General features: G+C 35.3%; 1 protein-coding gene across 2 annotated transcripts; it reads right to left on the bottom strand.

Annotated features, from left to right (window-relative positions):
• Positions 1-19,672: 19,672 nt before the first annotated feature.
• Positions 19,673-31,700, bottom strand: LOC119082823 (paxillin-like). 2 transcript variants are annotated; one of them, XR_005088724.1, is made up of 6 exons: positions 31,285-31,700; positions 27,893-27,940; positions 22,628-22,801; positions 22,409-22,559; positions 22,183-22,354; positions 19,673-19,812 (listed from the first exon to the last, which is right to left on the bottom strand). XR_005088724.1 is itself a non-coding variant. In XM_037192474.1 (5 exons), exons 1-5 carry the CDS (start codon positions 31,285-31,287, stop codon positions 19,802-19,804), a joined length of 387 nt encoding a protein of 128 aa, XP_037048369.1. In that variant the 5' UTR covers positions 31,288-31,688; the 3' UTR covers positions 19,673-19,801. The 2 variants fall into 2 exon arrangements, 1 of the variants encoding a protein (XP_037048369.1); XM_037192474.1 differs by lacking the exon at positions 22,183-22,354 and having other exon boundaries at positions 31,285-31,688.
• Between the last annotated feature and the right edge of the window lie 29,248 nt (positions 31,701-60,948).

The raw sequence follows: 60,948 nt of genomic DNA, 5'->3' as shown, positions 1-60,948 counted from the left end.
CAAAAATTTCCAAAATTTCACTAATTTCACAAAAATTCTTAAAATTTTGTTTTCTGTTAGATCTCATTCCGAAGTAATCAGTTAAGCTCAAAGACATGAAAAACAACTAAAAAGGCAGTAAAAACAACATTTACGATGCAATCTGTTGTGTTTTTAGATGAAATGACGAAAAGTGATAGAAAAATTTGAGAATTTTTGGAAATTTAATTTCCTTAAAATAGGCGCTGCTTTTCACGGTACCACTTTCCATTGGACTCCAACCGATGGTACTTATTTTAGTTCCCGGGTTTGCAATAATCTTAACTTTTAATTGCTGGCACGTGAGTATTCAGATTGTGTAGACATTTTTATTATTTGAATGCAACACCGGGCTTAACTGATATAAATTTACCAACTACCCACCTTTTGGGCGGGTCAGGTCCATTGACTGATAATTTTCCCAAAATAATGTTGTTAAATAATAATAATAATGTTTCTTTTAATGGTTGATGGCTTGACGGAATCCTGAGGCCATCAGACTCAGAAATTTGTGGAACAACTTTTTCTTAATGTGCTTTAATTCAGGCTGCAGGACTCTCGATGTTTGTATATGACACCGCGAAGGCGTGCATTCATTTCAAGAGAAGTTTATATAATTTCCAATACATTGTCAAGGATTTCGCGAATTTACTTTTACTTTTACTTTTTTTAAGTCTAATTTAGAGAAGAAATGCGTTGACATTGTTTTACATACTCTAACTACGAAAAAGTTAATCAACAGTTGCAGCAAAATGAATATTTTTTGATCAAATTTTTTCTGTGAACTGAATTTTTTGAGTAGCGGAACAAAACCTCAAATTTATACTTCAAAGCCACATTCTACGATACACTACCCATGCATGTCATGTATGCATGCATGTTTGGTGTCATAAGAAAGCTAAGACCAGTAGCAATCAGGAAAAACAGTTGTTTGATGTTTTTGTTGCTTTTTGAATGCACAGAAACCGTCAGAAGTTCGCCGAAATAATCAAACTTTTACCGATACTTTCAACTGCTCGTAACTCCTCAGGGTTGCATTTAACCCCCCATTATCGACTATTTGCTCCGAAAGTACATGTAATAACCTATCTAATGACACCTCACACGACCTTGTACGTTTCGTGTAGCCGGAGAAATTTCCAGATGAAAAGTGTATGTTTTCACGCTTGGACTTGTCGTCTTTAAAAATGCATATTTAACACGTTCATACTATCAATTCATATTCATATTGTCCATTTACTTAACAGAACAATCCTAGCAAGTTCAATTTTCATATTTTGAAATGTGGAATTGTACCCATCGTCAATGACGAGTCAATGTGAAAATTATTAACGATTCCCGCAACTCCCTGTATGGTGTCCATGCAGCTTCAGGTATATGCTGATTGTTAATTATCAATTATCGAATATCAATTATATTGTCATTTAATGCATTGCATTTCTATTTTCTGGCTTAACTTCCGAAGCGTTGTACACCTCATCGTCGGACTTGACCTACCAAATGTCAAATAAATAATTTTGTTTCCAGATAGTTTCCAGATCCCTAGGGCCACATAGCCTCTCTTCGAACTTAACCTTGCAAATTTATTTCCTCGTCTATTAAAACCAATTTCATGAAAATCTGTTATGAATTACTCAGACTGAGTAACTCAGTCAAGGGAATTAAAAAAAACTGAAATGTGAACTCTATTCGGATGACCTATAAGTAAAATTGTACGATGAAAGAGTCGTATGACAGTAATTGGTAATTAACGTAAAATTTCCGTAAAAAGGGTTTCCATGCATCGGGTATTATGTAGCTAGAATAGACGACTTACACCGTATCGTATAATACGCTTCCACAATCATTGTAAACTCTTTCATTTTCGTGATCGTCACAGGTCAATCAAAGTAATTTTTTTTTGTCCATTACGATATAATCTGCTTGTGTAACGAGCAGATGGAGGAGGTATACGTTTACTACAAATTCGACTCTTTTATTTTTACCTGCTTTGACATGGAAAATAATGAGACAAGCACTTTTGCAACAATATGAGCGTATACGATGTAAATCTGGTACAGAAAAAAGAAGCTTAATCCCTACGCTGAACAAAATGACAAAGGTATTGGTTGGTAAACCAAAATTATGCTAAGCTTTTCAGCTTTTGTTTTATATTCATCGGTTTTTAGAGCATATAAAATCCTATATATTTTTTCAAATAAGGTTGATAAAGGTAGATTTATGTATGATTTGATCTGATATATGCTTATTTTCTTTTCTATACATGCCTAATCCCATTTTACGTCAATACTTTTATGTAAAATGTAGATAAAGGGATATGGACTTGACTATACAACACTATATATAGCACACACCATATACAGTCTCTGTCACAAAATATCTATTTAATGTTAAAGTGAAACACTATACACCATGGACAGTTTTGTGTGGAGAATTCGTTTTTGCAATTTCAACATTCAATAACGTTTGTCATAACATTTCATCAATAAATCGCTCATTTTTGAACTAAATAAAATTCTTCATTTCAAAAACAGTTTCAACGAATAAGAAAGCAAAAAAAAATATTGAAAGAAATGTGCTCATCAATCATCTAGGGAAATATATTTTTATGTTGGACGTGAAACGACGTATAAGTCGATGATATTTTTATGTTACACTCTGGAGTTAGACGAATTTATCCGATGCTGATGCTTACCATTGCTTTTACCATTATTATCAATTATATTAGGTGCTTCTGGGTGATGTGCGGCGGTCGAGGGAGAAGGAGGAATTGATTGTTTGGGTGATTATTCACAATTAACTTTGCGATTGGCATTAAGATCCTGAGAAGTGGAGGTAGTCAGAGTTTGACATAAAATTCGCTAGACGAAAACCTTTCATTAGACAATTTAATGCAGCAAAATGTATGATAAAAAAAGTGAAGTAAAAGATTTTTAGGAACGAAAACGAAAAATCAGGAAAAGTTGCAGATCTAATGGTTGTACCCATTGCAATTATTCAATTAAACTAGGAACTGAAAAGGGCAAACGACCTTGTGACGCAGAAATCGTTGGCCAAACAAGCATGCGGCTGATGCTACAGTCTAATGACTTAAGCGTATACAATGTCAGACTGCGATTGTTGACTATGCATTGAGAAACACGCAAGACTTGTGTTCTTACTTCGGTATTTATGTTCTGCTAGCTTAGAAGCACGAACAGCGTCGAATATTGAAGCTTTACAATTGCTCTGCTTGTATAGGTAAAAATCTAACATGATGTCGTCGCAGCGGTTGTTTGTGAGATTGTATGTACATGTTTGCTGGTTGAGTTGATTGCGCCATATATTGTGAATTAATGACTCGTCCGTGATGTTTGGTTGAGCGATGTGTTTGAATTATAAATGTTGTTTGTGCTGCAAGACAAGGTTTTAAATGAGAAGGTTACGCCGATCAATAAGGCAGTTATAACAAAAAATCCGCTGAACTGTGCTGTAAATTTCATACAAAATTGCAGCACAATTTCAGTTCAGTCGATTTTTTTTATGGAAATAAATATTGAGTTACCGATAGGCGCTATGTTTGCGATACAAACCGCAGTGAAATAATTGCGATCGGCGTAACCTCATCATACATAACCTTGGGCCGATGATCCGATTCCGTCTCAAACTCACAATTTACGTCGAAATAATACGAAAAGAAGTGCGTATTTGAAATCGCTGTGGGCGGATCGTAGACCACACCCTACCCTGTTTTATACTTTCATTGATGTAATTCCCTTACCTGAAAGTCAGGGTATTTTAAAAAATTTCTACATTGGCAAAAACGTTAAATACATAAAACGTCCGTAACACTCGTTACCGCGATAACTCAAGCAATTCTCAACCGATTTTCAAAATTTTGGCTTTAATCAACGGAGAATGAAAATAATGAGGCTAAGTTCAAAGGTGGTCGTGGTCAATATTGTTGTAGGGGTGCTAACTTGACTCATTTTCATTCAATTTTCATTTTTTTTTGTTAATTTCGTAGGTGGACAATATTGGAGTAATTCTAAACACTGACTGACCCACCCAAGAGATGGGGCCTACTTGACATTATTGTCGTTTATAAAAACTTAATCAAACGAAATGCAGAATGCACAATAATGTCATAATGTTACACAATAATTCAAAAAATAAAACAATTTTCCAAAGAAAATTCTGTATGTGACTCGTTTGGATTTCTGTACGTACGTGAATATACAAAGAGGACGTTTAAAAAAGAAAAAGCATAAACGTGTACCATCTAAGATATGAATAAATTTCCATGTAAAATTCATGCAAGATTGGACTACTAAGATTACATAAACAAAAAATATCTTCAACATCCTATAACATAGTAGGGTGATTCCTTTCAATTTCTTTTACTGGATAGCTAGCAAATCCCATCTAATATATTATATGTTCGACCGATTTTTCATAATCGGTCGATTTATCCTGAACGTATTCATTACTTATGTCAAAATAATATGAAAATGAGTGCGTTTTAATCCTTTTTTTTTAAATCGTTATGTCCTCCGCGGTGCCATGTGACATTAGATCATAATTGATAGTTTATATTATTGGAAAATCCAAGGCTCTTGTGCAAATCACCACGAAGAAAGTTTTCACCAGTCGCGTCAGATTATCAACCTGAGATCTAGTACGATACAACTTCATATGATTTAACTCGCAGCATCCATCCAATATGAATAATATCTGGACATTTGCAGCAATTTTCATTTTGACGGGTCTTTGTCATTAAGTTTACAGTTTAGATTACAATAGTGCCAAACTCACTCACATGTGTGTCTTTTGAGTAACAAGCTTTCAACAAGTGTAGAGTTTGTACATCCGAGCCGAAGTTATATGTACAGCAGCCGTCTTTCACAGACAGCATATACATTAGAATTTTTACTATCAGATCTATTACTTCAGTTGATCTAAACATTTTCAAGAAAATAATTTCAAATCTTTGGGATCGTGCACATTCTTCAGTGCTATCCGTAAATTTAAACCATCGATAACTCGACAACACTCTATTCTATAGATTAAAATGTGTGTCGTATTAGGGCCTATTTAGGGGCATAGAACACAAGAAGAGGAGAAAAAAGGAACATTCTCACAAGAAGGGGAGAAAAAAGGAACTTTCAACAAGAGCGAAAGTTATTTTTCACCATTTTCAAAACCATAGTAAAAGTTGCAAAGAGTAACCCCCTCGTTCAACTCCATGGGAGAAACAAGAGGTGAGAAAATAAAAATCAGATAGAGCATCAACAAAACGCCATCTTATGCTTAGTTTCCTCTTGCCAAAAAAATACTCCGTGTGAGAGACAAAATTGTTTTTTTTTTTTAATTTTTTGTTTGTTTATTTGACTGTTTGCTCTCTCACGGCTCACAGAGTACTTTTTGTTGAGTGGAATGGACACTTTACATCTATTATTACAACTGTGAGCTTTTTGGAATCTCTTATTCTGCATAAGTGAGCAGCGAAAAATTCAAACATTTCAACCAAGACTATGTATTACAAAGAAACTCTCAGCTCTCTGTGTCAAATTCTCATTTTATTTCTTTGTATTCTACAAACACTATTCTACATTTTGACTGACTACGCTGTTAAAGGTTGCTTGACACTTTCACCACCTTAAGCATTAAGCTGCCAGCGGACTTACACCGTTTAGCTCGCTCTCCGTTTGTGTTTTAACAATGGAAAGTGGGAAGAGCATCCATTGTTCACTCGTAAACGGAATGCTAAACGGCATAAGTCCGCTGGCAGCTTTAGTTTCGTCTTACCAAAAAAGTACGAGACAAAATTGATTTTTTTTTTTCAATTTTTCCTTTGTTTATTTGACAGCTCGCTCTCTCACGGAGTACTTTTTGTTGAGTGGAATGGGATGGACACTTAATAAAAGTAGTTTGTTTGCTAGAGAGAGTATTGTTTCAACTTATCATCAAAATTGACTCAAAAATGTTTGTTACTGTAATGTGAAACGACGATGAATACCCCTAATATCTGTATTGCATTTCGAGTAGCAAATAATAACAACAGCAACAACAACAATGATTGTAACGATTCCCCAAAACCTAATTGCTTGTTTATTTGACTGAATAATATGCTAACTACATTCTACTTCGACTATATTACAATACACAACGCTCGCTCGTACAAATCAATTGATAAAATCCTGACATCCGATATGAAATTGTAATTTACATATACAGAAAAAAAAACCATCCGAAACAAGCATTTTGAATTGAATGTCGTATACGTGACTCGGATTAAACTTGAATAATTGATGAACTTGAATGGCATCGCAAAAATTCAATTTAACAATCATTGAATCAATTTCGCTGTAATGGATGATTTTTACAAGAACATACTTATGTAGCGTAGCAAAAAAAGGGGAGTCAATCATTGAACAGGATGTGTTGTGTAGTATATATATATGTATACACACGACAATGGAGAGATATTTTCAATCGATTGTATAATTGGATAAATTGCATATTATTATTAATTTGGGTGAAGTTTTCGTTTTCTCTTTACTTTATATATAATCACGATGCGAATATCTTTTCCCAAACTATAAATTTCCAAGCAGCACAGCTATAGGGACTTTTCAAAAGACATAAAACTGTCGCAAAATATAAAATTGGGTTAGCTCATCATTTAATTCGAATAAAACTTTTTGAGTATCTATGGAAGTTGAAGGAATCAAGAGTAATAATCGTAAACGAGTTAAGTTTTTTTATGATAGCATGCCATAGATTAGATATATACAACAAACCCTTATACCGAAAAGTTACCGGAATGTAATTTCAGAGATTTTGAAAATTTTTCATATCGATACATTTTTCGGTTATACAGCACAAAGTAACATGAGTTCGAGTGCATTATCTCAGTTTACAATTTTATATACTCAAAGAGTTTGCAAAGAAAACTTAAAACTTCAAATAAATCATTTCGCAGCTCTAAAGCTCCAGCGAGATGCTATTGCGACAAGGATTGCAATGCATATGCGTATTATTCACAGTACAGGCTCTGATGTGGTGTTGGATATCAACAGAATATTTCAACCCTCGACGAATTTACAGTCTTTAAGATTTGGTGGGACATTTGTTGTATGTAACAATGAACAAATTCTGAAGGAAAAGTTTCCATACAGGAAAAGGCAATCAAATTCCAGCGGAAAGTTGCAACAGCCGATTCACTCAAACAAACGAAACTGGGTATGATTGTTCTTACCACGCACGCGAATGCGTGCACTATTAAATACGTATATAAACAGTCATGACTCATGACCAGTTTTGTTTGCATGAGTGAACCAGCTGAAGCTTAGGCTGAAATTTGATTGTCCGTTCCTTTAATTATACATTACTAAATCTACTGGTTTGTCATATATGTATGTCAGACCTGTATGTCAAAAAATTCGTCTTTTTGCTTTAATTTTGCCTTAATTATTTACTCATTTTCAATTAAAATATCCAATCCATAAGTGGCGTGTTTGTTTTTATGTGGATTAAGAACGAAATTTACGTGGATGTTGTGAGTGAGATCGAATGGAAGGTACGGTCTATGAGCTAGCATTGGATTAGAAATCTGAAATCTGTGAGCGATCATTGGAGGCACCCGTGTCTTGGATTTGGTAGTTTATTGGTTTTGAGCAATTGGACTCATCTGGACCAATTTTATCTTTGTACGAGCTGAGCAGCACGTTCGAAGGAATGAGTGACTGTTGGAGGCCCACATATCTTATGAGACTGTTGGAGGTCCTCTATAGTGGTGGGATGATTATGCATGACGATGGAGTAAAATAGAGGAATGAGAAAACGTGTGAGATACAAGTGAACAGGTAATTCGTCGCCGTGGTCAGACAAGAGGTAATTGACAAAAGACCGTAGAGATCGAGTAGCGATCCAGCGCTGTTCACGGTAAACGTGATTTGTTTAATATACAATGCACGCTTACGATGAACCGGAGAGTAAAAAGGTGGATGCAAGTGGATACCTCCCACTGTCAGTGGTTCAACGTTCAAATTCTACTGGGTATGTGCACAGGCACCAGCTCTTGATATGTCATGGTCACGATCAGACCTGTTACAGAGGCTGTCATCTGATATCGACAACGTCAGTAAGGAATAAACAACAAACTGTGACCATTGAGGTCTCATATAGCAGAAAGCGCGTTGGAAATATGAAGTAGAAGATTTTAAATCAATCTCTTGAGAATAAATAAATCAAATGAAGTAATTGATCCAATGGTAAAGGCCGAAAATTATCTTTTCGCTCGCGCATTATGAAAACGGAGTGCATGCGATCCACGAGGTATCCAGTCAGTTAGATTCTTTCTAATTATATCAAGGTCTGGTGAGATCTCAAGACATTATATTCCCTACTGCATATAGAATATGACTGACAATGGCACTTGAACTAATTTTGAACTTTAGACTTGGTATTTGATTCCAGCAAAGCATACCATATGTCTTGTCGAAACTTGTGTGCTCGTATATTCCGTAATATGACATAAATGTGTATAGTTTCTGGTTTCTCTTTGGCTTCTCGTATTGTCTTAAAAAAGATTTATGAACAACTTTCGTAGATCTTTTTGCCATAAGAAGCTCTGGTTAGTAGTGTGTCCTAAACCAATGTTTGCTTTGATATTCCCAGTTTGTTATTTAAACACAACTATACGAACGGTTTATTCGGAGAGATTTTGAAAATTGTTTTATTTATGTTTAAATGGTAAGTTAATAGCTGACTCATTTAAACCAATTACACAACGAAATATATATATATGTGATAGAGAATTCTTTGGCACCATATATAAATGCAGAACATTAGCAACACACATACAACACACAGTGCCCGAGGTCTATTGTACAAATTTCTGTCATAATAGATGAAGCACTTGTGGTTACTTATTACATTTTGCAAGAGATAATAATCATGTGTAGTAAACTTCTGTGGTCATTTCAATAAAGAAGAGTATGAAGCACCCATTTGATAATAACTTTAATTAATTTTAACGAACATGGCAAATTGAAAACAATTTTCGAGAAACTTTCCTTGGATATGAATATTGCATGTATGGCAAGTGGAGTAGATTGCTGTTACTAATCTGTTAAATACATATTTGTTACACTTAGAGAATACTTTTCGTATCTTTTTTTATCGAAATAACATTTTTCAGATGACAATGAGGACATGAAAGTTATCGAATCTATTACTTAAATTGCTTATTAGTATATTTTCGTCATACTGAAGTCAAATCTTTTACTTCATTTCTTTTTTTTTTTGCAAATCAAAGTTTCGATTGTGCAAAATGTTTTATTAGTTTATTCGACGTTCAGGGGCAGGGTATGGGTTGCTGTCGGGTAGTTTATGCTGTAGTTTATGTATGAAATAGTATTTTACATGACTCGTAGTTATTTGTGTATCTGTTTTGGACGATTGTTTTTAGGCAATTTCGCGAGTTGTAGCCCGAACGAAGTAAGTTTGATTTTTTTTTACTTTCGCCCATTGTTATGCAAAATATATTTCACTCCTAGAAATTAATTTTAACGGAAGTGATCGTTAAGGAGAAACCATTTTTTTGTAATTTTGTCCGAGCCGTGGACATTCATTCAATCGAGTCTTTTACTTGTTAGTCCAGAGAATTTGGACGATCAACTGATATCCCCTCCAACGAGGAATTCCAACTTGTTCATGCACTATGTGCAGGTCGGGAAATCATTAGTTGAAATTTACGTCATAATTGTTAGAAAAATTCCATGAATTGTTGGCACGGGAATCGTATAACCGCATCATTTTGATGGAAGGCTATTACATAACCAGTTAGCCAGTTAGTTTAAACTAATTAAAACCAAATAAATCTAAAAGGTTTTGTATTCAAATATATTCAAGCAATATGCGAAACGAATCCAATAATTAGTAGAAGTAATCGCTTGTTAATGATACCCCCGTCATTGGCCGGCTAAATATTTGGTAAATTAAAAAATCGAGATAGATATATCGAGTTTAAATAATCAATAACGGCGATAAAACTTTTTAATTAGCGGAATATACTCGAGTCATGCAAGACACTGTGGGGTAGGGTAATCTCGCACACCACACAAATTCATGGTGTGCGAGATTCACCTCTAAGTGGTGAATCTCGCACAGTCGTGACTTTTCGTTACATGTCGTAAAAGGACGCATACTATGATCGCGTGTGCGAGATTCCCCGACACCGACACTGTACCGGTTTTATACCTCAACTCACACTAGAGAGATTCTTTGAAAAACGGCCTACCGAAATCGGACGCATTTTACAGTGGACTTTTTTATATGTGCCTAGAAAAGTATACGACCCTAGAAGCCAAAGCCACTTTCAAAAAAGTTTTTTGAAGCTCGTGTGGCTGGTGAGATTTCATCAAAAACCGAAAACTTGCACTTTTCTTACAAAAATTTCTCCATTTACACGAGCCGTACAATGTCGTGCGGGGTGTCATTAGAAAGGTAATCACATGAGCCGAACATTGACTTATTGGGTTTAAAATTCATCCACACTGAAAAATGTGCAGTTGAAGTTTTCGACCCGTACGCCTTGTGTGAGAAATTTTTGTAAGAAAAGTGCAAGTTTTCGGTTTTTGATGACCTCTCGCTAGGCGCTATAAATTCCTATTTAAACAGCTATATACCGCTATATTTAACTATATTTCACTATAAATAAACATTTCACAGATAAATATATGCTATTATATAGCTCTATATGCCTGTATATAGCTCAATATAGCTGTATATAGGTATATATAGATGTCCGTATATGGAATCCCTGAAACCCCACACACATAACAAATTATTTCCATGTTAACAGAAACTCTCTAAGTATCATTTTTCCCAAGATATTTCTATTTTACTAAAATCCAATATGGCCGCCGGAAGCCATTTTGTTAGGAGACCGGAAATAGTACCGACGCTTTACATTCGTTAATACCTTTCAAACAAAAAAAAATTCATGAAATTCGGTCAAAATTTACTCGAGATATTGTCAAAAACCACCACCTTCACTGTACTTCCGAGTAGCCAGATAAGAGCTCACTCCAAGAGACCTAGCTCACGCTCCGGAGAATATAATTTCAAAAACGTTTTTTTTTCTTGATTGGTACGGTCAATACCTATCTATGTTCAAATGTGGCCGACCTACAAGCAAAAACTGCTTGCCGCCCTGTGCCTGTTCCACACCAAGGGGTCTAACTCACGAGTCGGTCATCCGATTTCCATTAACTTTTTTTTTGTCGATCGGTATTGTAAATACCTTTTATTTGACGTATCACTTACAAGTTTAACGATTAAATGTCCGGAGATATCTTCGAAAAACCGTAAAGCACTTATTGGGCCACAGCTCGGGAGGGGTCGATCCAAAATCACTCATCTTCGAACTTAGCCTGTCTTTTGACATTACCAAACGGGAAAAAAAAGAATTTTCAAAATCGGATGCGTTTTACTCAAGTTATCGTGCAGACAGACGGACAGACGCACAACCACCATCAACGTCAAATCTGATCACAGAATAAAGAAAAGGCATATCAACAGAGATCTTATACTGGCAATGAGAGATCGCAGCCGCTTGTTCACCTTGGTAAACTTATACCCAGATAACGAAGCAATTAGAGTCCAATTTGACAAAACTGTACAGTTCATTAAGGTTGAGAATGAGAAACGCCGTTGTGAATTCGAAACCCAGAGGCTATTCGATGCAGCCGGCGATGATCGAAAAACTTGGAAAATCTACAAAGAGATCGTGTTCAACCGCTACAAAGAAGTCCAGGATGCGCTGCCAACAATCAATGGTGCTCCAACGTCCGCTTCACTGCAGTCTTGCAATGCTGTCAATGAGCACTTTTGTGTTGCTGGTGAACGTCTTGCTACTGAAATTGTAGCTATTCACGGCTATGAGGTTGATGACATTGCCGATCTGCACCCAACTCACACCAACAACAACTGGTCATTTCAGGAAGTAAACTCTGATGATGTTATTGAAGCTATCCACTGTTTACCGAACAAGAAATCAACTGGTGTTGACTCAGTACCCGTAAGCCTACTGAAAGCATCTTCGACCAGCATTGCCTCTCTGATAGCTCTTTGTATAAATCTGGCTATTCGGACGACTGTTTTCCCGGCTGAGCTTCTCAAAGGTCGCCTTAAATTTATTCATAAGAGCGGTAGCCTTGACATTGAAAACTTCCGTGGACTTACGCTACTACCGTCCCTTTCCAAAGTGTTCGAGTTTCTACTGGTGAAACAACTGTGTGCGTATCTCGACAGCCTGAACTTCTTCAAAGGAAATCAATTTGGTTTCATTCGCCAATCCTGTTGCCTAAGCGCTGCCTACCAACTTGTCGATTTCATCACAGCGAACTATAGGAAGAAATTTGTTGGTGTTATATTCATCGATTTGAAACGAGCTTTTGATACCGTAGATCCCTTGCGGTTATCACTTAAGCTTAAACGTGCCGGTTTATCTGACAAAGCAGCTGACCTGATGATGAGTTACCTCTGCAACCGTACCACTGCTACAAAAATGAAAAACAGCTGGAGCATATTTCGAAACGTTTCTGTCGGAGTTGCGCAAGGCTCAAAGATGGGTCCTCTCCACTTTATAATTTACATTGCCGATATACTCACCCTCGGACTGATTGGTAAATTGATATTGTATGCCGACGACACTGCAATGTACTATGCGTGTGAGACTGCGGAAGAGCTGGAACGTACAATGCAAATCGACATGATTGCTCTGCACAAATGGCTGTGTCGGAACGTTCTCACCATCAACACATCAAAGACCTGCTATATGACGTTCGGGAAAGCACGGCTACTTGCTGATCTAAACATAACTATAGACGGAGAGGCGATCAAGCGTGTTAGCACGTTCAAATACCTTGGTTTGGTACTTGACGAAAGACTGTCGTTTAAACAACACATTGAACACGTTAAGAGGAAAATACGTCCCTTCATCCCGCTTATGTGGCGTAAAGCGAAATTCATCCCTCTGAGCAAGCGTAAACAACTCTACTTTGCCTACGTTGAAAGTCACATCTCATACATGCTGCCTATATACAGCGTGGGATCCAAGAGTAAATTGCAACAATTGCAGAGAATACAAAATCGATGTATCAAGGCTCTGTACCACCTACATCGCTTCACATCAACGACCTTCTTATACTCAACAAGTATACTTCCGATTGAGAAACTGGCAGTTGTTGAACGGATCACCTACGTCCACAAAGTCGTCAATTCGCTTACCAAAAACAACTTCGACATTCGGTTTAACCATGAGATCCATTCACACCGCACTCGTCAAGCGTACCAGTTACACTGCTCCGACAAACATCCAGCCTTGAAGCTATCGTCGACTGAGTATAATAAATTCTGTGGTGACCTCCGGCATTTAATGTGCATTAAGACTTTTAAAGCTAGGCTCAAGACTGCGGTCATGAAAGACAGTGCTCACAAGTTCAATGTGATATCGCCTTACGTTTTTCTTAACTGATTTAAGTTGACTGGTTTACCGTTGTGATGATTTTTCTCTGTGATATCTTTATAGTTTTATGGTCGTTTTGAAGTTTAACTTTATTTGCCGTTTTTGACGAATCTCTCTTAGAGAATTTTGCCTGTTGAATTAAGATTATTTGTTTTTTTTTTTTTTACTTTTACTTTTGATTGTACTTTTTGCATGAATTTTGGGTCGTATCCCACGCACGCTTGTATAAGGGATGATAATAAACGGATTTATTAAAAAAAAAAACAGACGGACAGACGGACAGACGGACATTTTTTTTTTCGCGGATTTGGCATCTCTAGACAACCACAATAGGTTTCCCCTTACTCAGGGAGTCCAATTCGACGTGTTACAAACGTATGCGTAAACCCATAAGACCCCAGTACTTCGTACGGGTCTAAAAATGTCCGTCTGTCCGTCTGTCTGTCTGCACGATAACTTGAGTAAAACGCATCCGATTTGGAAAATTCTTTTTTTTCCCGTTTGGTAATATCAAAAGACAGGCTAAGTTCGAAGATGAGTGATTTTGGATCGACCCCTCCCGAGCTGTGGCCCAATAAGTGCTTTACGGTTTTTCGAAGATATCTCCGGACATTTAAACGTTAAACTTGTAAGTGATACGTCAAATAAAAGGTATTTACAATACCGATCGACAAAAAAAAGTTTATGTAAATCGGATGACCGACTCGTGAGTTAGACCCCTTGGTGTGGAACAGGCACAGGGCGGCAAGCAGTTTTTGCTTGTAGGTCGGCCAAATTTGAACATATTTCGTTCGTTTTAGCTTTATTAGATAGGTATTGACCGTACCAATCAGGGAAAAAAAAGTTTATGAAGTTATGTTCTCCGGAGCCTGAGCTAGGTCTCTTGGAGTGAGCTCTTATCTGGCTACTCGGAAGTACAGTGAACGTGGTGTATTTTGACAATATCTCGAGTAAATTTTGACCGAATTTCATGAATTTTTTTTTGTTTGAAAGGTATTAACGAATGTAAAGCGTCGGTACTATTTCCGGTCTCCTAACAAAATGGCTGCCGGCGGCCATATTGGATTTTAGTAAAATTGAAATATCTTGGGAAAAATGATACTTAGAGAGTTTCTGTTAACATGGAAATAATTTGTTATGTGTGTGGGGTTTCAGGGATTCCATATACGGACATCTATATATACCTATATACAGCTATATTGAGCTATATACAGGCATATATAATAGCATATATTTATCTGTGAAATGTTTATTTATAGTGAAATATAGTTAAATATAGCGGTATATAGCTGTTTAAATAGGAATTTATGAAATTTGTCTTCGTACGGGGCTGTCTATATTGCCTCCGGCAATTTAGTTGTATATGATAACAAGGCAAAGAGTGGATAATGTAAGTGAATTTAAAGGGAGAATAGTTTTTCAGCAGAGAAGAAAATGAAGTAAGAGAGTAGTTAACACTTGCACACTCGTATACATTTGTATACATTTCGGCGTTTTATAAATAAAAACGCCTGCGAAAACATGTCGACACCGCGAGTGTGCAAGTGTTAACTACTAAGAGAAATGAAGAGTTTCACATTAAAGGCTTTTGATACGAATAGGTGTTTCGTACGGGTCGGCGTTAGCTATGTTTTTGAAATTGGTTTGGGTTTCTAGGGTCGAAGTTCTTTCCCTATATGTAACACATATAAAAAATTCCACTAGAAAATGCGTCCGATTTCGGTAGGCTGTTTTTCAAAAGAATTGCTCACTCTTTCACCTTTTTAGACCCGTACGAAGTACTGGGGTCTTATAGGTTTACGCATCCGCGAAAAAAAAAATGTCCGTCTGTCCGTCTGTCTGTCTGCACGATAACTTGAGTAAAACGCATCCGATTTTGAAAATTCTTTTTTTTCCCGTTTGGTAATGTCAAAAGACAGGCTAAGTTCGAAGATGAGTGATTTTGGATCGACCCCTCCCGAGCTGTGGCCCAATAAGTGCTTTACGGTTTTTCGAAGATATCTCCGGACATTTAAACGTTAAACTTGTAAGTGATACGTCAAATAAAAGGTATTTACAATACCGATCGACAAAAAAAAAGTTTATGGAAATCGGATGACCGACTCGTGAGTTAGACCCCTTGGTGTCGAACAGGCACAGGGCGGCAAGCAGTTTTTGCTTGTAGGTCGGCCACATTTGAACATATTTCGTCTGTTTTAGCTTTATTAGATAGGTATTGACCGTACCAATCAGGAAAATTTTTTTTTTATGAAATTATGTTCTCCGGAGCGTGAGCTAGGTCTCTTGGAGTGAGCTCTTATCTGGCTACTCGGAAGTACAGTGAACGTGGTGTATTTTGACAATATCTCGAGTAAATTTTGACTGAATTTCATGAATTTTTTTTTGTTTGAAAGGTATTAACGAATGTAAAGCGTCGGTACTATTTCCCGTCTCCTAACAAAATGGCTGCCGGCGGCCATATTGGATTTTAGTAAAATAGAAATATCTTGGGAAAAATGATACTTAGAGAGTTTCTGTTAACATGGAAATAATTTGTTATGTGTGTGGGGTTTCAGGGATTCCATATACGGACATCTAAATATACCTATATACAGCTATATTGAGCTATATACAGGCATATATAATAGCATATATTTATCTGTGAAATGTTTATTTATAGTGAAATATAGTTAAATATAGCGGTATATAGCTGCCACCGGCAATTTAGTTGTATATGATAACAAGGCAAAGAGTGGATAATGTAAGTGATTTTAAAGGGAGAATAGTTTTTCAGCAGAGAAGAAAATGAAGTAAGAGAAATGAAGAGTTTCACATTAAAGGCTTTTGATACGAATAGGTGTTTCGTACGGGTCGGCGTTAGCTATGTTTTTTAAGAGGCCCAAGTATGGTGAAAACTCCATCTGTTATTCAAATGTTTAACTTCTACAGTTTTCGGACAAAAAATTCTTACATTTGTGCAGCCTGTTACACCTTATTGAAGAATTGTTAGCATATAAATACACATCACATATAATTATTGACACCTTCTCAGCATTATTGCGGGGAAAAAAAGTCATTACGAAATACATTAGAAAATTAGGGTTTAAAATGACACTACACGACATCATCACAACATTCGTGTGTAGCCGTTCTGTGACACCACGGTTCTTTAGGTACACAAATAACCGATGAAAAATGTGAAGCACTAAGTTCTGCACGTTATTGCAGAAAATTTAATTGTTTACACAGTTTATGAAAAGGTTATTTTGCATATTTTGTATACATAGTCAAGGTAAACACACAACACCACCATTCTGTTATTAATTTCAATTTCGAATTTTCGAACACTCATGCGAAGTAATAGATTGAGTGCTTTGATTGAAATAAAACATTTTTCAAGTGAAATGGGTGGAAAACAAAAATCAATGTTCTTTCATTCTGCGTTTAAAAAGCGTAGATATGATCACAGTAAAAACTTTCGGTATACTTCTTTCTATTTTCGTGCAAATGAAAACCTCAAATCCAAAAATCGTTATTCTGGCAAGACACCAACCGCCAACGAAATCAACTGCGATGAAGCGCACAACGTCAAAGATGATGAAATGCAGGAATTCCAAACGAACAAGGCGGTTGAAACGCCCATCGAAACTCCGGATAAAATGTTTAAAGCAATCAGCGATAGTCCCGACGAAATGGAACAGTTCCCTACGCAGCAATTGAACAAGGTGTTTGAAGCGACCATCGAAGCTCCCGATAAAATTGGGCAACTTTTAATTAACATATCGAATGGGATGTTCGAAGCAGTCACCGATAGTCCCGATGAAATGGAACAGTTCCCTACGGAGCAATCGAACAAGGTGTTTGAAGCGACCATCGAAACTCCCGATCTCGAATCGTATTACGATAGTGACGCTAGTTACAGCGAGTTGGAATCTGATGGTGAAATGAGAGATGATGCAGACAACGACGACATGGGATTTCGAAGTGGATGGAACCTATTATTTAACACATTTAGACAACGATGTTGGGTAATTATTCTTCTAAAGATTGTATGAAATTACACTAGAAGAATTTTTTGTCTCAGTGATGAATTGCATGAAGAAGAAGACTGTATGAATGAAAGTGAATTTGAAAGGACAGACACTGAAGAGTCCGAATGTAAAATTTTGGTAAAATGAAGTTAGAATTGTATTCGTTTCCGTTTCAAACTAACCTAATGTTATTGTCGAATATGTGTTGTCGTTGATATGTTTTGTAATTAAGCATTTTGTGTAGTGCGTAGAGACCATGTAGTTCATAAGATATGGTGTTTCGCTAAGAATTGCAGACTGAAGTGGATGGTATAACAAACTTAAACTATATGTTCGAACAAATCAAACGACTTAATCACCACCCAACGACATGCGATTTCAACGACATGATTCTAAAAAAAGAAACAAAGTTTTGCTTCCACAGTAACATGTACTTTGTCTGTTCAAAGTGTCCATACTCCGATGTTTTAAGAACTTCTGAACTACATAAAAAACGATTCTCCGATGCTGAAGCTGATCTCAAGATCGAACCGGATATAAATTACGGCCAGTTTTATACATTAGTGTGGCCAATAAAGACTGTCGGGTTTGTAAGAATAGTGCGAAAAGTGGACGTAAAAAAAGCAGCTGGATTTGTTTCAGTTTCACTATATAAGTGATCATATCTTAAACATTGATTTTACAAATGGGAAGTGAGAAGATGAATCTATCAATTAAAATGATATCGTCGAGCTCATTACTGAAAGCACAATTAATTTTATCATATTTGTATGAATTGCAACCTGAATCGTTATGCCTTTCAAGGTGGCGGCATCATTATTTGATGAGTTGAAGTTTAAACTTCATTCAATTGACTTTGTTCGTCGAAGTTATTTACACTCTTACAGCGAATTATACTTGAATTCTCAAGATGATTATTGGCAACGTGATAATATGTATGCACAGCCATTGTTGCTTCAAACAAACTTCCGAAATCGTTCTCCAATTAAGAGTAATTACGTCAATGGGTGCATGTAGTAGTATAGTGTGAAGTGTTATTTGATTTAATTTTCTTTCACTCTTTCTAATGATTCATTAGGAGTTTCTGTAAAATTATGAACATTTTCAATATGCAGATATTCATGCTGGGTTGTGGTTTACCTGAAGCCATATTAAGCAGTCCGAAGGAATACTTTCTAATGGTTATAATAGTAAATAAAGTCTTCATTGAAATTCAAAAATTAGGTTCTTCAACAAGACAGTCCGTAGAAATCGTGGTCAATTTTAACTGACTTCATTCATTCGCATTTATTTGCCTTCATTCACTCCAGCCTTTCCCACCACTCGCTCTTGTTGTTCCCCCCTCGATTTTAGTTACATGCAACGCGCGGTATTTCCAAATTTTATTGAAGGACAATCTCTACTGGACACTAAAAACAGTACATAGTTTCCGAAGGTGGAAGCTCACAGTCGTGGTTTTTTCAAAACGTACGAAATCTTCGCACAGACGGTTCTAAGAAAGATTAAAATTCAAGCGTTTCAATAGATTTTCCTTTACAAATCACAGTTCACAAAATGTTCTCTTCACCTTCGTGATCTAATTCTCTTAATTGCCATAACACGCGAAATGAGAGAATACAGAAAAACGATGATGTCTCTTGAAATCCCGAAATCTATTTTTCTCCGACTGTACAACAAAATTATAATTTTTAAAGAAGCTTGGGGTACGGTTACTTTTTGCGTAAGGTGAACGAAAGGGAACGAAGTGGAAAGCTATACGCTCTTTGTCGATTTTTCACATTTTTTACGATAATGTTTTGCTACCGCTGTACCCACGGAAAATATGCAAATTGAATAATGTTTCTCGATTTGTTTGGAAAATCGTTGAATAAATCGATCATCAATTCGACCCGGACTGTGGAATTTGTTACTTTCGATAATTTTAAATTTATGACTGAGAGTGAGTGAAATATCACATCGCATAATTGAATTATACATTGTTATGTATACGAAGAAATGATTTTATTAAATTTTATTGTTTTCTTAGAAGCAAACATGATAGTTGAATACGCCTTTTGGCATCGATCCAAAGAAGAACAACAATGTAAAAAAAAAGTTTGAAAAGAAAAGAAAAATCAAACGCTTCACATCTTTTAAATTGATTTTTAGTTGTATTTCACATTGAACGAAAGTAAACAAGAGATAAACAATGAATTAACAAACGAAATTAAATTGAAATGCAATTTTCGTAAACTGGTTTCCCTGCTGGCCATCCGTCTCATTTTTTAGCTGAAACGAAATAGAAAACAGTTAGCACCTAAAACGTAAAAAATAATGCAAAACAAGCACAAGTCCGAAAAAATGGGACAAAAAATCCTGTCAGAATTGTGTGAATTTTGTTGGTCCGAAGCTGAGGCCACTAAACACACGAAAACAAGACTTCCAATTTTTCCCGAGTAATGGAAAGGTGTTAATTTCAATTCTCAAAAGCCAAAACACAAAAAAAAACACTCGACAAACAAAAGTACATGTGCACAGCACTGCTTCTAGCATGAACATAGAAAATATTCGATGACTTGTTTTCGTTGTATGCGTTAAAACAATACCCTCTCTAGCAATCTAACTATATTTATTAAGGTGGTAAAAATGCAACGTAGCCTTTACATTTTACATGTAAAATTAGAAATTAGTCAACAGTGTTTGATTTAATAAGGTGTTTTTTTGACAGCGTCAAAAGAATGATTGTTTGCTAGAGGGGGTATTGGTTAAAACATCCAAAACAAACAATCCCGAGTGGTAGCTCTCTTATCACTAAAGCCTGCAAATTTTACACTCGTCAATTCAGTGCACATGCTAGGAGCAGTGTTGTGACATGCGTTGAAGTTTTCATTGTTAACGAACTTTTATCGACATCCGCCCTCAGTATTTAACAGCTATTTAGATTTGCCTTGCTCATATAAAATATTATGCATTTTCATGCCTTCGAAATAAATTTCAAAATTTTCCTCGTAATTTAGTCCCTCAGCATGAAAATTTGTATTGTGGAAAATTCGTGAGTTCTAGCCCGAACGAATTGAGGGCTACAAGAGAAAGTTAATAAAATATGCCGTCCACAACAGATGCGTATACAACTTATGATTTTGAGGGCCTAAATTACGAAAAAAATTCGGAAATTTATTCCCAAGCATGAGTGGTACTCTAAATTGAGTACTGAATCTGGACAGTGTATCAAGCAAATTTTGGCGCTGTAAAAAGATCTTGAAACTTTTTTCAGACAAAATAGTACTCTATCTGACAGCTGTCACTCGAAGAACTTTTGCTTGAAGTGCTTTGTCCCAAGGCATGAAAATGCGTAAATGCAAAACTATTATGCTACTAAAACTGTAAAATGATAGGGTTGGTCGAGGTCGATGTTATATATGTAAAGTACTGAAGGTCCGACGAAAGAAGTTCTTGAAAGTTAACTGAAACGAACAATCCACAAACTTCTGAGAGTTGATAATTTCCACTGAATTTGGCTGTGGCATTGCGCTCCGATTGAGGAGCATACAATTTTCTGTCTAGTGGCGCAAAAATTTTGAATGAAAAAAGTTTAAAAACAAAGTCCTAAAGGCGTCATTGTTCGAAGCTATGCCTTCCACGGTCTCTTATAATTGTTAGCCTATCTAAATGAAATTTTGTTTATCTAAAACGATTGAGCTATGCTCAAATCAATTCAGTATTTTCATTGCTACATGATTTAGCACTCTATTTAATGCGTAACGCTTGGAAGATTTTTTCTTTGACTTGGAGCCGGAGAAAAAGGATTTCATGCCACTAGTGAAATCAGTAATGACACATCTACATATCGCATGCACGTTAAAGATTAATTTCTACTGCTGCAAATTATGGTACCGACTGAATGGAGTCAGATTTGATAAATGTCTCATCATTAAAGTTCGGAACAGATCACTTTTATCTGATCTGAAACTGAAAAAAGACGATCCGAAATTTTCAAATTCAGTTCAGATTGATTTAAAATTTATCTGATCTGAATCTGAAAATTTCAGATCAAATCTGAATTCAAACTGAAAACTGAAGATCTGAATTTTTGCAATCTGATCTGAAATTTTTCAGATTGATCTGAAAATTTTTGCAATTTCGTGAAATTTTCATACAAATTTTTCAGATAATCAGATCAAATCAGTTTTTATCCGAACTGAATCTGAAATCAAGTGATCTGAAATTTCAGATTCAGATCAGATTCAATTCAATAGTAATCTGATCTGAATCTGAAAATTTCAGATACAATTTTTCAGATTCAGTTCAGATCTGATCTGAAAATTTCTCAATCTGATCTGAAAATTTTCAGATTAATCTGATCTGTTCCGACCTCTACTCATCATCACATTGTGCACATTTTTTGTGATGCTTCTTGTGCTGTATGTCTGTCAGATTTGACTGACAACTTCATTAATGAAAACATTTATTTTCGACTGTAAAATTACACCGTAACATGCTTGTAACAATACATAACACAAAACGAATGCAAATGCATGGAACCTACTAATGCGACAAAGTTAAATTTTATTATCCATCGTAAATTTCAATCGTAAACTATTAAACCGTTAGTTTTGGCATGCATTTAAGTGTATTTATATTAGCGGTAATATAGCTTACGATTTGAATCTGTGCGCAATGATTTCTTGCTTTGTCAAATCGAATGGAAAATTTTAATTATTTTTCACTCGTTTCATCCCATTAACCTCTTGGTCAGGCAAGAAATTATTCGTTTCGATTAAGATGTTAAAGAGTGTTCAGCGACAGTTATTTTGCGTGTGAAGCGTACTTTCTGTGTGATCACATTTGTTTAGTGTTTTAAAGTCATTTCATATGCAGGTCTCACATCTTCCGAACAATACGTCGTAGTCAAGTTTGCAATACGGTTTGCCCTCTTTCTGGAAAAATGGTGCTGACATAGCCATTGGCTTTTGACAGGGTCCGGCACACATGAAATGGTCTTCGTGGTACGAATGATTCATTGCTTTGATTACTTTCTACAAATGCATCAAATGAGTCAATTTTCTCACGTTTTTCACTAATTTGACTGCTGTTCTTAACTTACCCCAATAATAGGCTGTTTGCAGTGGTAGCATTTCTCACAGTATTTTTGAGCATAGCATGGCGGACAGACTGGTTGACCTTCACGTTCATTGAATGTGGTGTTTGTGATTGGCTTTTGGCAGACTTGGCATGCGAAATGTTCGGGATGCCATGATTTGCCCAATGCGTTCAACGTCTGAAATTTATAGGCAACGTTTAGTGTCAACTTAAAGTATTTTTCCACACAAAAACCTCTGACAGGACAACGTATGATGACTGACACTATTACGAAAGCTCTTTTTGTTATAATGTATCAAGGGACTGTGAGATATCTTTAATTTTTACACCCTTAAGACACTGAAACTAATTACTAAAGTTAATTTTACTAATTTGAGCTCGTTCTGATTAGGAAAATATGTCAAGCAGGGTCGGACTGGCTATCAAAAGACACTTAGGGCGCCAAAATAGAAGATTTAGGCAACGTAGGCGTCAATATATGAATTTAAACTAAAAAAGAGAACGGTTAGATCGGTTTTACCAAAGCACCCCCTAGCACCGAAGCTGACTTTGACTTGTATCAAGTGCTTGACAGTGCTATGGTTTTACCAGTTTTTATCACATATGGACAGACGACACCTGGAAATAAGTGAAGTAATAGATTTTGTAGTAATGTCTTGAAATTATTCAAAACAAAGGAAGTAAATTCCTAAATTTTACTGGTGATACGCTTGCCTTCCGTTAAAGGTTAAAGATTATTTGGTATGAAAGTTGTAAAATTCTGGTAGCCGCCTGAAGTGGTTGCAAAATTTATTAAAGATTTGTTTTCCAACAGATGTTGCAACTACAATCGCTAAACCGAACTGGTGTGCATACGTTATTTTGCACAATAGTTCAGTTTAGCGATTGTACTTCAAAAGATCATAAGGAAAAGACATTTAAAAAAATTAAAGTTGTATTCTGCAGGTTATGTAGCTGACTGTTCACTAAATTATTTGTTTACGATATCGGTGTTTAAGTTTACTCAACGCACTTCAAGCATGAGTGGTACTCTGAATAGGGTACTGAAACTGGACAGTGTATCGAACAAATTTCGGCACTGGAAAAAAAATCGAACACTTTTTTCATACAAAGTAGTAACCTATTTGGCAGCTGCTATTCATAGCACTTTTGCTTGAAGTGCGTTGATTTACTACAATTAATCTGGATGTAACACCTTTCTAGTATCGTCGGACTTTTCAAAGATGTTTAAGAACTAAAATAAAATGAAACGCGACTAATGCCGGAATTGTCTTGCAAGATTTCCTATCGCGGAACCATCACTCGTTCAAGTGTCCACTAAAAAAAATCAAACTCATTCTGTCACAACTCACAAGATTTCACCCGGACGTGCTCTGCGCTATCTTATTACGAGAATTAGTTCGTATTACTCTTCACAACGTCCCGTAGACACCGTGTTTTCATCAGTTTAGCTCATAAATTTATTATCGAGCTCATAAATCTGAACTTACTTTGCATTTTCATCACTGAAGTCAATTTATTTTACATTCGGTTGGACCACCTATTTTTTTGTGTTTTTAGAATACATAAACCATGTGCTCGGCGATTTCAGTCTGTGCGTTTCCACAAAATAAAATAGCTTTCGTCGAATATGCGGAAATAATTCTTTGAATTTTCGTCCTACGCGAAGTAGTTCTTTATACCCGCCAAATCACTGAATAACCGTAAAGTGTTGCACCGTTTCGTAACCACTTTTGTAACACTTCGTTAAAAGAACCACCAACTTTCAATCGGTTTATGTAGGTCAGTATTTCTGTTGTATCGATAAGAAATTAAAAACTTTTACGGTTTCGTTCAACTGACATCGCCAGTTCTCGGATAAATCAAAATTTATTTTGATTTTCATAAATAAATTAATTTTCTTTCGGTGCAGAGCGGCAAGATTAATTGTCATGGTCAATTATGTGTTTGCTACATTTGAAACGAGAGTGTCGGCGGAATGGTGTTGTTCTCTGGCACATTTCTAAACAATTATTGATAAATCGCCTGGTAAATGTGACAACGTTTTACTTTTCGGAATTAATTAATTAAACAGACCGTATTATAAAATTGTGGTCGATGTCCGTCACATTTTCGTATAGTTGTGATGACGAACATTAATTCAAAATTTATTTTTCATTGTGCAATACACTCCCATAATGTATGCGGCCGAACATCGATATCGAGTTTGTGTAAGCAAAATTCTTGTGAATTCGGAGGAACCCACAACATTTCGATATTTTTATTTTAAAGACCTGACTCACGCACGAAAGACTCGTGAAATTGAGTATGTTTTTGTGATATCGACCGTTTACGTTTTTGATCACATTGTTTTTGGAATACACTGAAAATCCTACTGTAGACGATTATTTTAATATTTCCGTAATTTATTATAATTCCATCAATTTGAAGTGTACTGGAGAATCTTCCGTGGAGCTGAAACCCTGAAAGGTATTTCATTCGTATGTGGTGCTTTTCATTCATGAAAAGATTGTGTAGCATTCAAAGACTATTCCGTGAGCTAAGTTTGAATGTCTTTTATAGACTTTTACTGACCTAATAAAAACAAACTGAGCGCGTCACTGTTTGCACTAAATGCATCAAGTCAGAACGAATTTTCAGACATTTTCGTAACTTTGAAAAATAATAACAATTTTGTCATATTTCCTGAGGTCTTTCTAGCGAGCCCTGAAACTGAACAATTTTAGATGAAATTTTAGGATATTTTCGACATATTTGTCATTTTTAGCGTTTTTTGCAAATATTTTATTTCAAATTTCTTCAAATTTTATCCTATTTCTTGGAGCTCGTCGAAGATGAGGAACCCGCACGAATTGCCTGGAAATTGGATAGTGAAATTTGCGAGACCATGACGAAACCTACCTAGTCATATTTCCTAGTTTTAGTGAGTACTATGAAACAGGATGAAATTTCGTGTCATTTGGACGACTCGTCCCGGAGATATGAGGAATTGAAGTAAGGTGTAGGAAGTTGGGATATAAAATTTCATAGGAAATTTCCAAAAGTCGACAATATTTATTTCTCTGAAAACATATCTGATGAATCATAAAACTTGGTGACATATTTCTGGCCAAGACATTCTTCAAATCGATTTTTTACCATGAAGCCATGATGGCTCTTTTTTGGTCAAATGAAGAAAAATGTAGATCTGGTTGAGTTCTAAATTTTTCTCCATTTGATCAAAAATGAGCCATTCATGGTAAAAAATCGATTTGAAGAATGTCTTGGCCAGAAATATGTCACCAAGTTTTATGATTCTTTGAAATAGTGGTCGAAAAGATTGTTTTCTTGGTCCATTCCCGCAGCTGTAGCATAGAAACTTTGCTACGCCTGCACCTATGATAGTGTCAAGTAAACTTTCGCAGCTCCTTAAGAAGTACAACTATGCGTCTGAAGTATATGCAAACCAGATAATTTTTTGTAGCAACTTTCGCACCTACTCCAATAGCTATCAAAGAAAATCCATAAGCCTTTCCCTGTTTGCACATGTATGCATTACATAAACTATTTTGTCTAATTAGTATCAGCCATTGAGTTTATGCCCAACAATTAAATCAAATAAAATAAAAGTGAAGTGGTCGAAAACCCATAAAAACCGTTTATTTTCGCGAAATTAAAATTTTTATGTCCAGTTTATATGTGAACCATTATTATTTTGAAAGATTGTGCTTAGCCATGTTGCTAATTTAATCTTTCTTTTTTTCATTTCATTTTATGAATTTTCAACATGTCTCGCATTTAGAGTCACCAGCCAATTTGAATAATATCCGAGTGTTCTATAATTACGGTCAGTTAACACTCTTAGACATTGCCAGTCTGAGTTGTTTCATGACTAGTACAGATTTTGTTAATTTTACGTGAACAAATAAGCGTGAAACTATGCTTAAAGCTTAAAGTTTAAGCGAACTAGAAAAGACTAAAGGTAGGCTCTTATCCTGTCACATAAGGCTATTCATCTGTTCTCCATAACGACGGCAACAATAATGACAAGCTCTGGGTAATATCGTTCTTTATACAGGAAAATTTTAAAAAACTGAAGTACAAGATTTGTAATCAACAGATTAAAAATACTGATGATCGGGATGATCGATGGGAATTACAGACCCAATAATAATACTGGTCATATGCTTGCGGTCTGCAACAGAAGTGGAAACTTCGGTGTATTCGTACAGTGAACGACATCTCAAATGTATCACTGTCAAATTTTTCTGAGAATTTTATTGTGTCACTGCAAATTCACAATGACATTCTCTGAAAACAATGACAGTGAGACATTTGAGATGTCGTTCACTGTAGTAATATTTTATTTATAAAAACAATTATGTAAATCAAAAGAATAAACTCATCCTTCCCATTCCCTGTTCACTTCTTACTGAGCATTTTGTAATACTGTAATCCTCTCTGGCAACATCAACTCATCACTCATGCGATTGTGGGTATATCTTCTGGGTCCATTCTAGATATAGTCGGTCAGATGCGATCTTTTAGAAACTGTGTTAGTCGTCTGTTCTCGTTCTCGACAACAACGATTGCAAATATAGGTATTGACCTCTGTATTCTCTTGTATATCACAACTATACAATGCATGATTGAAGTAAAAGATTCCGTATCGTAGCTAAAAACAGTTTAAACAAGAGAAGTAACAGACTTAATGGTTGTTTTACCACATGTTTGACATGTATTAGTACTGTATTAATTGGACATTTTTTTGAGCCGTGTTTAAAGGTCGTGTTTCGAGACGAAGTCGAGGAATGCATCGCACTCGTTGAAATAAACATTTTGGACAGAGGTGCATTATCTACATCTACTATGAAATAGCCTCAACATAAAATCACAGCAGATGAAATAGTTTAAACAAAAGAAGTAACAGTTTAAATGATTGTACCGTGACGTGTTCTGCCATGTATAAAGGTTTAACCACGACAGAGTAAAGTTAACCAGGCAGTAGCGCTGATTTGACTAGGGACCTGAATAATCTAGTAGCCCTATATTTTTTGCAAATAAAATTTTCCAATTTAGGTCATCGTCCATTTGCGTTCATTTTCATACAGTGTATTAGGTCCCTTATTTGAAGTTTCGAAAATGAACCGCTCCTGCCTGGTTTATTTTACTCTGCCGTGGTTTAACTCTACTCAAATTAAACTAACAGCAGACGACGTTACATTTGTTTTTGTAGATAAATTTGAACAAGATCTTCGAAATATTGTTATTTGTATACAGTTTGTCTTACCCTTCCTTTTATGGCAGCTTTGCATTTACCGCAGAACACCGGACCAGACTGTGGAAGAAAAAAAAATGAAAATAATTTTTTATTAGCGTTCAGTGAGTCACAAAAATATAAATTTCATTCTAAATCCCATATATAGAAGTAACAATAATCACCGCACATTCGCCTGTTGTTACCATGTTTGCGTACTTAATGTCGCTTCCACACAGAGATTTTATTTAAAATATATAAACGCTGCATGGTTTACATGGTCAATTAAAAATATAAAATAAAATAAAATTCAAAAAAACATGAAAAACAAATATTCGGTTTCAGTGTAACCACAATCGGAGGTGGATTCTATTTTTAATTAAAGAAAAAAAAAACAGTTTGTCTGTTTTAAATGGTCAATAATAAGGTACTCGATGATGGTGTGTTTGGGTTTTCACGCTGTAATTTAGTATCGTATCGGTGATATATTTATACGATTTAAAGGGTGATTGTAATTGAAGAAAAACACACCGCATTTTCACATAATTGGCATTAAAAAAATGATAATACTTGGGTCGATGCCAAAGCATGTCCGAAAAAATTTTATTTCCTCATATTCATCTTCAATAAGATTTCATTCTTTTCGTTTTCTTTTATATTTTATCGCATCTATATCACAAAGCGGAATCCGCGGAATTAATTTTTAAAGTGAACGAAGACGAACAATTTTATGAAAATTATGATCTCGCAGTCAAAAGAAAATTTCTCTTGATAAAAAATTGTAACAAAAAAAATTATTTCTTTTTTCATAGAATAAACAAAGAATGAACTAATCGGAGATTTATTAGCTATTTGTGAAGAACATTACTACGATTTTTTTTTAAATAAAAGCGAAAAGAAACTGTTAAGTTTTTCAACGCCTTTCTTTTCCCAACTCAGTTTTAAGCAAGTGAAAACAACTTCTCCACGAAGTAAAATATAGAAGAAGAAAAATGATGAAATGATTGATTTGGTGACTGTTATAACTCGCGTTAATAAAAACATTCGTTTGTTGAGTTTGGAATACATCCACATGTTTTGTAATAAAACAGCAAGAATTTCCTTTTGATGTATAAATATTTTCGTGAGCCAGTGATTGGTTTTTGACGAACCGACTTCGCATTCGTAATAATATATATATTGAAAAACCACATCTCCTGTCTACAGTTTTGGTTTCTAAATTTTATATGGTCACTCACTACTAGTAACTCATGGTTCATTTTATTTTGTACACAAAAACTGACTTTTGTACACAAAAAATCAGATTTATACACAAAAAAAGAACATTTTTGTTCTTAAAATGTAGGTCGTTTTTACACAAAAATAATGATTTTCTACACAAAGACGAGGATTTTGTACACAAAATGTGACCTTTGTAACATAAAATGTCAGTTACACAAAATTTCAGCTTTTGTGAACAGATAAGCAACATATTGTGTCTTTCAAGTAGTAGAGCATCAGCCAGCAAGTTGAAGATTGTGAGTTCGGGCCCCACCCGTGAACCAAATTTTTATTTTCAAATTTAATTTCATTCCAATACGGTTTACGATTTCTGATAATTATTGTACCAGTTCTAGTTACTTTAACTAACCATTAGCGAAAATTTCAAGTAGTATTTTGAACAAGGAAAACATTGAGTCTTTCGCGCTGTATTTTCAATAAGCAACAGTACATCACTGTCTCGCTGGGAAATCTTATGTTGTGACGTGTGAAAAGTCTGTATTTTGAGCCAAAAAATTCTCAGCGAGACGGTTCTGCATTTTGTTGTCCTACGTCCAGAAAATGCGAAAAACTGGTTTTTGTTTACACGGCAATGAGTCGTTTTCCAGTCTCACTATATTAGAAATATTGAGTCTTTTGCGTAATAATTCGTAAAACGAAAACAATGAGTCTTTGGCATATCTTTGTATAATGAAAATATTGATTCAATACCCTCTCTAGCAGCCGAACTACATTTATTAAGGTGGTATTTTGACAGTGTATAAACGAAGTTTGTTTGTTAGACAGGGTATTGATTGATTAAATCGCGCCGTATTTTGTATAAAGCCCAATTCAGAGTCGTGTCCGTTTAGTTCATCTGTGTATGTACTTGACAGATGTGTTCAAACAATAGAACGGAGTAGGCAGAGTTTACGTAAACGGATGAACATTTGTTGTAAACGGATGAATTTTTCTTCTAAACGGATGAATTTTTTTTAGACTGAAGCACCTTAAGTATAGTTTCCACTTAAAAAGATCACTCCCTTTTAGCCTCCGTCTACATGACAGTTGTAAAATAGAACAAAGGAACTGTCACATGACAGTTGTAAAATAGAACAAAAGAACTGTCACGCAAACGGAGTGGAAATTGAATTTATTTCAATTTTTTACTCCGTTTACGTGACAGTTCCTTTGTTATATTTTACAACTGTCATGTAGACGGAGGCTAAACGGAGTGCTCTTTTTAAGTGGAAACTATAAATACTTGAGTGTAGATAAGTAAAGTCCCTGATGATGACTGCGTGACAGTCGAAAACCGATTGGAATTAGATAGATTTTGTTCAAAAGTCGCTCTGTTGGATAGTTGAAATATTGATTCTATTGAACTGTATTGCGTTGAACAAAAACTGCAATTATTTTGTACAAAAAATGTGTTTTCGGTGTACAAAAATTGGTTTTTGTGTACACTATCATTGTTTTTATGTACAAAATCAAAATTGTGTACAAAATATGTTTTTTTGAGTACAAACGTTTCATTTGTGTGAAAAAGTTACATTTTGCGTAAAAAATCAACATTTGTGCGTTCGAAAATAATTGTTTTTGAGTACGAAACGGATTCAAAACTTTTTTCTCTGATCACATTCATCATGGAACTGATGCTCAATTCTCAGTTCAATATATTGTCCCACTTCACCCGTGGCATACACACATTCGATTCAACACCGAGCAAAAATCTTGTTGTTAATTTATTGGGATTATGTTAATAATTCTATTCCATGACGTCAGTGAAAAACCGTAAAAACTTTTAGAACATTAAAATCTATATCTTTCACCATTTTAATGCTATATGATTCTAAAAATACCGCGATTTGATCATATCTGATTCTGAAATTGTATGGCTGTACGTATGCGTATGTTGTGCCTTATTTCATTTTAATAATAAATAACTGATCGATTTTTTGGAGGAGAGGCCATAAATCTAAACTGTGAGTGTTTGAAAAATAAATACCGCGAGCAGTTAAACGTCGAAATTAACAGCATTCCCTTTATAGTGTAATGCGTAAATAACGTGTTAATTTTTACAATTTTTGATCATTGATAAAGCAATTGAATTGTTGATGAAGGCACAGGATTGATCGTTACACTTAAACAACGATATTAATTAAGTAAATGTTGCAGTCACTTACCATATCGACTTTGTGAATTTGGTATTTGTGTAATTCCAACCAAATTATCCACTCGAACTGAAATATTTTTCGTGTTTATTTTCACGTTACCAACATATGACACTCAACTATTGACACCGAACAAACAGACCGTTCTAAATATTTGACTTAATCCTCGCAGCGAAAAAAAAAACTCAAAATTATCAAATAATTAAAAAAGAAAATTCGTTTTTCAAAATTTATTAAAATATAAACACACAACTGGTCGACCAATATTATTTTGTATGAATAAAAATATCCAGCAAGCAAAACACACATAAAATGCTTTAAATAAAACTGAGAGGATCTCGTCGTTATTCGGTTTGTGATTCGTTCAATACTGGAAAATCTTACTATACCTTGTGCAATAAAGTCTACACAGAGGCATTTTTGTGTATATATTTTTCAAACTCTCAGTGGCAGCGCCGAAAATTATTTACAAATTTTATGAGAATCGTTTCACATTGTGTCTGGCGTTAAATATGTTTTGGTGACGGCTTTCGATTCGAAATTTATTGTAAAATTTTTCGTTTCTCGATTAATGAGACTGTTTCTTTGGTACCCGAAAATAAATAGAGAACACTGCGTTAGCTACAAAAGGCGGACATACAGTAATTTCGTTTCTTACGTTCTTGTCTATGTTTTTTCACTGATTTATTAAAAGTAGAAAAAAAAACTTTGTCTTCCTCCGTCATCATCTCGACAATGTATATCTAGTACTTAACTAGTTCTAATTAACGTTTTGCTATTTAATAGAACATTAGCCAGATTTTGAAAGAAAGGATCACCCGAGTATTTTTGAAGCGATTACAAAAAGCTTACATAAAAGCCTAGATTCTCTATGAGATCCCCTCCTATTCATGCATATCTCACACGACTTTAAATGTCATAATTTGACGTTCTTATCCACAAGTAAAATTTAAATATTTTGTCGAAAAGTCATGATGGGAAAACTGTCTGATTGCAGACCTCCGACGTGCTAGGGTCATTTTAAAGCGATCATTGAGCGATATATGCAACCTCACTCTACATCTACAACCCCGAAAATCAAGAATCGCTCTTACGTGGTTAGTGGTTACGTGGTAATATATTGCTATTCTTTTTTATGAGGTAGCGCTAGCATTGTTTTAGGATTACTCACAACTTCTACAAAATTTCGTCCAGCAATTTCTCACGCTTCTTTCATTTCACTAAATTGAACCTATTCACATTCTTAACATATCTTCCGTAATTCGGAAGAAAACAATTTCCAATGAAATAACAAAAGAAAGAACATCATGTGTTGTACTATCATTAGTACCAGCCCAGACCTGTCTGAGGCTCACACGAATTTCGAAAATTTTTAACCCTTTTTCAACCTTCGGAGATCTTCCACCAGCAACCAGGCATAGCTCAAAACTATCTGAGGCCTGTTTTGAGGTCTACTGGCAAAGACCTTTCAAACCATGTATATCACATCTCTGATGAAATGGGTCCGATTTTGATAGATGGATTTTCTCACCATTTTACGACGAACTACCTCAATTTTCAAATGATACGTCATGGATGACCTCTGCTGAAAATTTAGAAGCCTTTGTTCTGAAAAAGGTTGTGCTTAAACTTGGGGAAAAAAATGGGGAATTGCATTTTCTCGGGTGAACTTTTCTTCCCTTCGTTAAACAAATAACTGTTCAACAAATGTTTAATTTAGATGAAAATAGTTATGACAAAAAGTTTCAGACGAAGAAACGATGCCGGTTGTTTCAGAGTGATAATAAACAGCTTATTCGCGCGCAAAGCGTTCTTTCATATATGATCATGACCATATGACCAACCGTCTCTCTACTAAGCTAGACTAGCTCAAAATCATCCAAAAGTCTTGCTATTGCATTTTTGTACAAAAAAGATTCTAACAATCCTTAACGAAAGCAATCATTGAGTGATGGGTCTGAGCTCTAGTAATAATTGCGTTTAGGGTATTGGCCTTGATTTTTTTAAGTGTAAAGTGTATGTTAAATCGAATGATACGTATTAGTGATTCAAAATTTTGATTCCCGCTCGTCAAAATAAAAATTTTGAACCATGGACATACTGTGCTTTACGTGGTCAGCAAAGTAAATGCAGGTTTCATTTGAGCAAAACGTCATTTACATTGCCGTCACACGTAAAAGATTTTGCGTCAAACACATTGGTAGACTCTAAACAAATGAAGTAGCAGATATAATGCATGATTTAATGATTTCCATGGCGGTTTAGTGCTAGTTTAGATATATTAATGAGAATTTCTTTAATTTGCTGTTTTATCGTCACATCAATAATATTTTCTATAAATAAAATGTCTTCTGCATCGACATCATTATTTAAACGGAGATTATTTTCACTTTCCTTTTTTCTTCACTAGATAAATAAGACAAATCTGCTATATATTTCTATCAAAATATAATACATCCTACAAGTGTTATTTATACGCATACACATGAATGGAAGTTCGATATATGAACATATGTATAGCACACTATACACACATTAAGTTGTGGAACGACTATAAAATACTCGGAAGAATTCGGTTGAAAATCTTTTCGTTGACGGAAAGAGCACAGTCGAATTTTGTGTTCCATTATCACAATTTGTATTTACCATCAGTCGAACTGATAATTTGTCGCATAAAGAAATCGTCACGGACACTTCCCTTTGGAGAGTATTACATTTCTACTCGGGGACCATGTTCAAGTCGATGCACTGATTGAATTAACTAATTGATTCGAATAAATTACACACAGTCTGCATGGTAACACCCGTACCCGTTGATAAAGGGAAATTGAAACATCCCCCAAAATTAACTCGATTACAATATTACCCGAGATCTGAAAAATCTTTGCAGTATAAACAGAAAACAGCACCCTTTTCGGGATGAATAAGAAAAAGACGAAAGAAAGAAAGGAAATCCATAGGCCTAGGCAGGTATGGCTCTACAACAATTTAGCATTATAATATAGTATGATGCAATAAAAAGTGTAAATCGTGCATAAAGAAAATGATGTTCCACAAAGCGGAAAAAGGAAAAACCATTTACATTTCTGTTATTATCGTTTTATTTTCTTTCGGTTTTTAAATGAACAAACATTTATAATTTTAACGTTCGCCCATAATTCACCGTTGGAATTTAATATCACAATAGCGTGTTATTACAATTTAAAATTATATTTTTCTAAAAGCTTTTAGCTGTTTATCATTTTACCATGTTTTGAAGTATTATTTCGCTCCTCTGTCATATTTACCGAGCAATTACAGCTAAGACACATCTTTTTCTTGTGTGATAGCCGGGGACAGTCCGTAATCTTTTGCCTATGTCAATTATACAGACACACCCGAAGCGGAAAAGAATTTAAACGGCAAGAGTGATGTACAAATATTCAAATAATTTCCAACATTTTTTCCTTCCCGAATCATTTCATTAACCCTTCTCAAAACTGTTAGAAGTCGGGTAGCTTTAAAGCGAAACGCATACCGTACACTTTTTACTCGATATTTGTTTCATGAAAATCTCATTTTTCCTTGAATTTTACCTTTAATTTAAAAGTAAATTTGACTAACCTTCGAATAACCTATGCGGAATTCCGTGATGTATCAGTAATTCTAAAAACATATTTCAGCTACTCGTTAAATTTACCTTTAATTGATGAAGAAAGTCTGCATTTTTTCGCATGTTCAATAATTTTTACGAAAATTCTATTCGCACATTCTGCGAATAGTCATTTTATAATACTTTGGCAATTCAGACATTGTCCGAAGTCACCTTTTAATACTTTGGCTATGATCATATTGTGCGAATAAATAGCCAAGAAGAGACTATTTGCACAATGCATGAATAACGTAACCTCACTTAAGTTTCGTTCATTCATTTATATGATTTTTTTAAGGTGGTTGCCATTTCAGACGTTCAAGATGATCTATATTATTTTATCCAACTGAAACAATCCGTCTATGTCTTCTACTAATTGTACAAGGAAGCTGTTTTGTTTGATCAAATTGAATTCTCCCGTTTACAAAATTGAATGGAGGTGTTTGGTTTGAGTGTAGTTTCTCACGAAGGTTATAAGGAATGTGCTTTGATCAATCCTATTGAATTTATCCATTGGCGAAATGTCAAATATGCACCATTTGTTCGACATTGAAAAAAGTATATTTCTTTAGAATGTGCGAATAGATAAGAAACTATTTACACATTACACGAATAGTCACTGTATAACACTTTGGCTCTTTGCAGAATGTGCGAGTAGTCTATTCTTGGCTATTGTGCGAATAGCCAATGTACTAGGCCCCATCTTTTGGATGGGTCAGATCCCTTGACTGACTGACTAATTTTCTCAAGAAGTTGAAATTTGGAAATAAAATTTCTGTTTTACGCACCCTGACGAGATTTGAACCCCAGACCTCTTGCGTATGAGGCAAGCGTTCTACGTATCAAACCACAGGACTGTTCAGTAGAACGCTTGCTTCATACGCAAGAGGTCTGGGGTTCAAATCTCGTCAGGGCGCGTAAAACAAAAATTTTATTTCCAAATTTCAATTTCATTGTCAAGTAACTTGCAATCTTCATGCATAAAAAATTATTTCAATGTTCGGAACACCACCGAAGCAATACAACATTCAAAATAAAAAATTTCTCAAGAAGATTTTTGTAATCCGATCAAAAAAAATCACTCTAAAAGTTATATAAAAGTACAAGGGTATGCGTCCAGTAGCAAAGTTTAGCTTAGAGATTCTTATTCCCTTTACTTATATACCAGAGATTCTCAATCCACTTCCACATAAAAAACTTCGTTCATATCATGTACTTCAAAATGGCTCATACGTATTTTCAGTACTTAAGAGGCATCGATGCTTTGCTGAAAAGTATACAATGTCATTGGGTGATTTTTAAATACTGTCTTTTGATGATATCTTTCCACCAGAATCATTTTTCAAGTATGTACGACTGCAATAGGGACCACGAATTGTTAGCTTTCAACATAAAACAGGTTAGGTTGTAGCAATACTATCTCTAGCAACCAAACTCGCAATTCTCTGTGTCAAATTCACACCTTATTTCTTTGTATTTTACAAACACTATTCTACATTTTGACTAACTACGCTGTAATTTACATGTAAAGGTTACTTGATTCTTTTACCACCTTAATAAAAGTAGTTTGTTTGCTAGAGAGGGTATTGGTTGTAGCAGTTTGACCAACCATGAGAAAACTAAGCAGTTTATGAAAATTTCGTTACACTGCTCTAAGGCTCGGAACGGGTCGGGTTCGGTCAGACCGGAACCCGAACTTGATTTAACCCGAACCTGAACAATTATTTCGGGTTCAACCCGAACTTGACCCGAACTTGAATTTTCGATTTCGGGTTTAACCCGAACCTGACCTGAACCCGAAATTGTTCAACCCGAATTTGACCTGAACCTGAATTTTCAATTTCGAGTTCGACCCGAACCTGAACTGAACCCGAAATTTTAAATTTAATCAGGTCGGGTTCTGGTAACCCGAAATTTCTGACTTTTTTAGTGTAATAAACGCTCAAAATTTCGGGTTACCCGAACCCGACCTGATTAAATTTAAAATTTCGGGTTCAGTTCAGGTTCGGGTCGAACTCGAAATTGAAAATTCAGGTTCAGGTCAAATTCGGGTTGAACAATTTCGGGTTCAGGTCAGGTTTGGGTTAAAACCGAAATCGAAAATTCAAGTTCGGGTCAAGTTCGGGTTGAACCCGAAATAATTTTTCAGGTTCGGGTCATGAATCCGGTTCAGGTCAACCTGAACTAAAACAGGTCAACCCGAACCCGTTCCGAGCCTTACACTGCTCACTTTTTTTAGAGCTGGTAAAGTTTTTTTTTATAAAAACATGGAAGAATGAGACCATGTTTTCACACCTTTTATTGGTATGCTATAGTACAATGGTAACTTATATGTTAATTTATTACTATTGATGACAATTTTTCCAACTGTCTCTCTGTGAGAGACACCCAGCCGAACGTGTGCGAGTTTTTCCATTATATTGATTAATACTACAATTTTAGCTAACCACCGATGCCTCTTAAGTTTTATTGTCTGCTAACAGACCATGGAAAGGGGCGAATTTCTCGCTTACCTCTTAAATAGAAACTTTAATTTTTTTCTTATCATCGATACCAAGATATTACACAAAAAAAAAATTCGAATAAATCCTAGAATATTATTCCAGTATATTCCAATTCCATTAACGAACTTAACCCAAAAATTTCTTTTTTAGTATTTATAATTTTCTTTTGTGGAAAACCATTAAGAATTACTCAACTTAAACACGATAATATCACGGGACGATACAAAAATTCTTTTGGAAATATCTCTCAGATCCACCGACCAATATGTTATAGCCCATCTTTGAACTTATCCTCGGGAATGGAATTCCCCGTCTAATAAAAAAAGTTTTTGAAATCCGTTGAGGATTACGTGAAGTTTTCGTTTTATCTAGGAACGAGACAAAAATTCTTTTGTGAATATCTCAAAGATCACCCGTCCGTTATGACCTATCTTCGAACTTAACTTCAGCAATTTAATTCGCTGTCGATTAAAAAAAAAAAAACATTTTGGAAATCCATCGAAAACTACTCGAGTTATCGTGGAATCAAGCGACAAAACAAAAATCAGGGGTCGTATTACTCCTTATTTTCCTGATTTTCCTTATTTTTGAAAAAACCACCTTATTCCTCCTTATTTTTGAAAAAGTTCCTTTTTTCCCTTATTTTTCAATAATTTTGACGAGAAAACTACATTTTTGGATAACAGATAATAAAAAAAAATCGCTGCGCGGCAGAATACTGAGCAATAGGGTCATCGTAAATCTTCACCCGATCTCCTACTGCTAGTAAACAAACCATAGAAATGTAGTTCCTTGTTGTCGATTTTACTGAAGAAAAATATCCACGTGGATTACAGTAATTTTGCTACCTTCCCACTCAATGGGAAGAGCGGTGTTGAAGAAGGGGAGGGAGGGTAGAATTGAAGGTAACGGACGAATGTTTGGAAAGAATTGCCTCTGTCTCACGCTAAAAAGCGCGATCATACTAAGTCAGCTAAAGCATCGACTTTACAAAAAGTCAGTCTAAGAAACAATCTAACGACAATAGAGCACAGTGGGGGAGGGGGTCCCAAAGTTTCAAAATTTTGGTGGACGCCACTTGTGTGCGACCTGTTGGAGGCTTGAAAAGGTCAATGGAATCTACCTGTTCCAAGTCATCTATGGGAAGAATCATTATTTTATTATTTCACTGATGTACTAAGAGGGAAACTTTCCCAACAAACTATTTGGTGGTAGATCACACAAAAAAAACAAGACCTACATAAACTTAAATTCATTTGATCAAATTATTGTGTTGTTTACAAATTTGATATAATTCTGACCTCAAATCTCTACTTCACCTAAAAGAAAATTAAGGAATGTAGCATATTGAGAAATGTACAGTTTTATCCTGAGGTTCAAAACACGACCTACAACCAATGGAATGTTGTAAAGAGCCATAGTCTTATTTTGTGGGTTGTGTGGATTATTTGTATTAATATTTACACGTAAATATTCACAGTCCACAAAATAAACAATTGACATGGTATAAGAAAGTAGCGGTAAGCTAAGGTTAATAATTTCAAATTAACTTTTACTATTAAACCATGGTAATTCATAGGCCGCGTTCAGGAACGAAAAATTCTTCACTGAGTGAACATTCGTTTCGTTGAGTTAACGCTGTCAAGTTTAACTTTGAGGTTAGATTTCTCACGATGTACTTTGGTCGGGAAAGTTTACCCAGATGTCATGAACGTTTCGTTTCTGAACGTGGCCCATTGCGTTTAAGTGGATTTAAGTGGATTAAATTAGTGTAAAATCGTTGAATATGGGTATGGGAATTTTTGAAAAACTTCGTAATTTTTGATTATGAGCCTAAAAAAGCGTGCAGGGGGTGTGCGTATAAAAAATCATCAAGATTTTTACCCAAAAATTTACTTCCAAGCTCCTTATTTTCTCCTTAATTTCAACCGAAAAATTCCTTATTTTCTCCTTATTTTTTTAAAAAACCTCCTTATTTCCTTAATAAGGCACGCCATTTTTGAGTGCGAGGTCTGCAAAAATTCTTTTGAGAATATCTCTAAGATCACCCGTCTGTTATAGTCCATCTTCGAACTTAACCTCAGGAATTCCTCGTCGATTAAAACAAAGTTTTTGGAAATCCGTTGAGAATTACTTAAATTATCGTGTTATCAAGAAACAAGACAAAAATTCTTTTGGGAATATCTCTAAAATTACCCGTCCGTTACGACGCATCTTCGATCTTAATCTCATCAATTTAATTCGCTGTCGATTAATAAAAAGTTTTTGGAAATCCATCGAACACTACTCGAGTTATCGTGGAATCAAGCGACAAGACAAAAATTCTTTTGGGAAAATCTCTAAGATCACCCATCCGTTACGACCCATCTTCGAACTTAACCTGAGGAATTTAATTCCCCGTGAAATAAAAAAGTTTTTGGAAATCCGTTGAAAGAATTCTTTTGGGAATATCTCTAAGATCACCCGACCGTCATAGCCCATCTTCATACTTAACCTCAGGAATTCAATTCCCCGTCGATTAAAAAAAAGTTTTTGGAAATCCGTTGAGAATTAGTCAAGTTCTATCGTGTTATCAAGGAATCATCAAAGTGTAAAATCATATTAAACGACGTTTAATTTTAATTTTATAAACGCTTTTTATGTCAATCAATACGGAATATTTGTTATAATAAAAAAAAAATATTAAACACACCACTAAATCCAAAAACGTCAACTTTACTTCTTCCTTTTTTTATTACAATAATTGTCTTGTTCCATTCATACATATATTCATTCATGTTGTCATTCATTATTCGTTTATAACACGTGTATGAGTTACAATTAAAAGAGTAAATGAAGTTTTCAATTTCTTTTTTGAATTGAAAATGCCTTTAGAAATCCTGATCCGACAAAACCGAATTTGTCCACATTTGTCCAGGGGCGCAAATTGCAAGAACAGAATTTCCGTACACAGAAAACCAAAACAAGACTCCTTTTCACATTTATTGAACTTCAAGGAAACATCCTTTTACAAAAAATTGTAAACTTTTGGTAAAATTACAATTTGATATTGAAATATAACGAATTTAAAAATGTTTTTGCAATTTATTCTTGCGGATATTTGTATCATTTGCAAAATAAAGCCAGAAAGCAAACTGATGAATTTAAGAAATATGAAACAGACCACATATAAACTAATTCAACTAACTTTCATTCACAAACACCACTTATAACGAAAAAATATATATTTTTTAATTTGCATTTCGTTTGAAGTAATAATATTCAAAATTTCGCGGACATTTTTGGGACCATAAATTTGATATTATTCTTTTGACGTTATGAGTCCCTATACTGTCTGCACACGAAGCTGTCACACACACATTTAAACATATGATTTTTCATTTTAATTTGTCAGTTTGTTCTATTGAGAGGGCCCTTGGTTTTTGGTCATACATTCATGCATTTTCAATCATAGTAGTAAACATTGTGTGACAAACATTTTAGGGTGTTTATCATCCATAAGACCCATGACTTTCAGTCAAGGGAATTATAAAGTGACTATTCGCACAATGTTCCAATAGCGGCTACCTATTTTTATCGGTCGATTACGTATTCTGGTTGTACAACTTTTTGGAGCTGTATCATTTCAGAGTAGCAGCCCGTTCGCTCATTACGAATTTCGAAAATTCTTCTGAGCACGGCTCAGTTTAATCCACGCTCACTTGGGGGGAAATCTGAAACGATGCGGCTCGAAAAGTTGTGAAACAAATGTGGAACTCAGACTCAGACTTCACATCTCGAGCTGGGGACCAGGCCCTGATCCCAGTCAGGCTCTCATAGAAGAGTAAGAGGAAAGCATGTCGCGATTTCATGTTACCCTTCGGCCTTTCAAGCTTCCCAGAGACTGATTGTCTCTCAAGAATTCCTCAGGTCAGTCTAAGGTCTGCTACTCAAGTTGCTAGAACTTATATACCTCTGCGTGTTACAGAGGTAACTAACAACAACTGCTGCTACTCGGTCTGACAGTCGGACTAGCTACAAATGCAATCTTTCAATCAATCGATATAGCGGAATTACCTTTCTGGCCACTGCACTTACCACACACTAGGTTGCCGTCATCTTTCCTGAGCGCCGTCTATTTCTGTCTTCCCAATCCGCATGGCTAGATTTCGTTATTTTTGCATTTTCGTTGGTCTTGTTTCAATTCCGAAAAACCTTTCATTCTTTGTTCTTCTTCCTTGTGACGTTCCCTCAAACGCTTGTCAACCGTCCTCACCATTAGGCTTTTCGTGCCGTCATGCAACAAGCACATTCACCCAGTCTCTGGCTGTATTTCGATCCCGTCGTCAACGATCAGTACATCCCCATGAGCGTCAAAAGCTCATGAAATTCGTTGAAAAGAAAAAGAACGATTTTCGAACCGTAAGCACCGGAAAAAGCAGAATATAAATCTAACAGCGAGTTCTGAATTATTCTTTTGAGAAATGTTGCGCCCGTCGCTTACGTATCTCTGTGCCACTGCTGGCCCATTGACAGGTTCAAACCAATTTAGATCGGTTACGTTACCATTACTAAATTCCGAGACCAAATAGGGTGGTGTTATATTCAATCAAGATTATTATTATTAAAAATATCTTTCTAACGAGCAACGGACGCATCTGATTTTAGTCCTATTTATGCACGAAATTTCGATGATGATTTATAAATTACTTTTTAATCGAAATTATAGGAGTGACGGTGGAAATCGTTTACGTCCAACTTACTGTAATCAACCAAGTTACCTGCACACCTGTTATGGTAAACTGAACTATTTTGTCCATTCAGTACTAAAAAGGCTACGTGTGTTTACGATCCTAACTCCTGTCTATCATACATATTCGTTTTTAACGATGGCATTTGTACCGAAGCAACTTTTGTCGTCACTGGTATTGAGTTACGCTCTGTTGGCTCTCCTCCACATACGATCAGTAATTCCAACAGTGAGCTCGATGTTTTTTTTTAAACCATATTTCGATCCATATTTTCGAGGGGTTACCAACTCCATTGAATGGTGTCACACGTCGACAAGCAAATCTTTAGGAAATGCCATACTACGAACTAAATATCGACTGACAATTCGAGAAAATGACAAGGACACGGGCAAATGGTTTCACACGATTTTGAGTAATCGGTAGCCCCCGAAATTTGTGGACTGCATCACAATGAGAGAAACTTTCGTTCATTCGACAGAAACACAACATTATCAGAGGAGAAAAATTTCTTTGCGGAACACATGCTCCCGAACTGGTAACAGTGACATGCAAGTTTAAAAGAGTGAATCGGACAACAGAATTTTGGTCATTTGATGGATACTTTTCACCCTACTTTTCCACTCTCAACAATACCGACATATTTGTTATGACAGAATTCAACGACTTTTCATCATATTACAAATAACTCACACGAAAATTCCTCTCCAGATGGACGTGACAATCTACTCTCGGTCAGGGAACTTAGAGTGGCGACCTCACATGATAATCCATCTCATTGTGGACCTTTGTGGGTATATGAACGGGATACTACAAAATAAATTCTTGGACATTTTTGCGAGTGACTTAAAAAAATTTAGTAATTTTATGCATCCGTGTCCGTACAAAGTGAGTTGTGTTAAGTTAAGATAATTTGTTAATTGATGTTGCTATTCATTTGAAAGGGACATTTCTACTTGAAAAATATGACCTTCAATGACGAACATTTCCCCACCATTGTACCATCGGCTGAAATTTTCATTGATTTTCAACATTTTATGTACGTGAATGGTTCGAGGAAGCGGTTGCATTACCTCAGACCGTATGTGGAAGTGAAAACGAAAGGAATTTTCTATTTCAAATGATAGTTTAAGATAATTGAAATGGATTTTGAGCTATGAGCTATATATAGTAGAAAGTAAGGAAAATTTAATAAAATAAACGAGATGATGACAGGAAAATTTCGATTTTGAAGCTGTTGATAGCAAGGTTTCTTAAAGACCTTCAGAACCTTGGTTAAGAGCCAGTGGCGCCGACTTTAAATTCGTTCATGGGGGGCTCATGGGGGGGCAAAGAGCACAAAATGATAAAAAATGGTTGAAAACCCTAGGAATTTAAAGAATTTTTGCATTGCAATGGGGGGCAGTCGCCCCCCTCGCCCCCGTATACTCGGCGCCACTGTTAAGAGCGTTAAGAGTCTGTGGTTTTTTGATTTAAATTTTTAGGCATGTTTACGAAGAGATATCATCAGTCGATGATAAGATTCCAAAATATCGATATAATATCAATCGAATGTTTTATCGATAATCGAATTTATGGATAATCATCGATTATCAATAATTATCGATATTTATAATAATTATCGATGATCGGTTATTACCGATTCTTGATGAAACCTTCCATTGATATATCGTTGATTTTGCGCCAGGTAATACTCCCCAGAAACCGGGGAAAATCCGAGAATTCAAAATTCGCAAGAATACGCCATCCTTCGATTCAATATTGAGTAATTATACGCACTAACGGCTACCAGAGATTAGTTTAATTCATTCAATAATCAATAATCGACACAAAATCGATAAAAAATTGATTATTAATAATCGATTTTTATTCTATTATCAACAATCGACACTTGATTGTTTCTGATCACAAAGAACATTGATTTCATTCCACAATACAAAATGCAGGGTTATATCACACACATTTTGTTCAGTTCTCATTTATTCGCACTTTTCGCACTTGACATTCACACAAAGCTCACGCTTAACAAATCATTTACAACTATTTAGCTTTAAAGTTTCGAATAGACAACACAGAAACTTTCGCATGAACCAAAATTTGTCACGTTCAGTTTACACATTTTCACACAGAGAGAACAAATGTGGAACTCCAGTTGAAAATTATTTAAATTGTCGACATCGACACGCAGACCAGCGAAAATTCAACATTTACGCAATATTGCATGAACACTCAACGCGGAATCATTTAGAAAAAGTAGTCATCTGTTGTCGGCAGCAATAAGCGGAATAAGCGATGATCTTGGACCGGGGCACTCTTATATACTAAAACGTATATTAACTAAAGAAGTAAAAGATTTTATGTCAAAACTTTACGCTTGACGTCTATGAATGGTAGATTTTTATCAGGGTGGGACGATCACCTAGGTGATCTTGAAACACAGATCTTGTTATCCTTTGTTTCCTTCCCGGTCATCATTTAAATCAGACAACCTTCCGGTCGCCGCCAGGAATCTGTCCAAAGTGGCAGGTCACAGGGCGACAACTTCGGAGGGTTGTACGACGTAATCTCCAAGGAGCCTGCGTCTTAGTTGAAGAAATTTAGGACATTCACAAATGACGTGAATGACCGTTTCTTCTTCTAATCCGCAGGAGCACCAAGGAGTCGCCGAGAGCCTTACCTTATTGAGGTGCCGATTCAGCCCACAGTGTCCAGTAATTGCACCAACCACTCTCCTTATGCATCTCCGGTCCATACTGAGCAGATCTTTGGCCCATCTAGCGTTCGGCCTCGGGAAGAATCGCTTCGTGTGAGCGCCTCCCTCGTACGCATTCAAGCGCTCCAAGTGTTCACCCTCCACCCATTTCCATATCGCTTTTGCGCATATCGAATCGGGTATGGGTAGGTACGGTTCGAGCCCGTCTACGAGAGCAGCAGAGCCTGCTTTGGCAAGCTCATCCGCCTTCTCGTTTCCATCCACACCAGAGTGTCCGGGGACCCAAACCAAGCAAATCTGGTTATTTTGACCCACCGAGTTTAGGTAGTCCTTACATTCCTTGATTAGCTTGGAGATCGTTAAGGGTGACGATATTGCTTTTATCATCCCCTCGTTATCGATACAGACCGTTACGTCCTCTCCTCTATGAATGGTAACAGTTACGTCTTTATTTCTCTCTTAAAACGTCTATATTGACATTCCTCATTTGTAGCATGAAATATAAGCAAAGCGTAGGTAACGTTATGCGGGTTGAAGTTTCTGTGCTGGACATAAGGATTGATAAATATTGTAACTTCGAATTGAAAAATGATCACATTATCACACAGATTGGGGTTGCATGTCCTACAGCTTCTACTAAAAATAATCAAATCATAGGCCCAGACAGTGTATGTACTCCCAGAAAAGGTCACCAGAAAGTTACGGTGGATGGAATTGAAACAAGCGTTCGATGGTGTATTTATTGAAGACAATGTTAAAGTCAATAATTGTAATTGATGTTGAATCCATTTTCGTAAATCTGCCACAAAAGAATAGGTGTATCGGTACCTTGATGGATATACCGTACACAGAGGGGAAATCACTGTAGAAATTGGTGGTACAGGCCGATGGAACTTTGAAAACATAATGGAATGTTTTGCCATTTTTAGAAATAAAATGGAATTTTAGGCATTGTTAGTTATTCTGAAAGTGAGTGGAATTTTTGAAATTCGTAGGAGTTTTAGTGGATTATTTACAGTCGACGAAAGTTGAATCCCATCATATGACTTAGGGGTTGTTGTGATTGTGTTTGAAATCCAGACGTTTTATTTAACAAACGAAGAGCTAGATTTACAGTTTCTACCTTTTTTACATGGACACGCGCTTATGCCAAAACAAAACAGTATGAGATTTCTTTTGATGAACGAAATTGTGGATCTGTTCCAAAGTTATATGATTATCAAAACGTCATCCATAGACCCATAACTAAAATCCGAAAATATGACGAAACTCATTTTGCTGCAAATGTAAAAAGAGTTTTTGTTTGAATTGTTGATATTACTGGAAGTTACTGAATTGAAAAGTGGAATTTGTGTTACAATTGGAAGTGCCTTCCCCCTCGCTGTGGAACACATCATTCTATTATATATATAAGTATGCTTTATATGCGTGTACGGATCTTTTTCGTTTTTATTTTATTTACTTTGACACTGAGGTAAGTAAGCGAATAACCATAAGTGAAAGTATGAGCTTTTGCAGGGAGCCAAAAAGACAAAAAAAAACCCGAAGAAAAAAGTTTATTATGTATCAGTCCTTGGGGGACCTGGAAATATTTCGATAGCTTAAATGTACAAAACCATAAGAGAAGTAATTTTTTTTTGTCATGGAGAGTGACAGCCGTAAAGAGATTTCGTATACATTTAGGTGTTTATTTTATGGGAATACGTGAGAAAGTTTTTAAATGTATTTTATGATCTTCTTATTCTTCCTATTCCCAAAATTTAACATATGGTCGGTCGTATATAAATTAATTTAAATACAAAATTGCCTGATATTTTACGACAAGGTTATATGTACGATACACACAGCACATAAAAATTGAGAAGAAATTGCTTTCGAAAGATGTCTATTATAATTGTTATGAACCGACTCTCCGTGTGGTATACACCACCGTTAGCGAGGTGTGTAATAATACAGAGTCTGATACAGTATGTTAAGATAATTTAAAAATTTAAACCGTTATCGTCGTCATTTTAATCTTTCCACCGCTACAGGCGTAATGATGAATTAAATATTTCGACTCAAGATTAAAATTCAACGAGGCATATTGTTTGTTTCGGTGAATGCAAATTTTTCATTTATTTCCATATAAGTCTGACTTCTCAAGCAATTTACTTCCATTTTAACATTTATTTTCTTGAGATGTTCCTTATATCCACGAAAATGGGAAGCACACTGATTTTTGGCAGAATGCAAAGTAGTTGTCTTCTTTCAACAGTATCCGGTTGGCAGTTGTTATAGCTCCGACGACTAAAACAGTAGAAACGTAATGTGAATTAATCTGTGTGTTTTTTCAGCTGACAACCTCAGACAATGTTAAAGGGAGAAAAGTAGGACAAATTTGAACAGATCTTATGTATTTACTGTGCATGTCATTATGCATTTACACGCAAAATTATTGTTTGGTAAGTCATATAACTTAGGTACATTAAATGTTGAAAAACATGTGCGTCGCTAATAACACTGCTTAAGTACGGTTTCCACTCAACAAAAAGTATTCAGTGAGAGAGCGAGCTGTCAAGTAAACAAAGAAAAAATTGAAAAAAAAATCGGTTTTGTCTCTCACACGAAGTACTTTTTTGGTAAGTGGAAATCAACCCTTAAGTAGGTTACTACTGAACACAAAGTAATCCGTGTGAGAGCCTCTCACGGGGAGCTGTCAAGTAAACAAAACAAAAATTGAAAAAATTCTATTTTGACTGTTACACGGAGAACATTTTTGGTAGGTGGAAAGCAAGCATTATTAGCCGAGACGAAGAGAAAAACGAAATGAACTTCATTTCAAGTCCCGTTTTTCCGTTTTTTTTCTTGTCATTTCCTCTGTGAAATATTACGTAAATTAAGTCATTGATAAATTAAGAGGTTCCGAGTCTTCAGTTTTGATACAAACCAAATACTATGTCGCCATCTCGTTTCATTCGAATGAAAGGCTTGTGATTATTCTTAATAATATTATGGGTTATCCTTAATGACAATAAAAATTCGAACATTTGTTTTGTGGCTCCCAGTTCCATCTATATATTTCGAAGTTTAAAACTTTGCGCGGATAGTTTCAAATAATAAGCCATTGAAAGGAATTTAAAAAATTATTAGATTAATAACAATGCTAGTTAGATTATTACGAAAATGAATTGGTATTTCGAGCCTCACTTTATATACGGGCAAACTAACTAAAATAAAATTGGTAACATGGCCTTCATGAATTGATTAATATATCCAGGCTAAAGAACAATTTAGCAATTTTGGATAATTATGGACTGAAGATGGTTAGACCACGCTAACCTCTGACTGCGACTGTATCCGGAGGTCGAAACAGCATTTTATCTCCACTCTCGCTTCACGCGATCCATGGGAAAGGGAAGAGTAACTATGCTCTATACTCTGTTTGTTTGGCTTGGTTTATTCGTTTTAACTTAATTTTTTCTGCATGTTAGATAACACCACCTCTGGAATTAGTATGTTTTCCAGGTAAAATTAAGTTCTGTATCTTCGGAATATTGAAGTAATGTTAGTTACGAACGAAGAATCGGTAACATGGCCTTCATGTAAGTGAATGGGGAAGAAGAAAATAGTTGATTGCAAGTAGACGAATGCGAGTTCATTCTCTGAACCTCACCCAATATATGGTTCAGATCAACTATATGCCGACCGGAAATTGTAAACGAGGAATTTTCTGTGTCGTGCTCAAATGTCTTTATTAGGATTTATAGAAATTTTAACAATTTTTACGGTTGTTTAAGCGAAAACTCGGAAGCATAAATTAATATCACTGCACATGCATCCGTCCTACGTTTGAAACATGAGATTTTATTTATTTCTTTGTTGTCATTTTCAAATTTTTATTTTTCCGTTTTTCTTTTTAAAAGTACGGTTAGTTTTCACGTTTCGAAGTTTTAATATGTCATCAAGCATTCACGAAATTTTTCGAAGTGAACAAGGACGCGGTGTCGAAATTGAAAAATGGCTGATTTTAACACAATAAACAGTTTTTAAATTTAATAGTGACGGTAAATGCTCAAATTTTAAGAATGTCGAACCAAATTTCAGTGAAAAATGTGTGCAACAACGTATTAGTGTTACTAGTTTGTGAATTTTTTAATTAAATGCATAGAAGTGTGTACCTAAAGTTTAAATTCTGTACTCTTGCAGAGGTGATTTAAATAGCAAAATTAATTGAATAGAACTCTAAAAAGTGATAATGTGAGACCACATTTCGGTAAAGTAAGACCAAATTAAGTATTTCCCCTCATCAAAATGTGTTTTCCTACTTTAGTCTTACAGATTTATGTTCCTAAATATTGCTATTTTTTCTCCAATTTTTGGTTTGTGTCTGAGCTGAACGCTCGGAGCCTCTTAACTAATTTTTCGCATAATTAAATTGCCATTTTCCACAGAATTTTTAACCGTAGTCAGAGCGTCTATACAAATGGTTCTTTTTTGTGTGTGAATGCCTAATAGATTTTATGAGTCGTCTTCTCTAACACATCTGGTGTATAAATTAGTTTTATATTCCGTAATTTGGTGTACAACATTGTCCCATAGCTTTTAATAACAAGATTTCATGTATCACACACTTTAACTTGTAGATTAATATCAAAACTTCTTTGGACGACACATTGCCCTCGACATTGCCTGTTTAGTGGTTTTCAAAATTCCGTGTGTGAAACATATTTGAATTTACTCCGAATGTTCCTCATACTCCTTTTATGTGGCCTGCTATAAGATGAATGCACTTACATAGTTATGTAATACATACATGTTGAATTATCGAATCTGTTACTTCGTTTGATCTAAGTATCTAAAAAATCTACTACTTCACTTGATTCTACATTTATTTTGTTACAAAAGACCAAAGTTGAAGTTCATCGCTTATTTTTTGTGATCAGGCTGTTTATAACAGATGATAACTATATTCAGTTATTTACAATGTACATTTTTCAAATTTCAACAAAATACGACAATTTTATGTCCTGAAATTTAAAGTGAGATAATTTAAGGGCGAAGAAAAATTTCTTCAAGATGTGTATGAACACGACAGAGTAAAGTTAACCAGGCAGGAACGCTGATTTGACAAGGGACTTGAATAATCTAGTAGCCCAATATTTTTTGCGAACAAAAATTTTCAATTTATGTCAGTGTTCATTTGAGTTCGTTTTCATACAGTGTATTAGGTCACTTATTTGACGTTTCGAAAATGAACCGCTCCTGCCTGGCTTATTTTACTCTGCCGTGGTATGAAATGTAATCTTTTTGTGAGTAACGCGAGTAACATCATAACCACACGGTTATCACAAAAGAAAATGACCAAAAGAACTAGTTCAAAAGAGAATTTCTTTGTGACTGACTTTTACTACAAAAGAGATTTCTTTGTAATAAACGTAAGTTGTTTCTCACAAAAGAAAAACCCTTTCACAAAAGCATTTCGTTTCGGGATTTTTCGCCGTGTAGAAGTCGAGATCGGTAAATTCCATCATTTTCTATTTTACAACCAGAGTCAGCGAAATTTCAGCGTGTATTTTCCTCATCTGTTTTTCAGAAAGAGATTATACGGTTGAAGCTGCAAGACGCACGCGCGTGGTAGTGGTGAAATCGTATAAAACGTATAAACAGATTTGATTGTTTGTGTGGATCACGGATCAGTTGATAAGCAGCCGAAGAAATTTTGTGCTGAAATTTCACTGTAACTGTAAACAAAAGAGATCAGTATGAATCTTATCTGAAGTGGATCATATGTCTTAAAGCCTAATCAACTTATGTAGGTAAATGTCGATATTTACATTGGCAGTCCATTTCTTCAACGTACTTCACTTAACTCAAAGGAATTTACTGAAGTCCTAGACGTGATGGATTTGAGTGGCTGATTCGATCTCAGTGTTCAAAATGATCGTGGAATTGTTTTTCCGGTCTTTAATAATAAAAGCCATGCCACCCAATTTGTCGGCAGTGGCCTAATTCGAGGTTAGAACACTGCTACCAACTATTAAATTTAACATCAAATGTAACTAGTCTACGACTCGAATTATTTGTCATTTATTAGCAAACGATTGGATCAAATATTTTTGTATCTTACGCCTACCCGAATAAAGACATAAAGTCTCGCATGGCACTTTAAAAAAAATACAAAATCAGGTCTCCTACATGGTTTCATTGACTCGTAATAAAATCATCGACATATTTTCGATATGAAACAGAATTAAATTATTGTCGATGGGATTCAAGTTATACTTGAGACTACTCTTTGCATTTAGTACGGTCGATTTTCTTTATCTACCTCAGATTCAATAAATCGTAAAAGTTCTTGTGTACGATTTATCCCAAACATGAAACATGGGTTTATTTCGTTTAAATAGCATAAAATATCAACAAACACATAAAAGAGTCAGTTCGCCCTGTACGATTGTGATTCGGTGAACACAAATCGAACAATAATAACCACTCGTTTTGGTCCGAGGGTTCGACATTTTCGATTTTATTTATTGTGTTACTTTCCACAATTTTTACAAAAGATATAAATCCAGCCGGAAAAACAATAATTTCGGAATTTCCATCTCAATTTTGAATGTTGGTAGAACATTTTTGATTTGAAATTATATCGATTGAGTTTGTGAAACACGAGAGCATCGGGAAAACAACCTAATACTTAAACTCTCCAATATACTTATATACAGTAACCAGGGACTATTTTGAGAAATCGAATTTCTCAAAATTTCTCAATTATTTCTCAATTATTTCTCAAAGAATTTCTCAAAAATTTCTCAAATTTCTCAAAATTCTCAAATTTCTCAAAAATATAAAAAATTTCTCAAAAATTTCTCACAAATTTCTCAAAGATTTCTCAAAGAATTTCTCAAGAATTTCTCAAATTTCTCAAAATTTCTCAAAGAATTTCTCAAAAATAGTCCCTGACAGTAACTTCGATGTCGCGGTATTATGTTTGGGAATAAAGTAAGGTATACGATTGCTGTGGGATTTTTTTTTATATCCCTATGAAGCTCTTATATTCGATGAAACCATTCCGCAAAGGTTTTTCCATTATATTGGGGTTAAACTTTTTATGTCCAAATTTTTATGGGTTTTTTTATTTTTCATGTTGTTTAATGGATTTTGAAAGAAAATTGGTAGTAAAACCGTATTGAGTGGTAAAGTTTCAAATTTTGAAAAGAATAATTATGATTTTAAGTATTTCAGACATACCGTCGGTGCAATTGATGCAAACTTCTGCAAGCATTGTAAGATGTAGCGACGAATGAATTGCAAATTTTCTTCAAGCTAAAAATTCTAAAAATTTCACTTTATTGTCCGACATCGACATTTAGTCATCCATGTAATATACTCTCTGACATCTACTTTGAGAGACACATGCCACGCCACATGTTCCGCAATTAGGCTGAAAATGCTTGTTATGGTTCTTTACTTCTATTTTTTAGCGTTAGGAGTTAGGATAGGAGAGATCTAACGGATGGTAGATCTATTGGCCATCGTGTAAACGGGAAACAAATATCATCGGAATGATTGCTAGTTTGGATGAGACACCACAGGTAATATTAGTACGACGGATAAACGTCCTATTCGTAACATATAATTTGGCTCCAGAAATGGTCAGAGATCCTGATTAACGTTATTCATCACCGATTTCATTTCAACGAATTAAACGAATCTCGAAGAACGTTATTCAAGAAACCAAATGAATTTGGTTACTCCATCAACGTTATTAAAAAGAAACTGATAGAAATTGCTTACTTCAATATTGTTATTGAAAAATCAATTGTCTTCACTTTACATTTCACGGGAATTGTAAAGAGGACCTTCGAAGTTTTTGAATTTAGCGGAACGAAACGGTGTCTAGGGATAACGTTACTAGAAAAACTTATTTTCGTCGTTTTATTTGACTATGACAAAGAATTGGCCTTTATTCTCGTCTTCTAAAGTTTATTTTCAGCTGAATTAGTCTAATAGCCTTGCGCTGTGGGTGAGTTCTACTGTTGCATTTAGTCCGTTGCCTAGTTGTAACGCCAAAAAGCCAATCTACATATGTCAGATTCACGGACATTTGCAAGAGGTTATATGAGCATTTGTCCTTAATATGGTGTTTCTGTTCATGGTGTATTTTTCGATGGAAATGGTACTTCTTGTGTGAATTTCAAGAAGTATCATTTCCATCATTTGCCCCATTGCCAAGTAAGGTATTTTATTCAAAAATTTGAGGTAAAGTTTTGGCTTCATGTAGTAAAGTTACCTTTACCTCACGTTTTTGAATAAAAGTTTATTATTCCCGCAGGAAACGACATTTCCAGGGACGAACTGAATTCGGGACTTTTGTCACTACGATAACTTGATTACCGCCCGATGATGGATAATTTTATGTTTGATTATCGGATTATATGCCTGGTTTCAGTTCAATTTTACAATATTATAGACACAAGTATTTAGCCTTCCGCAACTATCGAGTCTGTTACTTCTTTTGATCTAGGTCAACAAATCGATACAAAATATAAAATCTTTTACTTCATTACTATACTTCAAACATTTCTTATTAAAGGACATTACCCAGAGCTCATCAGTCATTTTGGTAGATATTGGTATATTGGTATACACGACTAGATGCCAGCGATGATTTTGATATACAACATTGCGCGAATAACCAAAGAATTATAAAGTGCCTATTTGTACGATGTGCGAATAGCGTTTTCGTTTTATTAGCGGTAATGGTTTGTTTAAATGGTTCAAAAAATTTGTAAAAATAACAATTTCATGAACTTTTGACATTTCTCCCATATTTTTTATGTCAAAACTCTACTAAATCATCATTCTCACGAACTTTACGAACCATAATGGTTTACCCCTATTTATTACTCCGTGTTTTTCAATTAAGGCCCGTCATTGAGATATGACAGGACAATCTCCCGGAAATGTATGGGAAATTGTATCACAAAAATTCACAGAAAAAATTAAAAAAAAAACTCTCCCGACGTAGAAAGAATGTCCGCTGAGCTTTCGTAAAGCTTTGAAAAATGGTCGGTGAGCATTATTATGTATACGCCACCCTTTGTCAACAATTTGATAATTTTTATAAAATGTCCGACACTTTTTGGAATGAAAATATTTTACAGCCGAAGTGAACTCAGCAAACATTCATTCTAGTACTCATAATAGCGGAGTGTCACAGTTATGTCGAAATTTTTTCTGTGCTTTCGTCAAAAAAAATGTTTTTTTAATCGAGTGATAAGTGTTTTAGTGTTCAAATTTGCCTTTTCGATCTAAAGACACTAGGCACGAATACAATGGAAAGCATCAGAGGTGATTTTCTTCGAATTTTTTTTACGGTGAATTTTTGTGATACAATTTCCATACATTTTCGGGAAATTGTCCTGTCATATCCCAATTACGGCGAAGCTTTCTGTCAGACAAGGAAATATTGAACTGAGTAGATGAGTAGGTACTTCCGAGTCATACTTAATAATTAAACTGACATCGCATTGTGTCACAAATTTAAGTCTCCATCGATATAGAGGTGTGCCATGTACGTAAATCCGACGACGCTTATTGTAAAAAACGAAATTTGAATGTATCCCATTAATATTTTCCACAAATTTAGTTATTACACACATCCGAATTTCTTTTTAGCTTTCATTAATTTCGAATTTTTTTTATGCTTTTATGGAGATTAGCTTTCCATACCCTGAAACGCAACTGATTTTCATTACGAATTGTGTTTACGACAACGTTTTATCACTTATATCATTTACATTCAAAAAACATTATAAGTTTAAAGCCGCATAGCAATTAAATTGGAACGAAGTATGTACTAGCGTGCCACATGCATCCAGCCAACTTTAAATGTCTAAAATGTATGTGTTTGTAAAAATTTAATTTCGCAGAATTTACTTGCTTCGTTAATTAGATGTGAAAATATCAACAAAATCTAAGCTTAGTATACATACGTATGAACGGTGTATCGTCGTCGTCGTCGCACAGAAAAGGAAAACAATTAAAAAAATTATACTTTTACTGAAAAGCTTGAATGTAATTGCCCCAGGAACAATAAATAAAGCCATATACTCTTGAGCGCATATTGCAAGCAAATAAATCAGAATGGGAATGACTGCTTTTATTTACGAAACCAGATGTACATAGCTCATAGCTCTGTTGAATGATGACTTTGTTTTTAAAAAAACGTTAAAACCATTTTTATTGATCGTAATATTTTCGCAATATCTTCCATATATTTCACTTAAATGTCTTACAGCGTGTCTGATTGATTGTAAGTGCATGATGGTAGTCTATACCATTGAGGAAAGATTGAAGAGACAGGCAGAAGTAAAGAATATGTGTGTTCCGGACAACATCCTTCATATTTTCAAATATTGTTATTTGTATGAAACTGGATCAACATGCACACATCAACCAGTTGTCAGTCACTTTGTTCTTACAGATTACGACTTGTAAGCGAACTAACGTCAACCAGATCGCTAGTACTGAAGTGAATTACCACTAAAAGATTAATTCCCGCCGCAGTCAACCATTGTGCGTATCATACGAGCTGTGACATACCAGTGTCTGTGACCCAAAGCGAATCAGAAAAGTCAATTTGAAGGTACTACAAAATTGGATGAAATTTAAACTTTTAACTAGTCAAAAGCTATGTGCCTTAGGCCGAAGAACCAAAAGCAGTAGAAATATTGTACAAAGTTCCACGTAAAACAGACTCAAACTGAGACTGAATAATATTGGGATTACTCTTCCACAGACGGAAAGCATGTCATTCGGATAGTCATCGGCTCTGTTACTTCATTTGATCTGACTTTGAACAGACTAAAAATGAAATCGTCTACTTCATTTGTTTCACCATTAAATTATTAGCTATATAAGACTGTATTAGCAGCAGGTCGTTGCTTATTTTTGTGTTCATTGTCTATAACAGATGCGGATGGAGCCGACGACCATACAAGTTTCGAAAAATGTTAATTCAATTGGTCAACTTTTTTCTGCGTTATTTACTGAGATATACATACATATCACTTCTAAATGGTTTTCGAGCCGTTTCGAGTCGTTTGAAAGTACTTAGATCAAATGAAGTAATAGATCCGATAATAAAACTGCTGATATGCTTGGCAAGCATAGCTTGCAGTATGTGAAAGGTTGCAAGGAAATATCGAAAATCAATTAAGTGTCTGTTTTTAATAGCCTTTCAGCTGTAGCTGTACATATCAGAACTATTGTTCATTGGTGGAAAATTAAATGGTTTCTTTTGAAACATTTAAGCACTAAAGTTCCATCTTTAAAACGTTGAGAGTTGCTCAGATAAATTTCAGTCCACAGTCTATTTGCAATTCCAATTCTATTTTGCATTCATATAATACAAACAAAATATCTAAGATACCAGTAGCTTCTTCGTATTAATAATTTAAATTTCCCATCCAAACCACTCGAGATTTTACAATACAATTTGGGCATTCATACATGCTCGTTACATTGAGTAGAACATAAATATTTGCATCCATTAGATAAATATTCTCAGCAGTATGTCATCTTCAACCTAATCACATTACATTTTATGAAGTTACAATGTCCATTCTACGAAACCTAATTGATTATCTTTGCCGATGGTATTATATAATCGGGTTAAAGCCAATCCACACGCTGGCTGGCAACATCATCATTTCAAATACATCGCACGTTTTTGGTTTGCCTCAACAAATATGGTTTCCTCTGAGAGTAATTAACATAATTTCTATTGAATATCAAACATGCTAATGTTTAATTATCTTGTCTTATTGTGGATTGTTAACGAATTAAAGCAATTTCAAACATAAGTAAAGTAAGCCATTAGGAGTGGGGTTCTTTTTTCGGTTCGAATACTCGTGCTAATCAAATTCTGTAACTAATGACTGATATGATAAAATTGGGAATTGTAATGATAAGTGGCGTTGATTCCGATAATTCATGTGTCCTTGGATTATGTAAATGAATAATTTGAAGATAATAAGCCAGGTACTTCGTTATTTCGATTAAATATTTTTCAGATTTCTATTTCTCCATGTAAGGCACATCACATTTTATAAATAACCTAGACTGGCTGGGTGACTGGACATTTCTATCGTGTGATTAAATATCGTCGTGGACGATAATATCACACAGAAGACGAAAATATGCAGAAAAGGCGATCATTATCGCCCAGATGATGATAATATCGCCCAGAAGATGGTAATATTGTTCAGATCACGATAATATCGTCCACAAAATATTATTGTCCAGAGTGATAATTTTTGGGCAATTATTTCGACCAGACGGTGATATTATCGCTTTCTGGACGATATTATCGTGTTCTAGGTAATAATGATCTTGATAATCGGATAATCTCGATAATTTTCCCCAGAACTGCAAATCTTCGTCTTCTAGGCGATTTTATAGTTCGCGTCGTTTCTTCTTGCTTAACCAATACTGTACAGAAGGCGTAGGGTCAAATTTTTCCAAAGACCTCATGTTTGTATTTACGTACAAGTAGTCAGATAAAGTGTCTTGTGAAATTGTCGAACGATCAGGGGTTTTGAACTTGTTTTACACATCTGTAAATATTATTGCTATTAACTCATGGGGAGAATGATTACTGCATACTGCAACTACTTACTGATCAACCGTTCAACATCGGCTGAATGCGGCTTTGTAGCAACAATTTAATCAAAGCTCGTAAAATGTCGTGGGCTGAGACAAGCTGTTTTGTGCACATACTATGTGGACTGCCCAGTCTTGACTTGTGTTTCTAAGTTCAGCATTGCGTACAAGTGGTACAAGCAATATTACAGACATAAAAAAGAACATACGAAGCCTATCAAGGTTGGGAAAAGCAGATGGCATTTCCAAACGGTAAAAGACCACTTGCTACAAAAACATGCTAACCGGCCATCTGCCGAAACTCAACGAACGTGGCAGATGAATCAGTGAACGTGGCAGATGAATCAGTGAACGTGGCAGATGAATCAGTGAACGTGGCAGATGAATCAGTAAATGTGGAAGATGAATCGGTAAATGTGGAAGATGAATCGGTAAATTTGGAAGATGAATAGGTAAATGTGGAAGATGAATCGGTAAATGTGGAAGATGAATCGGTGAATGTGGCAGATTAGTCACTGGGATTTGATGAAAATCAAGTCGAAGTGATTTCGATTCGAGGAAAACGGCGAAGAGGAACAACAAGTTCTGTAAATGAGGTCGTTCCTCTAAAAAGATCGAGACGAGCACGAAAACTGAAAAAAAATTCCGTTTTCCTCCTGTAGGTTATTTTTTTCCGTTTCTTGACAATCAAGATGACATTTTTGTTGTGTTCAATTTGAAAATAAAGATTAATGAATTTTCATGATTTTTAAGGAAATTTAATGAAATCTGATGAAATTTGATGAATTTTAATGAAATTGACGAAATTTAATGAATTTTGATGAATTCTAATGAATTTCATGAATTTTCAAGAATTTGATGAATTTAATGAATTAAAAATAGGCCCTGATTGTCAATGTTGTACAGTATGAGGTTACGCGAACAGCCATTTTTCATGGTCTCAGTTAATCAAAAATACATAAATGACCGTTATTACAACTGTATTGTATTTCGATTTAGATGAATTCTTCACTGTGGCATTAATGCGAAAAAGAAGTGACCGCTGCGAAGTAAAGTGAAACTTTTGTCAAATGAAATCCCTCATCTTTCAATGTGCATGCCTTCGTGCATGTCATGAATATTTTTAGCCCCGTACGAAGTACTGGGGGCTTATAAGATTAATATGCCGTTTGTAACACGTCGAATTGGAAGCAGACAGTAAGGGCAAAGCATTTGGTTATGTTCATAGATGACGAATCCGCAATAAAAAAAATGTCCGTCCGTCCGTGACCCCTCTAGCTTGAGCAAATCACAACCTTTTTTCAAAATTCTTTTTTTTCCCGATTGATATCGACAAAAGTAAGGTCAAGTTCGAAAATGGGCATGGTAGGGTCGGCCCCTCCAGAGCTAGGGCCCTATAGGTGTTTTTCAGTCTTTCGACGATATCTACCGAAATACGCACGCAATAGCTGCTTGTGATATACCAAATGAAAGGTATTGACGAGTAGAACAAAGTTGCTGAACATTGTTTTTGGGTAAGATGCAACGTGGGCTTGTTGGGATGGCTCAAAAGTCGTTACTCGGCCCTAAGTGTTTTTTGCACATAAATCGAGTAAATCTCATCCGATTTTGCTAGTTTTTGTTTCATTTGAGAGATAATTGAATACCCAATAGTAAGTTGGCAAAAAATTTTGGGTTTCTAAAATAATGTCGTAAATTGTTAGTTTTATTTGAGAGGTACTTCGTACGGGCTTTCGTAATTGTGCTATGCGCAATTTTAAAAATGAACAGTTTCAGTAAATTTGACCATGCCCAACTTGACTTGCATTTTGGTAACAGACGCATTAGAGGGTTGTAGACGTATTAGGGTTCCGGGCGTATTACGGCTACGGACGTATTATGGTTACGGACGAAATAGGATTACGGGTCGTACGGGGCTAAGTCGCAGCAAACGCTGCGACTGTTCTGATGCCTTGTTTTTTTGTTTAATTGTACAACACTGTTAGTGATATTTGTGTGCGAATTGTGAGTTCAATTTGAATTTAATTTCAGTTCACATGATCGTTATTGAAAATCCAATTTGAAGACATAAGTGTAAACGTATGCATTGTTGTTTATAAAAATCAACAATCAATGGCTTGGTCGTGTTTTCTCATGCAAAGAGTTTCAATATTCATCTGTTATCGTCAACAACGACAAAATTAAACAACAAACTCTAAATGATGTGATCGTATATAGGCAAAATGCGCGTTAACGGAAATGAAGTAAAATATTTCGCACAAATAACTTGAAAATTATGAGAAGTAATAGATTAAATAGCTAATGGTGTTCTCGCAGATTTTGTTGTAAATCAAATGAAAACAAATATCAAAACACGTTAAACATAAGTAATTCTGACGTCGAATTGAATCATTTCTGTGTAAAATATCGTAAACACATTTTGACGTCCCAGTCGAGTTGCCCCAATGTTCTTGCTTTCACTTTATAAATTTCCGGGAATTATGACGACGAACTTCAAAGAAACTAGCGAGGCGAAACCGCGTCTATAGGTGCTCAAATTCAAATTCTACTAGGGAATGATGTGACTTTGACGAACTGTTTTTCGATTGCTTTAACACAGTTTTAACGTAACTTCAGTAGGACGATAGTTTTGTCCCCTTTTGTATTCAAATTGTCAGATGTGAAGTTTTTATAGATTTGCAGATGGTTTAGCCGTGCATTTACTACGGCTTTGGGAATTTGGAGTCTAAAAATTCAGAAAAATTCTGACTGAATTTCGAACAATAGTACATTACTATGCAAGGGAAGTAAAGTGATATCTCGTATCCAGATGAGAAAAAGTATCCGAGGGCGGCAGCCCGAGGTACTTTTACTCATCGTGATACGAGATATCACTTTATTTTCCGTGTGTAGTACGGCGTTTTACTATGCGAGTGAGTGATGTAAAGGTTATTGCCTATACATGTAATAGCCTTATTACATGCACCAGCATAGTAAAATATTTAAGGAACTTTTTCAGAATTATTCGAAGCTTTTCCGAATTTTCAATAAATCTCTAATAATAAGACCTGATATGAGTTGAATGAATGTTTATTCTAAGCATTTGCCCTTTACTTTTGGCTTGGGAGGTGCGGAAAAACAGGAAAATAAACAGTTTTGCTGGTTTTTTCGTCAATGGCTACTGATTGAAAAACCCGATTTTCCTGAAATTTAGTTATTCATCTCTACCTTTCATTTGACATATCGCACATCATTTTTGAGCGAAAATATCCAGAGATGTGCTTGAAAAACTACTTTTTATTTATAGAATTGTTGTATTGCTTGGTCAGTAATTCAATATTGACAAAACGTTGAACGACTTGACCAAAATTGTTGAAAAAATTTCTTTTATTCAACCAAGGGCGAACGAAACGTGTTACCGTTTACGATTAGTGACGAAACGTCTTACGACGAACAACAGGACAAAACAAT

This window comes from Bradysia coprophila, unplaced genomic scaffold (assembly GCF_014529535.1).
Source record: "Bradysia coprophila strain Holo2 unplaced genomic scaffold, BU_Bcop_v1 contig_494, whole genome shotgun sequence".
Taxonomy (NCBI): Eukaryota; Metazoa; Arthropoda; class Insecta; order Diptera; family Sciaridae; genus Bradysia; species Bradysia coprophila.
This window is presented reverse-complemented; position numbering and strand designations above follow the sequence as displayed.

Bases quoted from the DNA above. Each gene is read 5' to 3' on its own strand.
- LOC119082823 (XM_037192474.1), bottom strand. The intron at 22,802-27,892 runs GTAAGACAAACT...TATAAATTTCAG, and splicing joins AAGCTGCCATAAAAGGAAGG to ACGTTGAACGCATTGGGCAA. The intron at 22,560-22,627 runs GTAAGTTAAGAA...ATGCATTTGTAG, and splicing joins GCAAACAGCCTATTATTGGG to AAAGTAATCAAAGCAATGAA.